We start from the raw sequence: 72,089 nt of genomic DNA, 5'->3' as shown, positions 1-72,089 counted from the left end.
ATGTGGTGCATCCTACGTGGGTATACATGTTAGGTTATTGAAACAATGTGTACCACTAGGAGTGATGGAGGGATCATGTGGGCACCTCATGGGATATCATATTGGTGGCACATGGTGTAGAATGATGATGTGGCACAATTGAAAGGGCCAGACATTAGTCGACTATAACTTTTCATCAATGAGTCATTTTTTGATAAATTTTATATCGTCAAAAATATCTCAATGAGGCAAATGTAATGGCTGAATTTGTTTTAGTATTTTAAGAAGCTTAAAAAGAAGTAATTTTAATGACATCATTTCCATGATAAGACTATGGAGGTTGGGTTAAATGCAAGTAACACCCTCCATTGAGTTGGTTTAAGCTAGGCTCATGGAAGGGAGTTATAATAGGCCTCAAATTTTAGATTGGTCTTTTCTATATTAGTTTTTTCCAAACAACATATTGTGTTAATTATGTAAATGGTGTCATATTTCCTTAGATTCCTTCATTTTAGTGCTACGAGAACTAAGCTAGTAATAAATCTGAATCTAACGTAAAGACACTACATATTAAGATACTATAATATATGTTGGGATGAATCATTCTAGTGGAATATACACAAAAATTTATAGATAACATTGGTATCGAAGAAACAATCATTAGGGTTTCTTTCAGAAGTTACAAGATCCAAGTTGTATAAGAAACAAGTCATAAAACCTTAACCATCTTAGATGAATATAGTGATAATCCATGGGATGAGTTGGAGGATATAGTTTCAAATATAAAAGCACATGTTGTGGAGATATCTTAGAAGATTTCCACACTAATGACAACACTAATGAATAATTTTAGACCTTTCAATAAATTTGGTAGATCTAACTCAAAATATAGCTTAGATATGAAAATTAGTCATAATGAAGGTCCAAAAAAGGAGCCAAAAAAGGATATAGATAAAGAGAGATTACAACAAGATCACTTATTACCGATATCATTTAAGGTGTAAGAAAAAATGTATTGTAAGCCCTACCAAGGTGAGCTTGATGTTACTGACTTGAATCAATGGTTGCGATAGGTATAAGTTCATTTAATTGTTCATAACATAGGAGAAGGTTATTTCATTCACCCAACTAAAGTGAGAGGGCCATGCCAAAATTTGGTGAGAAAGTTGCATGAAAATAATTAATATTAAAGGGAAATCCCCTAGTAACTAAGTTAGAAGAGTTTAGAACCCTCATTAAGTTCCATTTCTCCATATTGGTTAAGAAGAGGACTAATTAATCCAATAGGATTACTTATAGAAAAACAAAGGGTAGAATATGAAAGAGTACACCATTGAGTTTAGAAAAAAAGCCACTATGTTATCCCAAGAAATTAAATGTACTACTCAAATATTTAGGAGGCCTACACAATCATTTAAGGAGGCCAGTAGTGATCTTTAAACCAAGAATAGTTATTCATCCATGTGTGCAAGTGCATTACATAAATAATATGGATACTAAGAAATTACAACCAAGTGTTTCCATGTAGAAATACCACGAAAAAGCTTCTAAGAAGGGAAAGATCAATTGAAAAAGAAAGGAAAATAAGGAAATAACCATTGCACATTGCTTCATGGATCTAAAAACCCATTGTAACCATCATAATATCAATGGTCACACTAAAGATAAGTGTTCAAAGTTACCTCTATATTTGAATATAATAATTGCAAAGAAGATGAAAAGAAGAATAACATGGTAACCATGGGTTTAGGTAACTAGGTAAATATTATTTGAAATGTTTATGAAAATATTTTTTACACTACAATGCAAAATGAGGCTAGTATAAGAATTATTCATCAGAAGGAAGATAAGGAGATGAATAAACTATTCTATTAAGATATAAGTTAAGAAGACATTTGTGGATGATGCATTTGATTCAAATTCATATGTGAACCTCATTGAAAAATATGTGGTTAACAAGATTGCATTGAAAGTTCATGAACATCCTCACCCATATCCATTTGTATGGGTAAATAAGGATAGAGAGGTCAAGGTCACTAAGTAGTGTCCTATTAATTTTTTTATAATTGAAAAATATATTGTTGGCATATTGGAAGTAGATGTAGTACCACTTAATGCATGTCATGTAGTGTTTGGAAGAAATTGTACATGAGAGATGAAATCTTTATGAAAAGAGTAAACCAATACTATTTAATAAAGGATCAGAATTCCTCCATAATCACTACAAACAAAGACAAATCCAAAATGTCTTTTGTAATTGGTAAGTAGGCTAAAAAATTTATTACTTCAAGTATGAATATTATATTACTCTTTTTTACAGATAATTAACCAGGAGATGAATAGGTGAAAATAAATGCATCTTTGGAGGATGCAATAAAGAGGGAAGTGGAGAAAAATATACAATTGTTGTCTAACATACCATTTCCAAGCATTGGGTTGTACTAGTTAATCTAGAAGTAGATGAAGTGAAGAAAAAATTGCGTTGACTATTGGAGTAGAGAGAAATTGAACAAAAATCCTCACCTTGTCGATCAAATATCATCATAGTATTCAATAAGGATCAAAATTGGAGAACGTGTATCAAATGTAGAGTTTTGGATAAGATAACCATAAAAATCCAATACCCTCTGTTGTGACCCTCGAGACTACTCTTTGATCTAGGGAGTCAGTTCCTAAGACATAACTTAGAACTTCATGAAAATTTTAAAAGAGTACTAGTTGGAGTTGGACAATATAGAATGACACAAATAATTATAAAGTATAGACCCATCACTCATAATCATAAAGGCTAGTTGTTGGGGTTGTAGACCTCAAAATTAGTGAGATGGTAAGAGGAAAACCTTGGAATTGGTAGGAATAAAAATTAAGAAACACATAATTTAAGTTCTAAACCCGAGAATGAAATAATGGGGTGAATAAGGAAAAGGAATGTATGAATGTATTTATGAAAAACATGGAGCAATAATAATGCATTTCCCTCAAATTGCAGGTAGCATTTGGAAGTAACAATAATATAGGTAAATCTTTAATCATGCAATCATGCTAATTTTTCACAAGAAAAATATAAAATTTGATACTTCATACATCTCTTTCAAAAAATAGAACATAACATGGAATAATTAAATAAAGACAATACACATAACACAACTTGATAAAAAAAATAGAATATGATCTCCATTAATTCGTCTCTAAAGGATTAATACGTTGCAAAATTACAAAAACTCGAAAATATCTGAACCCCATTTGTTTCTCCTTTTTACTTTTATTTCCCTCGAAGACCTAACTATCTGAGTGAGTTATGAACCTAATATTTTTATAGTTATACAATAGTTTCTTTTAAAATTCCTTAAAGAATAATAATGAGTTTATAAAGTTTACAAGTCATTATTAGTACAATATTTTAATAATTTCAATATTATATAAATACTATTAAATTACCCTAAGTAAAGTGCCACATAAAAACATTATAAAACTACATGACTTGAAATTTGAGTAGAGGGACAAGTGGCCCAGAAGCTGGTGATTTGAGGACACCCTCCCTTGTTTTGAAAACCAATAAAGGGGCCCTCAACAAATATTTGATGTTGATCCATGTTTATGGTTTGGGAATTGATCCAAACAAGGGACCCCCTCCTATTAAACTTCGATAGGGAAGAGGTCTTCTCCAACCATTGATCTAGCTAACTCCCAAGCACATCTTCTGAGACTCTAAAATTCTCACATACTCTCTTTATCAAAACCTCCAACAAACTGGTAAACACAAATATTGAAACACACTCCTTGTAGAAGTAGAAACTCTCTTAACTCAAATTTCCTTTTTCTAAAATAATTTCAATACTATATAGCATTGATGCCACACACCCCATATAATTTCTTACGAGTTGGACATAACAAAATTTAATATCTCCCATAAGGCTAGAATAAAACAACCAGTAAATAGGAATATTGAACTCTTTTTATCGAGAAACTACCATAGCTCGTCTATGTGGAAGGGCATACATATTTTTCTCCACTAATTTAAGTAAGTAATACATGCTATGAAGGGCCACATTAAAAGAAAGTTCAGGGATCATCAACAAAGAAAGCAATCTCTAACTCAAGCTTTTGCAATTCCTAATATTCAAATGTTGCTTCCCTTAAAGCATCAAGTTTACCCTTGGGCCAATAAAAATGCTTAAGAAAACCAAAAATAATATTTATTCATCTAACCAACACAAATTCAACAATATGGTTAATTTTTTCGTAAGAATCTACTGAAACTTCATTTGACAATGATTAAACAAAGTCACCTTTAGTCTCCATATAAACTTTAATGTATAAAATATATGCAAATTTGTTTCCAAACTCTTCAATTATGTTACTACGAGAATATAAAATGTTTCTTGATGTTGTAGATGCAACATTTGAAATTTCCTTGTGTGTTTCTTTTATTTCATTGGCGATTTCTAGAACTTAATTACTTGTGGCACACTTTGCACTTTATCTATTGTTTTCCTTGAGATTCAAGTGAGCAACAGTTGGAAGTCACAATGGAGTTGGTGGGGAGACAAGTATGGCATGAGAATATTTTGATGAAGCATTACTACATGTCAAAGAAATAGTTAATGGATGTAGAGGTTTCTTTGAAACCCTCAAAACCATATTTTATACTCATTTAAATGTCATTTTTCTAATTTCAGGCTTCTTTCTTCCTCTACCCTTTCTTTGATGTCATTCTCTCTCTCTATATTGCTAAATTGTCGCTGAATTTAGAGTCATGATGCTCCCTACCATGCATGCCTCCCAAAGACTTTGAAATAGGTTGAAATGAAGTTGCTAAATTTATTAATGACTCACTCATATCTATAGATATTTTTGATTTTATGATGGTCATCCTTCTTAGGAGAATCAACCATTGTAACAAGATCATGTGTCTCAAGCAAAGTATTTTATTTCGACCTTGAATTTGTTTCGGGGACATTATGCCTTGTTAAATAGGTAACAAAAGCATCAATGTTTGAACTTATCAAAACTAACTTAAAAATATGGAAGACGAAATTTAGGAATGAACAACATAGATCACATGTCAGTCAAGCTGCACGTAGAGGTTGCCCAAGCAGTGTTGCGAAACATTCATTTAATAAACAATCAAAGTATAAAGATATTATAGGATTCCATTTAGTTAGGGAGGTCAAACAATTTCCCAAAAAATAGAGCTAACTCCTAAGTACAAACACAATCAAAACTACCTAACGAATACATTCTCCATTATTTTCAGGTTCACCCCTTAATGGAAAAATGATTTATTTGCACACCTAAGATCTACCTAAAAAACTCAAATTTCATCTTATCAAGGGGCTTTGTGAAAATATCAGCAACATTTTCAGAAGTGTTACAATATTCAAGAAAATGTTCTTTAGACTATATCTTCTCTCTAAAAAAATGAAACTGAGCATCACCATGCTTTGTCCTTGCATGAAAGATTGGATTATTTTCCAACTTGGTCAAGCTATCATTTTCACATTTGATCATTTTATCCTTCTTTTTTTCTTCTCCAAGATATTGAAGAATTCAACTCAACCAAACAACTTCATAAGTTGTTGCACACAAATATTTATACTTTTCCTTCGTGGATGAAAAAGATAGAGTAGGCTTCTTCTTTCTCCTCCATGAAACAATCACAAATCCAACACTAAATTCATAACATGTAGTAGATTTCCAATCATCCAAATTACCATCCCAATCTGAATCCGAGTAACTTGTCAGCTCAACATCAAATGAATCAGTATACTTAAGAGAAAAATGAAATGTTCCTTTAAGATACATGACTGCAACTTTCATTGTTGTCCAATGGATTTCTAGAAGTCTCACCATAAATTGACTTAACATACTATTAGAGTATTCTAAATAAGGTCTAGCTGTAGTAAGGTAATTCAAGGTCCCCACCATTTGTCTATACAATGTACCATCTACCCCCTTTGAGCCATCATCAGAATGAAGTTTCACATTTTGTTGCATTGGAAGAAAAGTGTTTTTACACTGATCAATTTTAAAGTTTTTAAGCACTTCTCTAACATACTTACCTTAAGAAACAAAAATATGGCCATCATCTCTCCACACTTCAAGACCTAGACACTAATGTAACTCAGCAAGATATTTGATCTCAAATACTTGTGACATCTACACCTTAATTCCAACAATTAGTTTGACTGAATTTCCTGTAATAATTAGGTTATCACCATAGAAAGAAATCAATACTACATGCCCCTTTGCATCACACTTGGTATACAGATTTAGATCTCTTTGACTCCTCATAAAACCCTTCGAAGAAAGAAGGAATCTATCTTTTCATAGCATGACCTAGGTACCTACTTCAGCCCATATAAAGCTTTCTATAATTTACAAACTAAATGTTCTTGCCCCATTTTCACAAACCCTTCAAGTTGTGTCAAATATGTAGCCTCCTTTAAATCACTATTTGGAAAAGAAAATTGTACATCTAATTGGTGCAAATTCCAATCGTACTTTGGAGCTAACGAAATTAATAGTCTAATAATATTTAATTTAGCTACATGTGTAAATTTTTTTGCATAATCAGTGCCCTCATTTTGCGAGTACTATTTTTCCACAAATATAACTTTATATTTATCTATACTGTCATTTTCTTTAAACTTGGGTTTGTACAACCATTTATATCATATGGGATCTTTATCTTTTGGCAATTTAGTCAATTCCTAGGTTTTATTTTTAATTTTAGATTCATATTCTTCCTCCATTTCTTTTCTCCACTCTTCATGTTCATTAGCTTCATTAAAAGCCATGAGTTCTGTGTCATTCAAAACACTAGCCATTAGGGCATGGTCCTTATACCTTTCATGTAGGAAAATCTACCAAGTGGATATCTTTTGCACATCACTATCTTCATCCATATTCTCTGAAGGTACTTCTTCACCTCTTGATGGGATCTAACTATTGGTGATGTCCATATCACTGGATTCTTCCTTAAGATTTTTATTCTCGTTGTTTTCTTCTTCTACTTGATTATATTCAAATTCATGAAGTATGTGCCACCTTTTATAACTACTTCCACTGTTGCCTTCATCTACTTGTTCACGGAAAATTACATCTCTTCTTGCAAATACTTTGTGAGTAGATGGATCAAGCATTTTATATGGATTAAATTCTAAACAATATCTTACAAAAATACATTTGATACCTTTAGAATCAAGTTTCTTTCTATTATCCTTCAGAATATGTGCAAAGGAATTACACCCAAATACCCTCAAATGATGAACTATTAGTTTAAAACCATATAAGGCTTCAAATGGGGTCTTGAGATCAAGATACCTTGTTGGAATTATTTTCTTTAAATAAACAACCATACTAATTTCCTCTTCCCAAAAGGCATTAGAAAGGTTCTTACCTTTGATTATACTCTGTTCAAACTCCACCAATGTTCTATTTTTCCTTTCTTCAACAATGTTTTGTTGTGGAGTGTAGGGTACTATAAATTGTTGCACTATTCCATGATCCTTATAGTACTTGATGAAGTTCCACAATATATATTCTCCCCCTTGATCTAAACAAAGAATATTTAGGAACTCCCTTGTTTTATTTTTTGCCATATTTTTGAATTCTTTGAAATACTCAAAGACATCACACTTTTTCCTAAGGAAGTACACCCAAGTGTACCTTTTGCAATCATCTATAAAAAACATAAAATAGTAAGCACCTCTAAAGGATTCAATATACATAGGTCCACAAACATTAGAATGCATAAGTTCAAATACATCTCTTCTTCTCCTATAAGAAATAGAGGGGAATTCATTTCTGTTAATTTTTCCTAATGCACAACCTTCGTAAGAAACATACTCATTCTTTAACATAGGGAGTCCTTCAACCATTCTTTATTTCTCCAACAATATTAAATCATGATAATTGATATGACCATACCTCTAGTGCCAAGAATTTTAGTCGACGTTAATGTAGAAGTCAGTTGTTGATGAATTTTGTTGGTGACATCAAGTTTGTACATGTCTCCAACCTTAACTCTTGAAGCAACTAGTTTGTGGTGACCTTGCAAGTCCTTTACTATGCAATGTGTTTTGAAGAATTCAACCTTCAGATTTTGATCTATGATTGTGGATGTATAGATCAGAGTTTTCTTGATTCTGGGAACATACATAACATTATGGATGAGCCTGACACTGCCATTTGGTAAGGTCATTGGAATATCTCCATAACCCATGATTTGATGTGCGCGATCATCTCCAAGATAGGTGTTCCCGCCATTTCTTATTTCCTTCAATTTTTCGTACTAGTCCTTATTGCATGTCATGTGAATCGAAGGTCCAGAGTCCACAAACCAAGAATTAACATCATCCATTTCAGCAGATTACACAACATTAGACATAAACAGCTTAAGATCTTTATGATCAGAATTAAGGCCTTCTCCTACAAAGTGTCATGAATGTATTTTGTGCTTTTTATGCCTATATTCATCACTGTTCTTCTTATAGCAGTGTCTGGAAAGATTCCCACTTCTACCACAATAGAATTTTTTTATTTCAGAATCATTTTTGATAGATGACATACCTTGATTTGGCCTTTTTCTAAGATAGACTTCCACCTTTAGTTACTCCTCCTTGTTTTCCCTTTCAAGAACTTATTTTTCACCAACAATGCAAAATCTAGATTCTGAGGCTTTAAATTCTCGTGTCTCTGTTCTTCATGCATTAATATACCTATAAATTCCTCAAAATTTAGAGCTTTCTCCCTTACTGCAAGACCTGTAATAAAAATATGATAGTCCTCTGACATTTAATTTAAGGTGATTGTCACAATATCAATAATAGGTATTGATTCTCCTATATCTCCCAACTTATCTTTCAAATCTTTGATTTTGGAAATAAAGGCACTAACATATTAATTTCTTCCATTTTAATATACAGGAGCATACTCTTCAAGAAGAGGACTCAATTTCTAATTTTAGTTTCATACAACTCCTTCATTGTATTCCAAGTTGCATTAGAGGTATGACAATCAAGCATATAAGGAATTATATTATATTTCACGAATATTCTTAATAATACCATTTATTTATTCTCCCGCTTCTCTTAGTCTTGAATTGATGCAGTTATCGAGCTTGCAATAGGGTTTGCATATTCTCTCTTTGTGATGGTCCAAGCACCATAGCCTTCCAACAATGTTTGTAGCTTGAGTTTCTAGTTAACATAGTTGGATCCGTCCAATTTATTAGCCTCATTTAGGTATTTCTTTGCAAGGGGATTAGCCATCTTAGCAAAAATTCCAATTTCCAACATTGCCCAACTTCTTACTCTATACTTCACGAGCACCACCAGTAGCTCCAAGAATCCCTGGTTGATATATCCACGACTCCAACAATGGTCAGGGTCATGAGATTCAAATAAAAAGCAAATGAAGCTCAACAAATTTATAAATTTTACAAAAAATTAATTTGTGCGCTCTTACCATAGACCTACTGTGCAGAATATTTTTTTCATAATTTTCTCGTTATTTGCACACTTTTCCTTAATAAAATTTGCATAGTTCTGCTCACTTTTTTTGTAAAAGCCCTGGTGAAAATTTCATGTAATACATATTAAAAACAATAACCATGGATTACTGGGACACGTATTCCAAGCTAAATGGTGGGAAGGAAATCCTAGTGTCTATTCATTTGGTTGTTTATGGCTAAGGAAATTGGCAAAGGCAATGGTTAAGGCATTAAAGAGGTAAAAAGGGTATTTTGGCACATTTATTTATGAAAATAATGGAAATTGGGAGAAAAGGAAGGTGAAAGGTCAGATGTTTCGTGTGAGGAGGAAATTGAAGGAAAATAATGGAAAATGAAGAAAATAGAGGCCTCATTAATAAAAAGGCTTATGAGGATTAGTGGGCAAGACTTGGTTAGTTTTAGCTTTGGAGCTCTCTCATTATTCTCTCTCTCTTTCATACTCTTCGAAACTTAGATATTTCATGGAGCGCTTTGTTATTGGAGGAAGAAAGGCAAAGAAGGCAAGAGGAAGCAAATATCAAGTAGGGAAAGGCAGGATTATGCGGCTACAACAGGCTTCATTGCATGTATCAAATTGCATGTGTATTTTCCTTACTATATTTGGCCTGCATGGGATTGCATGCGTTTATTTTCTAGTATGGCATGGGTTTTTCTAGGTGTGATAGTATTTTTAGCCTAGCCTTTCCATTTCCTGATAGCTTTGATGAGATGGGTTCTCTCATATGTTTTGTGGTGTATGGATGGATTGGATTCGAAGTTCAGTGGGGTGGATCTCTGAATTTAAAAACACATGGTGGTAGTGGTGCCTGAAGAAGACTAAGGATGCATGAAGCCACTAGCTTAGTAACCCCTAACCAGATAGTGGGTTGCAGTAAAGCCAGATTGTGTTCCTCGGTGGGACTAGGAATCCTTGTCGGTGAATGGCGGGATATATGTTAAAGCCAAGAGGTGGATTTTCTCTACATTGGGACTAATTATTCCGTGATGGAATGCATGGTAAAGCCTAGAGTGTATGTCTCTGTGTAGGTCCTAGTGATCCCTAGATCAGATTGTGGATGCATGGTAAATCCTGAGAGATTAGGAGGCACTCAAATTCCTCACGGTGTAGGTGGAGAACTTCGATGGCATCCACATTGATTGGTGTTTTGATGTGTTATATGAGTCCCACATTCATGCTTGTAATATGGCACGGGGGTGGTTGGCTAAAGAGAGGCTTGGCTCAGCCAATCTTTGGTCGGGTGGAACATGGTAGTCCCACCACCGGTTGGTTCATTGCATTTATTAATGAAAAATTCATTCCCTTGATTTTCATGTGCAAATTTACTAATGTATAGATGGATTTTGATAGCTGATATATTTATTGTATTTATGTTCCTATTATGTTGGTTATATGCACATTTACCCTGGAGGGTGTTACAGAGTGGTATCAAGGCATGGTTCAAACACTTGCACTAGATGGGCTCTATCATAGGTGAAATGAAAAATACAGGTTTAAATTTTAGACCTTTCTTTCATATTTGTTATAATTTTCTTCTAAGGCATATTAGAAGTTGAAAAATTGTCCATATTGAAGGTAAATATGACTGATAATGTGGTGAAAAATTTAGATATTGGTTCAAAATACTTTAGGAATTATGATCTAAGGAAGATGACCTTCCCAAATGCACCGTTAAACAGGTCATGTTTAATTTATTCAATAAATAATTTCTTGTAGGCTTTCAGAAGCTGCAAAATTGTGTCCATTTAGGGGACATACCCCTACTTATGTGGTAGAAATTTCAGATATTGGGTCGCAATACTTTAGGAGATATGAGTATAGGGAGTCGAGCCTTCTGAATGCTCCTAAAATTAGGCCTCAAATAGGTCACATTGACATTTTTGTTATATATTTTATTCCGGGAAATCTTAGGAGCTGACAAGTTTTCCAAGATGAGGGGAAATCCCACTAATATTGTGATAAAATATTTACACATTTATTCGTTATATTTTAGGATATATGACTAGTGGAAGTTGATCTTTCTAGATACTCCTAGAATTGTGCACCAAATAAGATTGTGTTGGTATTTTTGTTATAACTTTTCATCTATGAAATCTCAGAAGTTGAAACTTGAACCATAGTGAGGGAAAATACCACTGATCATATGGTTCGGTTTTCATAACTTTCACTACTACAGTTTAGGATATATGCATTAAATCATTTGCTATATTAGTTTACATGCAAAGTGTTTGATGAAATGCTTAAATGGTTCAATGATTAATTGCATATAAACTACTTGATAAAATGCCCCAATGAGTATGTTTTTTGTGTTTGGGGATAGTATTGATGTGTAATAGTATTTCTGTAGTTGATATATGCTTACTTGTATGCAAATAATTTGCTATATTAGTTTGCATGTAAAGTGTTTGAAGAAATGCTTACATGCAAATGTAATAGTATAGTGGTTGTTTGAAGAAAATGTAAAAGTATGGTAATGGTAGTATGATAATATGGATGTAGCTGATCTATGCCTATTTGCATGCAAATAATTTGAAGAGTTTCATGTAGGGAATTTGAAAGGTTCCATGCAAGGAATTTTAAAAGTTGCATGTAAGGAAATGGAAAAGTGGCATGTTTTTAGTTATTATGTTACAAGTGGAATAACTGCAACATTTTAGACTTAATCTCATACAAAATGCATGAGAAATAAAAATCAATTTCTTTCCAAGTATGGCTAAATTTGGTAGGGCATTGGAGATCCCATTTCCATAATTGGACATTGGAGATCAGGCCATTATAGTAGATTCCTCCTTCTACCTTAGTGTGGACCATGGATAGTAAGGGGGTATGCTTATAGGTTGTTTGAATGCTTCATTAAGTGCCTGATATGTGTTTGTGCTTATAAAATTATATGAAGGAATTATCTTGTTTTAGTATAGTTGTACTAACACAATATGTGTTGAGACCACTGAAATGCAGTTGCCTGCAAGTGGGTGCTAGTTTTAGTATTATGACTATGATTGTGAGTCAATTGCCAACTATGACATGGTTGTTAGTATTGATGAAAGCTAATTTCAAATTAATAGACACGATGTCTTGACTTTTGGAACATGTGACTGTCGGTGTATGGATTATATGTCACTTACATGTTGATTTCATGATACCTACTTACACCCTTGTATGTTAGGTTACATTTTTTGAATATTTTGATTACATGCATTAGTCTTGTAGGTTGATTACAACAACTGATCGATTATGTCTGACTACATACGGTTATGCATAATGGTAGTTGGTTTTCCATTGCTTATGCATACGGTTAGTTGCATGTGGTGATGTGAACAATGGAGTAATGGTTGTTGTCATGCATTAGGCCATGGTTTGTGTAGTTGATATGGTCATGCATTGATGACTCGACTCTAGCTAGAATGGTGTGTGTATGTTTTTTCACTCATGTGTTATATGTCTATATGCAATTTTTATGCATGTATGGTCTTGGTTATGATTATGCATGTATAGTAGGTCAAACATACCTTGTGAAGTCATTCTATGCAATTAGGTCATCATGATGCTATTTGTTATTATGATGCTAATGTGTTGGCTGAGATAGAACAGGAGGTGCATATCATCATAATGAGGTTGTAGCATTGGACTTTGGGGTAAGAGAAGATCGTCATACATGTATTGTATGTTTGTCATGCAGGTATGTAAGTTAAGGATTTTTATATGCATTAGGTTTATATACATTAGGTTTATGTACATGTCTTTTGATGCTATGGTTACATTCATGATAGATTTTGGTTGATTAGTGTAGTTATATGCACATGTATCGGATAGTCAAGAATGATAGTAACCTGTAGTTGTATGCATTGCTATTGTTGTTTTATATTAGATAACCCGATGATTATGCTATATGTTGTTGATGAGTATGTTATAGGTTAACTTGTTGATTTTTATATGATAGTTAGCTTGATGATTCCGTTTTATGTTGTTGATGAGAATGATATATATCTTATTATTGTTATATGTTATTAACTTGATGATTATGGTAATTTCATTGAGATATTGATGTTATAATTTGGATTGGCCATATGCATGATGGTTATGTTCATTTCCTTGAAGATATTGATGTTATATGTATTGCGTTAACCTGGTTTGGCCTATGCAGATGGTTACGATTGAGATATTCAGGTATGAAATGACATATTTGTGAGATGGTTTCATACTAATTTGGATTGACTTTGCATATGTGTGAATGATAATTGTGTATGAGTTTACAATGTGAACATATTAGTTAGATATTGTTATGGATATCACGATCTTATGACTGCTTGAGCTGATGTGTTGTAAAGTTATAACATGCTAACTAGATTGATTGTGTGGACAAGATCACCTCCTCTAAGATACATTAAGGTATCAATTGCTTATGTCATATATTTGGCGCTTAACTGTTGATTATGTCATCTAGTTGATTTATTTAACATGGTATTAATGTTTGATGAATTGCATAAAATGAGTATGTGTTCAAACAATTTTGTTTTAAGAAGATTGTACTAAAATATATGTGTTGAGACAGTTGATATGTACTTGAGTATAGTAGGTGATAGTTGTAGTATTATGACTGATGACTATGAGTTGACTATGGATTATGACATGATTGTTAGTCTTGGTAATGGTTGATTTAAAATTAATAGATATGATTGTCTTGATACTTTGAACATGTGGTTGACATGTGTGAGCAGTTGCAGGGTAACATGCTTGGTATTAGCATGAAAAATTTATAGTTGATGTGTCTATACTAATAGTTGGGTGGTGTGACAACACATAGTAAGCCTCAATTCCAACAAGGTAAAAAGGTAAAAGAAAGGAATTTGCAAGAATTCCTTTGGCTATGTTTGGAAACCCTTATTTCAAACGAATGAGTGCTTTGCACATAGGAAGTCTTCTTAACCTTTATTTTGTCTGCACTATGTGGATATGCGCTATATTCATGAACATGCACTTGACATATATATTAGCTAGTCTTTAGCTATAGGTGGATCTGTTAAAAGATTGGAGTCCCTTGAGAGATGACGTGGATGTGCTCAGTTACGAGCAACATGCTTAGCACAATAAGATGAGGTAACTGGAGTATTATTATGATTAATTACACATTGTCAGTTATGTGTCTATAGAAGTGTGATGCAGGGAGTGGCATGGCACGACAGGTTGCCATGAAATCTTAAATATGGCTCAGGTTGAGCTTTCCTTAGGAACCATAAGGATTGAGTCATGGTGTCAGTCTTGTGATTTTGGTATTTTGAGCTTAATTTATGGTTTTGTTTATGTCTAGTGCAAGACCTTGTCAATTTTTTGTAGTGTCATATTGTTATGGGTTTTTGTGGTCATATTCTTGGTTTTTCTTGTCTTCTCTTTTATTGTTTTGAGTCCTGGGAATTGGTTGGGAAAGAGGAAAGTTTATGGAGCTCGGGGAGAGTTTTGTGGTACTTGAAAGGTAATGTAAGATTCAGATGAAGGTTGGTGCATGAGTAAGCGCAATGGAAGGTAAGGCTATGACAGTCGATTGGACTGGCTGGGTCCATTGTGGTAAATGGACGGTAGAATTATAGTCATGAGAAAGGTAACATGAAATGGTAAAGTAAATGGATTTGAGATGTCATATGCCTTGGCTATGTTGGGAACTATTCTCAATGTTGCGCATGTGTTGCATGAATAAAGGAATTTATCTTAACCTAGACCTTATGTTATCTAGTAATTATTTTAGGACCATGGTTATGTTGAAGTTTATACATATACATTTATGTATGTATGTTGTTGCCTGGCAGGATCATGATTGTTTATGCTAATGTTTATATATGTATGTATGTATCCATGTATCTACATTATTGTCCGACAGGGTTGTCAGGGATCATTCTTGTGGAGGAATGATTTCTTATGCAGGAAAATGACATGAAGATGTTCCTAGTCTTACGAGGAATCAATTGGGAAGATTAGTCACAAAAAATATACGAGGTCAATATCATGTGGATATCGTTTGTTATTGTATACTTGTATTATGCCTATGTTTATGTTATGAAAGGTAATGTTCAAGAATACATCAACAAAGTGGATGCAGTGTGGTCTACAACATGCTAGGATAAGCATGGATGAGATATCGGAAGCAAGGTTTCTTGGTAAGGATAGTGTGGTTTTGGGATGTGTGGTACTATTGTTGTGCATATGTTGTGTATGTTGTACATGTAATATCTATGATGTGTGCACTTGTGATGTTGTGTATACATAGCATGTGTACATGTTATTTATGCAATGTTATGTATAGGATGGTACAAATAGGGTAGTGCGAATATTGTATATGGGGTGTTGTATACATATTGTACTGTCTTCATGATGTATATGCAATGTGCGTGCATATGATGCTCTGTGCATGTTGGATATGCAATGTTGTGTACAAATGATGCTATGTACATGTTGGATATGCAGTGCTATGTACATGTGGTGTTGCATGCATGTTGTACATATGGTGGTATGTAGATATGGTGTTGTGTGCATGATTGTATAAGTGGTGCTGTGAGCATGTGGTGTCGTGTACATGTTGTACATAGGGTGCTATGAGCATGCGGTGTTGTGTACATGTCATGCATGCGATGCTATGTACATATGGTGTCGCATAGACATCGTGTGTGTGGTACTATGTACATGTGGTATTATGTACACATTTTATAGTGGTGTGGTGTACATGTGGTGTTGTGTACACATTGTGCAGGTGGTTCCATGTACATGTGATTTTGTGCACACGTTGTGCAGGTGGTGCAGTGTATAGGTGGTACTGTGTACATGTTGTACATATGGTATTGGTGCATGTGTGGTATTGTGTGCATGTCATACTTGTTGTGTTGAGGACACATGGTATTATGTATGTGCATCATGTAGTCATGGTATTGTGGCATGTGTACTCATTGTGTGGTATTCTGTGTAGGTACATGTATTGGGTGCTATTTCACATCGGGTATAGATGGATGCATTTTATTGTATACCCTAGGTGTAGGTGCATGTGTTGTATGTAAGGTGTATATGCATGTATTACATGGTGTGGTATGCCATGTGGTTGTATGTGTGTGATGCACACTATGTGTCTATGCACATGGTTGAGGAGAAGGCTTTGGGTGTTTGTCGAGTGTAGCAACCGATCTGTAGTGCGTATGGAATAAAGACAAAGGTAGAAGCTAAGGATTGATGAAAGGATAATTATCAGAATTTTATTTCAGTTTTAGTATGCATGTGATTTATGACTATGGTATATGATGATCATATGGGATCTATGATTTTGGTTTATGATGGTTACATGTAAATTATGATTTTTTTCTATGATAGTTGTGTTTGAGCTAACCTGATGTAATATCTTTATATATGTTGATTTGTTCAAGTATGCTAGTTTGACTTGTTGTGACAAGAAGTGAACATGATTGAAAATGTACCTTATTAATGAGCTACCAATGAGGTATGATGTGAATTTATTTAAATTTATTTTAAATCTAATGGAAGTTATGTTCTTGGTACAGGAAGCATTAACATGCCCAGTTGGGTGGTTGAAATCGACTGCAAGAATTAACAGCAACAGTGAAAGAAATAATAAATGCAACAATATGCTGGTAGAGCACTTCAAGAGCAAGGCCATTGTGGGACACTAGTACCCAATAGTGTCCATTGATTGCCATGAGAATCCTATGACTGGTATGATGGTTTTAAGGCAGGGATATGCCTTGGTTGTTTTATCTTTCGATGTGAGGAATCCTTGCCAAGGGATGGACTGCTGAGGATGGGGGTGCCAGTAGAACTTGGAAGGTAAGTGACTACATGGAAGGGGTGACTAGATTCCCCAGGGACTGTGTAGCAGAGAAGGGAAGGTCATGAATGGATTTTTTTTGGTCATTAGCATTGTCATATGGAATCAGATGCACATTGGGAGTGTTCCCTGGGACAATGAGATGGTAGCTGTTCACTGAGGGGACAAGTGGCGTAGGATTATAGCGCTGGACATTGGATGCAGATTTGACTTTGTAGTGGATTATGGACTTCCTGGGAAGGAGGTGGATCCTTGGATTATTTTGAGGGTGGAAGGGTGAGCATCTAGATTCCCTTGTTGTGAATGCAGACATCATACAATATTATTTACTGGTTGAGAAAATGTGCATATGTGAATATGTGTGTATGTGGTTGTTGTAAATACCGTAATGAGCTGTGTTATAAAGCTCCGTTATGTGGCATGCTGTCATGTTTTCATGATGTTTTGATTTTGAGCAGATCTTTCATTGTAAATAATGCAATGAGTTGTGTTATAAAGCTACATGGGAAGTATGTTTTGTTTTCAACAGTCTATTGGTTATAGGTGTCATTGAACATCGAGGATGGTATTCCCCCAAGGGGGAGGGTTTTGTTATAGCCCTAATGAAAATTCCATGTAATAAATGTTAAACAAAAACCACGGATGACTGGGACACGTATTCCAAGTTGAATGGTGGGCATTAAATCCTAGTGTGTGTTCATTTGGTTGTTTATGACTAAGGAAATTGGCAAAGGCAATGGCTAAGGTATTAAAGAGCCAAAAAAGGTATTTTGGCACATTTATTTATGAAAATAATGGAAATTGGGAGAAAAGGAGGGTGAAAGGTCACATGTTGCATGTGAGGTGGAAATTGAAGGAAAATAATGGAAAATCAAGAAAATAGAGGCCTCATTAATAAAAAGGCTTCTGAGGATCAGTGGGCAAGACTTGGTCAGTTTTAGCTTTGGAGCTCTCTCATTATTCTCTCTCTCTCTCATACTCTTGGAACCTTAGATATTTCTTAGAGCACTTTGGCATTGGATCAAGAAAGGAAAAGAAGGCAAGAGGAAGCAAAGATCAAGTAGGGAAATGTATGATCAAGTAGCTACAACAGGCTTCATTGTAGGTATCAACTTGCATGTATATTTTCCTTGCTAGATTTGGCATGCATGGGATTGCATGTGTTTCTTTTCTACCATGGCATGGGTTTTTCCAGGTGTGACAGTATTTTTAGCTTATCCTTTACGTTTCTTGATAGCTTTGATGAGATGGGTTTTGTTATGCGTTTTGTGGGGGATGGACGGATTGGATTCAAAGTTGTGTGGGGTGGATCTCTGAATTGAAAAACACATGGTGGTAGTGGAACTTGAAACAAACTGAATATGCATGAAGTGACTAGCCTAGTAACCCCTGAACTAGACTGTGGGTTGTGGTCAAGCCAGATTTTGTGCCTCGGTGGGCCTAGGAATCCTTACTAGTGAATGGCAGGATATATGGTAAAGCCAAGAGGTGGATTTTCTCTCCGTTGGGCCTAGTGATTCCGAGATGGAATGCATGGTAAAGCCTGGAGATTATCTCTCGATGTAGGGCCAAGTTATCCCTAGATCAGACTGCGGATGTAGGGTAAATCTCAAGAGATTAGGAGGCACTCAAATTCCTCACGGTGTAGGCGAAGAACTTAGGCGGCATCCACACTGATTAGTGCTTTTGATGTGTTCTATGAGTCCCACATTCATGCTTGGAATATGGCACGAGAGTGATTGGTTGAAGAGAGACTTGGCTCAACCAATCTGTGGTTGGGTGGAGTGTAGTAGTCCAATCACTAGTTGGTTCATTGCATTTATCAATGAAAAATTACTTCCCTTGATTTTCATGTGAAAATGTACTGATGTATATATCGATTTTGATGGCTGATATGTTTATTGTATTTCTGTTCCTATTATGTTGGTTATATGAACATTTACCCCAAAGGGTGTTACATTTTCTTCATAAACACTGCACAATCAATGCACTTTTCTTTCATAGAATCTACATAAATCTGCTTAGTTTTTCCTCAGAAAATTTGCGCATTGTACAATTAACTGAGGGTGCATAGGTCAGATCTAACTACTCTTTACCTAAAAAATCCCAACTCGGCTCACCTCCACTAGTCCACACCAAGATCCACTGCACCCTACATACAACATGACGGTGATTCGATCCTCAAACAGACAATGTAGCCTTCCAATGCGATCATGTTGCTCCATGCATGAATATGGCAGATCTTGACTCTGCCAACAAATCTTCACACCTACACTCACTAACAGAGTAGGCTCTATGCTCACTAGTATATCTCAACTACAAAGGCTCACCATGCCAATATAAGCATAAGGGCTCAAATCAACCCTCACACTTGGATACCAACTCAAAAAGATGGAAGATGAAATTTAGGAATGGACCAGAGAGCTCACAGGTGAGTCGAGATGCACCTGGAGGCTGCCCAAGTAGAACTTCTAAAGACTTATTTAATAAACAATCAAAATATACAGATATTATAGGAGTCCATTTAGTTAGGGAGATCAAACAAATTCCCAAAACACAAAATCTAACTCCTAAATACACACACAATCAAAACTACCTAAGGAATCCATTCTCCATTATTTTCAAGTCATTATAAGTTCTAACGAGCTACTTGAAATAGAATACCTATGCCCTAGGATATGACCACACCCAGAGTCAAACCCAATCTTAACATATAATTTTTTTTCAACACCCACTCCACCTCATAAGAATATTGGTTTTCATGAATAGGATGCCACACATACATTACAAGTAAATATACTGTAGCAAAAAGTAATTAAAGTTATCCCCTTGTAGATATGACTGAGAAGAAAACCAACTCTACTGCCCCAAATATAATGACAAAGATGACGACTAGAAATAAATGTGTCCACAAACGTCATCCAGTATACCACATTTGGAGTTTAATTATATAAAATGGTTGCCACATCTTCAGGAAACATCATGCGATAAGAATCTTAGCCCACATATGCAACTATTAAAGCAAGGTACACTATCCTAGAAAATTTAATATGAATTGAACTAACAGAAAAATGACCCAGATATGCAAACTTGAGATGTAGTTCACTCATAAAACTCAAGATTTATATTGAAAGGCTCCTCCTTTAGTAGAATATCAGGAAAGGCACCATAAATTAAGCACTGTGTTACTACAAAAAGTTCCCATACATGACCTGTTGGAGATAAACCAACTTTATCCTCTAAGAAACTACTCATTTCCTACTTTAACCTTCTAGGTTGATCAACCAATAATGAAATTATAAACACAGGAACACCATTTAAGCATGTTTTCTCTACAGCTAGTGATCCTCCAAGTTTAACTCTTGTTTCAAGTAGACCAAAACAACCATCTTTGATTTGATCCTAATGTAGTTAAAATTAGGAGGCAAACACATTTGAAAATGTTGACTTCCTATCCAACATGGTCCTCCATGCGGAGATTTGATAATTACAGGTTTAGGGAAGCATGAATGTCCCCACAGTGATAGCCAATGCATAATTATTTTATTGAGCAATGACATGCTGAGGAGAATACAAGATGCTCTTTTCCTTTTATCTTTTCATTAATGCATTGCAAGGACAAAAAATAATATTGCAATATATTTTTTTTCTTGTGCAAGCCATATTTTCTCAATAATTTCATTTTTGAAATAATGGAGAATGAATTTCCATTTAATTTTGATTCCTTTCTAAACTTTGCTTGAGAAAACCTTCAACATTTATCTTTGCAAAAAAAATATACAACACCCTCTAACCCAATATTGATTATTTGTTAGGTAATTCGAGGGATACCAAGTACTCCACCAAGTTGGATTTCAAATTGGGATACGACTAGGTATGTTAAAGGGAAATACACTTGGAAGATCACCTTCAAGATGAGGAAAGGTATGTATGAATGGAAGGTAATGCATTTTAACTTATATGGCATCACCCTTGGGAATCAATACCCTCTACCCAAGAATAATGTTTTGTGAGATAAGATGAAGCATTCCAAGTGATTCACCAAGTTGGATCTCAAATTTGCATGCCACTAGGTATAGATTAAAGCGGAAGACACCTAGAAGAGAATCTTCAAGATGAGGTAATGCATGTGTTACACACCCCTCCTTAACCCTAGAAAAAAACTAGAGTTAGAAGGAGGTTGCCACTATGCCAACCCAACTCCCAATGTATAGTTATGGGAAAGAGATTTAAAATTTTTGACATTTTCCAACTTCCTTAAAACTTCACTAGGATAACATTGTTTTGTTTGTCCAATTGAGATGATTCCAATGACATAAGTTCCATTTCAATCCAACTTACGAATCAAAATTTAAGTCCCTTTAAAGATAGATCTCCATGTGGAAGCCACTCAATGGCCCACATAGAAAATAACATGTTCGCACTCCACCATGGTGGGCCCACATAGTACCTGACACACAACCACCAAGGACAGGACCACATGGCAAGAATGAAATCCAAGCAGGGTTGGGGTTAACCCTCCTTCTATGAGTCACATGTTTAATTTTAATTGTTGGGACTAACCCCTAACTTCTGACCTAGGTCGACATTGGTCAAACTCCCTTGGTGTTGTAAAAATAATGGGTCAAGGTCGGCTCAACCCTCAACTTGATCGACCTCCCGACATCGACCGACCTCTCTAATTTAGATGACCTCCAACATGTGGTTGTAGATTGTAGGTTGACCTATCATAGGTCAGATTAAAGCTCACCGAAGGTCCGACATTTTGGTCCAACCTTTTGACCTCTGACTTGTCCGACCTGCAATAGAAAATTTTTATTTTTAACATAAATTTTGTTGAGTCCAACACTTAAACAAAGTTAAAAAGATTTAATATTTCCAGGACATTCAAACACTATTGCTAGCACCTGAATTGTCAATGAATCCATAAATTATGAATAAACTTGAAAAACAATAAATCATAACCATGACATCAAATGAATAGCACTTTTAGGTGCATTTTCTTTCCAAAAATATAGAGAGTTGTAACAACTCATTAACAGAGCACAATAACTTATTCCCTTTAGCTCAAAAACCTTATCATTCGATAAATTAAATGAACAAGTCTCAACATCTCATGCATGTTTAATCAACTGAAATAATGCGACTGCAAGGGATGGAAACAAGTCTTCCTTTCCTTCATTCTCGGGAGGACCAATTAGCATGAAAAAACTCTGCCAAAACTAACACAAAATCAAACATGAAATCAACACAATATTACCAATCATGCCACACTATCCATTAACACTTATGAGCACTCACTTCAGCTAGTGCAAATCAGCACCATCATAACAAAATAATCCCTACATCTAGGATGTTAGTGTAAAACCTATCATCTAATGAATTCATGCATTTACACTTTCATGTGGATTGTATTTAGCAGTTACACACATAAACATCCACAGTGTTGGTAAGAGCTTGTAACCAATAAAATTCATATAACTTCAATAAGAAAAGATATTCATGTTAGCTTCTACAAGAAAATAACTATTACGGTCACATGTTGTTTTCATACCTTCAAAATAGTGACACCAACACATTGATCAATAATGTAAATAATGAAATCGTAAACCATTCCATCAATAACACCATTTCAAACCAACAATATATATATATATATATATATATATATATATATATATATATATATATATATATATATATATATATATATATATATAGACTTGTTTCATGAGAACATGAGAAATAATTATCTCAAAAACTAATGGGAAACTAAGTCTAGGACAATTACTCTCCACCCAACCATCCACGGTTGTAGCCAAGTTATCACTTGTAGCTATCACCCTCGAGCCGAATTCAAAAGGTTGAAGGATCTTTGTATTTATGGATTAAACATAACCACCAATTGATCCAGGGGCTCTATAGATTCTTCCACCTCCACCCACCAACATAGTTGTAATCCACTAAGCTGAATAGGGAGTCTAGATACCAGATGTCTCTGTTGGGTATTGAAAATGTCATTCATTTCCATTACACTTTCACTATTATGTCCATTATATCACCTCCATTTCACCTCCATTTCACTACTATGTCACTACATTCATCCCACTTCCATTATCATTGGGCCACATTTATGTTTTTCCAAACTTTATTAATTCTTAGCCTTTTTAAGTGAATTTGTGGTTAAAAATTAGAAAATAATGTGCATATGCTTATACCTAACAAGTGGGTTGAGATTGTTGACATGTGTAGGTCAAAAGGAGACTTCTAAAAGACCCTTATGTGGCACTCTAAGGCCAAATTCGAATTTGAGTGGAAAGAATCATGGGATCATGAGGATATGTGTCACATCTCCTAATTGTATTGAAACTCTAAGAAGACATGTGTCTTATCAGTTCCTATTTTGATTAGGACTCTAGAGGTAGAGGGAGAGATTCATGGGCTCTCATTAATGAGATGGATTCTCATCTTTTTGTATAAATAGGATATCTCTCTCCTTCATTTGTTAGTGTTTTTGAGAGCTTAGAGTTTAGAGCTTAGCTTGTGAGTCTTAGCTTAGCTTGGAGTTTGTAGTTCTTCCTTGATGGCTTTTGAAAGCTTTGGAGAGTTTTGTTGTACTCTGTAATTTTGAAGGATTTGAATAAAGCTTTGATGTTCTCAACATGGAAGGAGATGTGAAGTAGATGTCGTGGAGCATATTAGAATGTAAGGTAGAGTAGATTTCATTTTGTAGTTTTGCTTTGATTTCATTATGTCATTTGATTGCTTTCAAGTTTGATAGATTAGATTTTCCATTCATGCAATTTTAATTCATGTATGTGTGTTCAACCAGTTGATTGTAGATTAGTTTTTCTTTACATGTTTTTGCATCAACTAGTGACATGAGATTAACCTCTCTGCTAACTTTGATTTTCTTAGTTTTTTTTAATTCTAGTTTTGTTTTGATTTCAGTCTTCGTTACTTTCTTTGTTAGTTAGTTTAGAAATCAACTTGCTCATATCATTGACGGTTACCTCCGAAAGCCATAGCTAGACTAACCGACGAGGGATCAAATTATGAATGTGTGATTTGATTTTAGTTTTACTTTTCTACAATTAAATATTAAATTGCTCATATCATTGATGGTTACCTCTGAAAGCCATAGCTAGACTAACTAGCGAGGGATCGAATCACTTTTCTGTATTTAGACAGCAACATAGATAATAGTTTCATGATTAGTAGTTCATTATTTACTTGTTTTAAATAGCAGCACATTTTCCATTCTTGTTCAAGCATTACTGTCATCACTAGTATATTCTAAGACCTTCTGAAGTGTTAGGTTCTGGAAATCATTATAGAGGACATAGTTTCCTTAAAATCTATATCCATACTTGCCTTCTAGAGACTTAGGAATAGGATTTCCATTTGCATTAGACACTTTAGGAGATCAACAAGAACAAAACCCCAAAACAAAACAAAAACTATAAAACAATGAAGCAAAAAAAAGGTTAACTAAGCACATATGGTGCACCACACCTCATCAGTTTACGATACCCGGATTGATAATTTATGTAGAGCAATTTAAGATGTAAATTGACTAGACATTTTGGTGCCATTGCCGAGGAAGTATAATTAGGAGACCTTATTTCTTACATCTATTTTTTTTTTTTAATAATTCTTGAGTATGCTCTCCTCCTGCACTTTGTGTGATCTGGAGGATCAGAAAAAGGATTGTTATGTAAAAAAAAATTTAATAATTCTTGAGTATGCTCTCCTCCTGCACTTTGTGTGATCTAGAGGATCAGAAAAAGAATTGTTATGTTAAAAAAAAAGGGGGACAAAATAAACTTCATCGTTTCATTTGATTCAAAACAAAAAAAAAGAGAGAAAAAATAAAAACCCAACTTCTTTGATAGATTCAGCTGACCAAGATTGACTGGTTACGGTTTATAGTGGTCCTCAAAACATTATATCTTGTTTTAATAAGATTTTGCAACTTAGTTGCAGAATGTGGCCTGATTCCGCAACTCATTTCAAGATTTAGCAGGTTACAGGCATCCAATGAAGAAACTGACTACATGGGCATCTCTGGAATTGTCCCGACATAGATCCTATCCTAGTCACCTAGCCCAGATTGATTAAAAAATCATCTTAAAATCTCAGTCAAAGCCCAATTTTTAGCATGTTTACCTTGAAGTCTTTGCTGCCTGAAATTGAAAACCATTAATCATTTTCATAAATTTTACAATTTCAGAGAAAAAAAGAAAAAAAAAGGAAATTCAATGGCACGACTCCTGTGGTCTTTATTGATGATATCTTCACCCTGTAATACACTCCACAACAGTTTCACGTCCACTTTGTATGGATCCCTCATGCTGCCAATAAGTCAAACCAATGCATCGCTGACCCTACAATATGATTTCCATGGCTTCAACATGTCAATTGTTCCCAATCCAATGACTTTAGTTCAACATTACAAACCCCATGTGTAATCTCTCGGTCGTGGTTTTGTTCAGCGATTCCCCACTTTTCTTTATGAAATGGCTTCGCGACTCTTCAAATAGTGCGTTCTTCATTAGTGTGCCTTTCCTATGGTTGGATTGGGAATTTCTTGTCTCCCACATAGATTTCCAATAAGGGTCAACAGTGTGCACACCACCACTATCAAACAAAGGCGTATTGTCTTACCTCTGATTCAAAACTTTACAGACGAATGCAATAATTCAGGAAAAAACAATGTAAACTTTGAAACGGGAACTGTAAACTGAAAACGAGAACTCTAGCCAAAAAACCCCTTAAAAACATCAAAAACAGTGCTAAAAACAAAAAGTGTTGATGCTGGAATAACACCTTTTTTTTTTCTAGGGTAAATTTTGAGCGTGTTTTAAAAATGGTGGTGAAAACCAATTTTTTATGCAAAAATTGTCCCAAAAATGCCCTCAAAACAAAAAGTGTTAACATTGGAATAACACCTTTTTTTTCTCTTTTTTTTCAAGGGTAATATTTCAACATTTCGAAATAATAGCGTAAAATATTTTATCATGACCTTGGAAAAGATGAAAATTTCAAACAAATAATGAAGACATAAAAAAAAAAAAAAAAAAAAAAAATTAAAACAATGAAAAAACACAAAACAAATTTTTTTTAAAAATTAACAAAACATAAATTCAAACATATACTAAAAAAAGAACATAAAAAAAAAAAATCAATCATAAAAATGTCAAAAAAAACTAAATTAAAAAAACTAAAAAACAGTTAAAAATTATAAACAAATAAATAATAAAAAAAAACATATTTAAAAAAATGGGAAAAAAAATAATAATAAAAAATATCAAAAATCTATAAACAATAAAAAACATTGTCAAAAGAAAAGAAAAGAAACTATATATATATATATATATATATATATATATATATATATATATATAATATATATATATATATATATATATATATATATATATGAAAAGAAAAAAAAATTATATAAACTATAAAATTTAGGTAAAAATAAAAATAAAAAATTTAAAAAACATTATCAAAAAACAAAAAAAAATGAAAATTAAAAACAAACTAAATTTAATAAAAACATAGAAAATTAACAAAAATAAAAATAAAAACTATTAAAACAAACTAGATTAAATATATATATATATATATATATATATATATATATATATATATATATATATATAGAAAATCCACAAAATTAAAAATAAAAAATAGCAAAATTAACATTATAAACATTTAAAAAAAACTAAAAAAATAACAATACACTGAAATTAAAACAAAAAAAACCAAAAAAATTAAAAAAATTAAAAAATATGTCTTTTCAAATTTAAAAAAAAACCAAAAAATTTAAAATTTAAAAAAAAACATTTATTTCTCTATTTAAAAAAAAAATTAATTTTTTTAATACATATCGTTTTTTTAATTAAAAAAAGTATATATTAAATTTTTTTAAAATTAATTCATAAACCAATTTGAGCTTTTTATTATTATTTTAAAAAAACAATGATTGAAAAATTTATTTAAAAAAAAAAAACAAAAATAAAAATTAAAAACAAAAATTTATTTTCGAAAACAAAAATTTATTTTTAAAAACAAAAATTTATTGTTATTTTTTTTAAATTATTAAATTATTAAAAACAATTTTTTTTTGCCCCTCGGGTGGCCCTGGCATTTTTTTTTTTTTTTTAATAATTAAAAAAAAAAAAAATTTAAAAAAATAATAATAAATTTTTGTTTTTAAAAATAAATTTTTGTTTTCGAAAATAAATTTTTGTTTTTAATTTTTATTTTTGTTTATTTTTTTTTAAATAAATTTTTTAATCCTTGTTTTTTAATAAATATTAAAATAAACAACAAAAATCGTGTTAAAAAAAAAATTTAATAATTGTTTTTTTTTTTAAATAATAAAAAAAACAAATTTGTTTATAAATATGAAATTTGTATAAAATTTTTTATATTTTTTTTGGCGTGTTTTAAATAAAAAAAAAGCTAAGTTTAAAAAATTTTAAATTTTCTTCAATTTTTTTTTTTTTTTTTTTTTTTTTTTTGTGTTTTTTTGTGTTTAATCAATTTTGTTTTTTATTTTTTAAATAGAAAATACATAATTCTTGGAAATTTTAATTTTTAATTTTAAATACATGCTTTTTTAATTTTTTTTGTTTTTTTTAAACATATATTTCTAAAATTTCTATATTTTTATGGTTTTTTTTGTAAATTTCAGTGTATTTTTGTTTTTTTAGTTTTTTTTTAAAATATTTTTAATGTTAATTTTACTAGTTTTTTATTTTTATTTTTGTTAATTTTCTATTTTTTTTTTAAATCTAGTTTGTTTTCATTTATTTTTTATTTTTTTGTTCTTGTTTTTATTAATGTTTTTTTATTTTTTCTATTTTGACTTACTTAATTTTATATATATATATATATATTTTAAATTATGTTTTTTTTTTTTGGCCAAATCCTTTTATAGTTTATGAAATAATTTTTTTTTTATTAACATTTTTATTTTGTCTTATTATATATATATATTTTTATATGACTTGCTTGAAGTAATCAGCATTTCAAAAAATAAAAATAAAACAACTTAAAAATTCTTTAAGTAAGCATAATTAAAAAAAAAAAATGGACATAATAAATTTTAAAGTGTGAAAAATAAGTCCTCTAAGAAAAAAAGTATGATGTATAACGACGTTTCAAAATCAACATAAAAATCACTAACATTTAAAAACGAATATTTATATTTGATACATGAGAATATTTAAATTGTCAAAAATATGCTCCAAAAAATAATTATTGTATTCTGCATCACCACTTTTTAAAATCGGGTCATGTTTTTACCACCTCTATGAAACGGGTAATCGTATCGGTTATTTAAGGTTATTTAAAGTGCCAAAAACTATGTTCTAAAAAAAATATGTGTATTCTGCATCGCCCCTTTTTAAAATCGAGTCATGTTTTTACTACCTCTATGAAACGGGTAATCGTATCGGTTATTTAAGGTTATTTAAAGTGCCAAAAACTATGTTCTAAAAAAAATATGTGTATTTTGCATCGCCCCTTTTTAAAATCGAGTCATGTTTTTACTATCTCTATGAAACGGGTAATCGTATCGGTTATTTAAGGTTATTTAAAGTGCCAAAAACTATGTTCTAAAAAAAATATGTGTATTCTGCATCGCCCCTTTTCAAAATTGGGTCAATTTTTTGCTATCTCTACGAAATGGGTAACAGTATCAGTTCCCGTTTCAAAGTTTACATTGTTAAAAACGCAAAATAGAGAAAAACATCAAACTCTGAATGCATGATTTGGCCAAGCAGAGGCGAATTTGGAAAAAATAAAACATGGGTTTTTTTTCGAGTAAGGTCGATTAGATAACCAAGAAACGGTTTTTACAAATTCATGGCAGTTTGAAATATTTTCTCGGTTCTCTGAAGCCTCTTTTTGCCTGCCGCGTGAAAAAAAAAACAAATTTTAATTAATGAACAGGCTGTGATTTAATTCGGCGTGCCTGAGGAAGAGATTTATAATTAGGAGTCAACTATGTGCTGGTATTCAATCTTAATTACACATCTTTAATGACTAACAGTTCCATGCAACCTCCGTGACTGTGCTTCGGTTTCACGACCGACAACAAAGACGTATCCAAAAATCATACGGCTCTGTTTTAACTCCATTACGTGAACCAAGCTTTGCACAAGTCAAGGATTAGATTCTTGTGAATCGTAACCTAATTGAATACGTCTCTCTCTCTCACCAAAATTCTCGTTTTCTACTCCCGCAATTTTTTTTCTCATGAGCTCAAACCACTCGAGCTCCATTCAGTCTTGCGGTTCTGTTCATGAGGGATACTTTGCCTCCACGCAGTCTTTCCTTTCATACGAATCTTCTTACTTCATAAACCCTTCTTAACGCAACCTCTTTGCATACTCAGTCACCTTGTTTTCACATAGCCTACGCATATATTCACTCTGTCTTCACATATATTCATTAGCTGTGGAATCCAGCCACTTTCCGCAGCTGATTCAACTTTCTGCAGCTGTTTTTGTTAAACTCTAGGTTGCAGGTGTCATCAGACAAAAAAAGGCACGTGGGTAAGTTAGAAATGACCGGGACATGGATCAGGTCCCATTGGTTTAGTCGGATTCATTAAGGAAAGCCGTGGTCAATGGTGGTCAAATGGTGAGGAGGTACATACAATTGCTTTAGTCACAGTCATCTGCTTCCATATACATTTTCATTCCATTTCCATATCCATATATGTCTAATTTCTATCCATGCAATCACTCCATTTCTCAGACAGTAAAGGGAATTCTGAAGAGTAGCCGAGAACAAAAATGATGGGGCTCATTGGGAGAGCTAAATCAGTTGAACACACTTGGACTTGGACTTTCTTTAGGTAGATCAAATGGGCAGTCAGGGATATGTGTTAAAAGGTTGCTGTAGGAGTCATTAAAGCTATTGAAAATATCATACAGTTCCATTACTCTGAAATATTTTCATTATTAAAACTGTTTTGCTTCATATACCATATTTAAAATTTTTATTAAGCAAAACAGAGAAGATTTTTTTTTGAAAAATAGCAGAGAAGCTCATGAATAATTGGTCTTATGCACTAGATGTGATATTAGGCTCCTTCTCCCTGGTACTTGATTGCATAAAATCCCTTTTCCAATAACTTAAATAAAAAAACTAATGGTTGACTGTCTTTTAGCTATGGAATGCAGCCTGATTCCGCAACTAACTGACAATTCTACAACCATTTTATTACTTCTATAGGTTATAGGTGTCAAGAGATGAAATGAACCATATGGGTAGCTGGGAAAATGTCAGTACATGGATGGTGTCCTATTCATTTGATCCAATTCAATGAAAAAGACCCCGTTCAAAGGGAAGTCAAGTTGTGTGATTCACTAAGTCGCCACACTAAGTCGCTGCATGTCAAGAAAAAATAATAATTTTGAATCAATGAAATGAATAAGTTATTTGCTTACTTTTCTGAAGGTATTGATTAATTTTGGAATGATGATGAAAGATGAATGGCTAACTTTTTATTCAAGATTTTTAGCTACAGAAACCGTCGGCATTCCGCAGCTAAAGTCCAATTCCGCAGTTGAAAAACCTCATTGTTCAAATTAGCCTAACTTTCTCATACAAAATCAGATTTTGATGATTCAAGTATCATTGGAAATATCTCAACAAGATCTACACAATGAGAAATCCATCATTAGAGTTTGAAATGGCAAATAATGAAATAAATTTCTGAAAAGAAGCAACATTCAACTTGGGGCACCAATTCCAAAGCAGGTATAAATTCTTTTGGTTTTTCCTTTGAGAAATTGTTTCATTAATACAAATTCTTAGTTTTGTGTGTAAATATCATAACTAGAGAGATTGATCACCTCTCTCCTTTGATAATATTACATTCCGTTGCAAAAGAAATATTAGTTTTTTTGCAGATTCCAGGAGAAAGGACAAATGACTACAAGAGAATGATGTCTCTCTAAGAGACCAATTTGTTTTATAAAAGATGATCAACAACAAAGAGGAAATGTGTTGATGCAAAATCAGATCCAAACACTTGAAAAACCTTCAGATACTATTGTCTCCATCACATCCATCCATCACATTCATACTTCATAACAAACCATTCACCTCATTTCACTCCATATTTTCCATTTACATTCACATACACCTTCCATCTCTTTTTTTCTATTCATAACCCACAAATAAAAGCAAGAGGCTCATTCACATGCTTATTGCCCATTGCCATTTCTACTCTCCATTGCCATCTTCCATTTTCATCTTCCATTTCTTGTCATTTTCATTTCGCAAATAAGCCCTACTTCAATGAAAATTATTGATTCCATAGTCCTTTGAGTCTAAGTTCCTTGTAAAGACACTTTGAAGCTTGCATGCCTTAATGGCAAGTTCTCATGCTGACAAACAATGGGAATACATTAATGTCTCTTGTTCATCAGATCTTCTAGGTGACTCGACATCGGCAAAATCATTCATACCTAGCAACATGTGTTTGGGCATCTTGACTCTCATTGTCATCAATGGTGAGAGTTCTCGTGTTGACTAGTGGCATCCATTAATGGCCACTAAGTCAACAATTTCCTACTATGTTCGACATTAGAACATCTTTTCACATAGTAGGAATTGTGCCAGTGAGTTTTGAAGACATGAAGACTATTATTTTCAGCATTTTGGATCAGATTCAACAAGTTTTAGTAGAAGCAATAAAATTCATCTTATCTCTTTATCCATGACTCCTCTTGTTCAGCCACTTGAAGAAGAATATGATCAGAATTTTTCAGCCACCACACATACAACTCATCCATTCCAAAGGGTAAGTGAAGGTACGTCATTTTCTAACTTTTGAACATATAATTCCATAAAAAGCTAGAATGATAATTGTTGGAAAAAAATTTCTCTTCCTCATTTCATAAAATTGCCAATACCATCAGTTAGAGGGGGAATACATTCATTTTCATATTTTTCCATGTCCATATCATATTCAGGAGCCCACATACTTCTAACATATATCAATTATTACATTGCTATTTTGAGCATACAATGGCTTTTGAAAAGGTGCTTAAAGGATAAATTGGATACAAACAAAATCATGGTTGTCACACAAGAACCAACCATCATGCAATCCAATAAAGATACACTTTGCAAATATCATTATGCAAAGTTCAAAGATAAAAAAAAAAAGAAGAAGGTTGAAACACAAGAACCAACCATGTTGCAATTCAAGTAAAACATTTTACGGAAATATGAAGTTATCAAATGATATCATGCAAAGTTAAGCCAAAGCTCAAGGATCAAAAAAAGAGAAGTTAATGTAATATATATTGCATGAGGACATGCAATAACTTCAGTTGGGGGGTATGTTGGGTCTTGAAAATGTCATTCATTTCCATTACACTTTCACTATTATGTCCATTATATCACCTCCATTTCACTTCCATTTCACTACATTCATCCCACTTTCATTATCATTGGGCCACATTTATGTTTTTCCAAACTTTATTAATTCTTAGACTTTTTAAGTGAATTTGTGGCTAAAAATTAGAAAATAATGTGCATATGCTTATACCTAATAAGTGGGTTGAGATTGTTGACATGTGTAGGTCAAAAGGAGACTTCTAGAAGACCCTTATGTGGCACTCTAAGGCCAAATTTGAATTTGAGTGGAAAGAATCATGGGATCATGAGGATATGTGTCACATCTCCTAATTGTATTGAAACTCTAAGAAGACATGTGTCTTATCAATTCCTATTTTGATTAGGACTCTAGAGGTAGAGGGAGAGATTCATGGACTCTCATTAATGAGATGGCTTCTCATCCTTTTGTATAAATAGGAGATCTCTCTCCTTCATTTGTTAGTTTTCTTGGGAGCTTAGAGTTTAGAGCTTAGCATGTGAGTCTTAGCTTAGCTTGGAGTTTGTAGTTCTTCCTTGATGGCTTTTGAAAGCTTTGGAGAGTTTTGTTGTACTTTGTAATTTTGAAGAATTTGAATAAAACTTTGATGTTCTCAACATGGAAGGAGATGTGAAGTAGATTTCATGGAGCATATTAGAATGTAAGGTAGAGTAGATTTCATTTTGTATTTTTGCTTTGATTTCATTATGTCATTTGATTTCTTTCAAGTTTGATAGATTAGATTTTCTGTTCATGCAATTTTAATTCATGTAAGTGTGTTCAACCGGTTGATTGTAGATTAGTTTTTCTTTACATGTTTTTGCATCAACTAGTGACATGAGATTAACCTCTCTGCTGACTTTGCTTTTCTTAGTTTTTTTAATTCCAGTTCTGTTTTGATTTCAGTCTTCTTTACTTGCTTGTTAGTTAGTTTAGAAATCAACTTGCTCATATCATTGACGGTTACCTCCGAAAGCCATAGCTAGACCAACTAGCGAGGGATTGAATTATGAAAGTGTGATTTGATTTTAGTTTTACTTTTCTGCAATTAGATATTAAATTTCTCATATCATTGACGGTTACCTCCGAAAGCCATAGCTAGACTAACTGGCGACGGATCAAATTATGAATGTGTGATTTGATTTTAGTTTTACTTTTCTGCAAGTAGATATTAAATTGCTCATATCATTGATGGTTACCTCCGAAAGCCATAGCTAGAATAACTGGCAAGGGATCGAATTATGAATATGTGATTTGATTTTATTTTTACCTTTCTGCAATTAGATATTAAATTGCTCATATCATTGACGGTTACCTCTGAAAGCCATAGCTAGACTAACTGGCGAGGGATCAAATTATGAATGTGTGATTTGATTTTAGTTTTACTTTTCTGCAATTAGATATTAAATTGCTCATGTCATTGACGGTTACCTTCGAAAGCCATAGCTAGACTGACTGATGAGGGATCGAATTATGAATGTGTGATTTGATTTTAGTTTTACTTTTCTGCAATTAGATATTAAATTACTCATACCATTGACGGTTACCTCCGAAAGCCATAGCTAGACTAACTGGCGAGGGATCAAATTATGAATGTGTGATTTGATTTTAGTTTTACTTTTCTGCAATTAGATATTAAATTGCTCATATCATTGACAGTTACCTCCGAAAGCCATAGCTAGACTAACTGGTGAGGGATCGAATTATGAATGTGTGATTTGATTTTAGTTTTACTTTTTTTTGCAATTTTTGATTTCTTTGAGTTCAATAGCTTAAATCACTTTTCTGTATTTAGATAGCAGCAGAGATAATTGTTTCATGATCAGTAGTTCATTATTTACTTGTTTTAAATAGCAACACATTTTCCATTCTTGTTCAAGCATTACCGTCATCACTAGTACATTCTAAGACCTTCTGAAGTGTTAAGCTCTGGAAATCATTATAGATGACATGATTACCTTAAAATTTGTATCCATACTTGCCTTCTAGAGACCTAGGAATAGGATTTCCATTTGCATTAGACACTTTAGGATATCAACAAGAACAAAACCCCAGAACAAAACAAAAACTATAAAAGAACGAAGTAAGAAAAACGTTAACTAAGCACATATGGTGCACCACACTTCATCAGTTTATGATACCCGGATTGATAATTTATGTAGATCAATTTAAGTTGTTAAATTGACTAAACAGTCTTCACCCTTCAAAGCTAAATATTGTTTTTTTGTCGAATTAAAGGATTATAGTACCTACAGTAAAATCTAGCTACAACAAGGAAACATCTAAAAATCCTCTAGGAATTTTACAAGAATAATTCCTCCACCCTAACCCTCAAGTATTTTCTGAGAAACATCATTGCTGCATTCCTAGCTAATGGGGACTTGAGAGGAAATTAGTTCACCTGGACATTACTTCCTACTCCCTTTCTAACCGAAACCTCACTCCTTTGTTATTCAATATTATATTTTCACTTTATTTTTTTCTCCTCCATAGCTTTCAACACTCTACCTTCTCTTCTCTCTCTATGTTTTTATTTGGTCTCTCCTTCCGGGTCATTACAAATTGTCTTTCTTGTGCTACCTTTTCTTAGCAATTCAAATTCTTTGTATCCCCTATGTTGCATTTTCCCATTAGTTCAAAGTTCTCTTTCTCTCTCTCTTACCTCCTCCTGAAACTAACTCTTGCAAGAAAAAAAATTCAACCAATGAAAAATGTGCCACCTGTTTAGTTATCCCAAAGGTTGTTAAATGTTGTTTGTTTACTATAATGAGTGGCTAGTACATCTTATCAATTGGCAGCCTTCCCAGTATTCATTTCATATTTTCATGTACCTTACATTATCCTCACCAGGAAACCATCCCATCCTTTGGAATGTGTGTCCCATTACTTAGTGCATTTTTTTCCTGAATTTTTTTACATTGCATACATAAGTGTAAAATAATTGGGGCTATCACAAACCCCTAACCCTTGGGGGAACACCATCTTCAATTTTCTTTGTCCATATGAAACACAAAAGACATGCTTAAAAACAAACATGCACTGCTTACGGAGCTTTATGTACATAAATATATACAATATTTAGAATTTATATACATTTGCTTCAACCAACAAACAAGAAAGGATATGCTTCCTTCATTGAATCAACCGTTTCCAAAGTGGTTTCCTTGGGCATAGAGTGCCTCCACCACATTTTGACTTGCTTTATTACTCTTTTCCAGAGCGTGATTTGTCTCAAATCTAGGATGCATGGTTTATTTGGATGGAACTCTCCCTTTGGTTCCACTTACTGCATAGACCAATCAATCACATGATTAGAATCGTGTACATATATTTTAAGCAAAGAAACATGTAAAACATCATGGATTTTAACTGATGGATGTAAGGCCAACCTATAGGCCATTAATCGTATCCTTTCAAGTATCCCAAAAGGCCTAGAAAATTGTGGTGCCAACTTGGCACGCAACCCACACTTCAAAGAACCCTTCTTGGGTTTAATTCTCAAGTGAACATGTTCCCAAATTTGGAACTGTTTATGCTCCCTATGTTGATCTACATAGAGTTTCTGAATATTGTGTGCTACCTTTAATTTTTTCTTAATGATATGCAATTTTTATTCCATCTCTTCTAGCGTATCAAGCCCAATAAGAACCCTATTCATTGGACCACTCCAACTGATAGGAGTATTGCAACTCCTTCCGTACAATGCCTCAAATGGGCTTATCTTTAGATATCTTGGTACCGATTGTTGTATGCAAACTAGATAAGCGGAAGATACACTTCCCACTTATTTTTCTAGTGTGTCACATACTTCCTCAACATGTCTTCTAGGATTCTATTTTTCCTCTTAGTTTTCCCATATTTACGTGGATAATAAGTTGTACTAAAGGCCAATTTTATCCCCAATCCTACAAATAAATCCTTCCAAAACATGGAAGTGAACTTGACATATTTATTTGGATTGAATTTCTTGGGAGCACCATGCAACCTAACAATTTCCTTTATGAAAAATTGAGCCACCTCACTAGCTCAATTGGTGAATTTGACTGCTACAAAATGAGCCACATTTCTCAACTTATCAATCACCACCATAGTTACATCATAATGCTTGGAGGTTCTTGGAAAATGGGTGATGAAATCCATGGAGATCACTTCCCAGTTTCATTTGGAATGTGAATGGGTTACAATGATCCTGTTGGATTTTTACATTCATCCTCCTCTTGCTGGAATTCTATGCATTTAGTAGCAAAACAAGCTACCTCCTTTTTAAAATTAGTCTAATAATAAAACTTTTTGATGGTGGTGATAGTCTTTTGGTATTGTGGGTGACCAAAGTATGGCTTGACATGAAACTCTCTCATTATGAGTTTATTTAAATCCTCATTGTTTGGTACATAGATTATGTTCTTGAATATAATTAAGACATCATCTGTGAGATGGTATTCCTCATCCTCACCATATTGTTGTAGATTTTCCTTCACCTTTTGATATTTCTCATCATGCTACCCCTCATGCTTGACCTATTTTACTAGGTCCATTTCATACTAACTTTTCTACCATAATATTCAATTGAATTATTCTACAAATTGCATCAAGAAGCTTGTTCTCCTTTTATGTACTTGATCTCAAAGTCGAACTTGCTAAGTATAGCTATCCAACTAGATTGTCTTGTACTCATCTTGGGTTGATCAAACAAATATTTGAGTATTACATGAACTACAATGAGTGCAAATATTCCATTGATGAGGTAATCCCTCCACATATTCAGTGAATGAATAATGGAAGATAACTCTAGATCATGAGTAATATATTTTGTCTCAAGCTCATTTAATTTATGTGATTCATAGCAAGCTACTAGTCATTCTTGCATCCATACATCACTGAGCCCTTCCTTGTGGGAATTTTCACATACCACAACATCTTTGTCTGTATTTGTGATCCTAACACTAGTGCATTAATGAGAAACTACTTCAACTGCTCGAAGCTCACTGCACATTCAGTTGTCCACTCGAATTTATTTCCCTTCCTTTGTAAGGAAGTAATAGGATGGAATATATTTGAGAAGTTTTTGATGAACCTCCTATAGTATCTTTCCAATCCTATGAATGATATAATCTCATTCATATTTTTGCATGTTGTCCACTCCATTATAGCCTTAACATTTTCCACATCAACTGATATCCCCTCCTTGGAGACAATGTGACCCAAATAATGTATCTGTGTTTGGAATAAGTCACACTTGTTGAGCTTTGCATAAATATTGTGTTCCCTTAGCAACTATAATACTAAAACCAGGTGCTTCTCATGCTCTTATTTAGTCTTTGAGTACACAAATATGTCATCAATAAAGACAAACACAAATTTTTCCAAGTAAGGACACAACAAATTATTCATTAAACACATGAAAGCGATTAGGGAATTAGTAAGCCCAAAGGGTACCACTACAAACTCATGGTCCCCATATATTTTCTGGAAAGAAGTTTTATGGATATATTCTTCTTTGAAGCACACTTGATGATACCATACTTCAAATCAATCTTGCAGAAAAATAATTCTCCCATCCGCTAATCAAATAAATCATTAATCCATGGCACCAGATACCAGTTCTTGATGGTCACTTTATTAAACTACATGTAATCAATACAAAGTTTGAGTGTCCCATCATTTTTTTATATGAATAATATTGGATCTCCCCACAGGGATACACTTAGCCATATGTAACCTTTATCAAGCATCTCTTTCAGCTGTAATTTTAACTCAACCAACTCAAGTGTACTCATATGGTATGGTGCCTTGGATGTTGGTTATACTCCAAGAACTAATTTTATAGAGAAAAAAACTTCTTTTTGATGAGGTAGTCCTAGAATGTCAGCTAGAAACACGTCCCTATATTTCTACAACATGGGATATTTATTAGCATTTCAACTTCCTCTTCTCTTGTGTTGTCATTGGCATTTCCATTGCTGAATTTGTTCTAAAAAAGAATTTACAAACTTTTCAGCAACTATACTTGGCTTATATGGTTGTGATTATCCTCACTGATGTCAAATTTTTCTTTCCCCATAAGCATTTTCTTTCTCCAATGTCATTCATGCATTTAATTAACTTTTCAAGATAATCAAATTTGGTTCTTTGCATGTACAACTAGTCCATGTCCAATAACATGTTGTACTCACCCAGTGGAAGAAACTTTAAATGTGTTGTTTTTGGCATGTTTCTAAGCTCAAATTCACAAGGTATCACCCAATAATTGATTTTTCTCTTTGTCTTGGTCGCTAGATGAACCAGCCATGGCTCAATGTTCAATTTTTTAGCCAATTTGCATTTTCCCACAAGTTGAGGATGACATAAATATAGTTAAAACAAAGATCAATTAAAATGGCATCCACTCAATGCAATCATGAAATTACATAGGAAATCCATTAATAAATTGTTGAGATTTTTCCTTCTCCTCCTTGATATATGCTACATATCTCAACAATTCCAAAAATATAGGAATGTATTCTTCATTTGATAGTTGTCCCATTTCCAACTCATAACATTACTTTTCCTTGTTTTCTTAATATCTATCTTGTACCTATTTTTCTCTGAAGAAACCCTCAAACTCATTCCATGTCAGCCTCTCGCGTGTTATTCTTTTGACACTATTGAAATATTCCCACCATATGTTTTCTTTTCCTATTAGACTATAGGTGACTACCTTTACCTTCATATTTTCATAATAATCATGGATTCTAAGGAATATCTTCATCCCAAGAAACCATTCTTTTGCATCTTCATATTTCTTCATCTTTCCAAAAAATGTGTGTGGTTTGTCCTTCTTAAATTCCTTAGGAATATAGTCCCTTTATCTCTTTCTCTGTTGATGATGATGATAACGGTGATGATACCTCTTGGTAGTAGAGATAGAATGTATACTAGAGTGATGCCCATGAGTGATGGTTTTTCTTTCTGGGGTGCTTAATGGTGCATTTACTCCCATGGTATCCTCAATTTCTTACTAGTGTTTCTTCCTAGACCTACTATCATTTTCCCCATTTTTTTGTCTTTTGGCTCCAAAGGGTTTTGCCTATCTTGATGACCAATCTCCACTGCATCCATCATTTATATTTGTAAATCTAAGAGGCTTTGCAATATGACTACATTCACCTCAGCTTGACTCACCTGAGCCTTTATCAACCTTTCATTATCTGCTTTGAACATTCGGATCATGGCCCTCAGGATCATTAAGGTATCCATCCAATCAAGAGAGTTTTCCCCTGCCCCTTGGCCAACAGATCTCTTATCTTCATTTACCCTTCTTCATACCCATGTTGTGGTTGATCAGAGTTGTACTATAACATTCCTATCCTCATTTCTTTATCTTTCCCTTTCATTTGTTGCTTTTGACTTGTTGCATTCATAAACAATTGTTAGATACATGATAATAAATTTGGGCCATGAAATTACTAAATTTTCTTAGGGTGATTTTGTTGTTTTCTTTGGATAATTACATTTCTCCATTTGCATATTAAATTCACCCCACAACCTCATATTATTATTAAGTTTACAACATTATTCATAAACATATGCAATTATATAGAAAGAACAATATCATTATCAATGCAGCGGAACATAAAGGAACAATACAATAAAAACATTCACATATAGAGATACCAAGATTGTTTGGAGACCAGGGAAAAACAACTAAGGGGAAAAACCTTTCAAATTCTTCTTCTTATTAAATTGTCATTGAATGATTCAAAAAAGAGAGTACAATGATCCATTCCTTTATCCACAAGACTCTCTAGCAAAAATTAACTAGATCATATTCAATAGATGAACCTAACACTACTCTTAATCAAAACCCTGATTCATAAGCCTACAGTCAACTGTCGAACTCTACAGTAAACCCTAGTTATCAACCGCACGCAAAGAGTGTATGTGCATGCAGTTGAAGCCCCCCAACCACATTCATGAGCTTTTGTGCTTTCCATTGTGACCGAAAATTGCTTGTGTCATCCTTATGGTTGGATATTGAAACCCTAGATCTCATGTGTGAGCTTCAAACCCTACAATTTCAGATATGTATGAACCAAACTCCATAAACCACCTCAGACCCATGCAATCCAAACCAAAGAAAGAACAATAATCATGATGATGTCCAAATGAGGTTCACTTGACTCTAATTTATATCCATCCATGGGTGACCAATTTCTCTTTTGGGATGACCCATCCTTTTGAGCACATGTGGGATTTTCTTCAACACTTTCCCTTGTCCAAACATTGAGTGCTTCAATAGTCAAAATTGATACTCTAAAAAAGAGGAATATAGTCCCATGATTGGAATTTGTCACTGTGATGCCAAATTAACACTCCCTCTTAGCTAGGGAGAAATTCCAACAACATCATGTAATAATCACAAGTATCCTATCATGAAATCATATTCTATCTCAAGTTTCTTGTCATCAAATGAATTCATTACTCATCTATAATCATATCATTTATACCTACTTATCTCTTAATTCTCTCTACTCATATGTTGAACACTCTCGAATCTAGACGAAGAATAATTTGACATCGGACGGGAGCCACTACTACCACCACCCAGAATCACTGTCAACGGGGAGCCTAATGCTACTACCTGAGAATCATCATAGAGTTTAGCATTAGGGAGCACATCTCAACTTGAAAGTACATCAAGGAGCTTAGTCTCAACCAAAAATCCAATGAAAATGAGGAATTTCCTATGGGACACTCTCACCTCATGTCATCTCATAGGGAGCAAACATCTTCTATCCTATGTCGAGCAATAGGAGTCATCATATGGGGTAGAAAACATCTTCCACCTTATGTAGATCAACAATATATCATCCATCTTATTGTCTGTTGGTCTTCCCAATAATGACCCTCAAGAGTTATGTTGTAGAACAGCTACATCATAATCAGCTTGGATCACACACCTCCAATCTATCTCAACCCATTGGCCAGACGGGGAGCAATAGTCCCAACAAGCTTAGCTAATGGGTATGATTCTAACTAGGGTATACTCTACATATACCAAGATAAGGGAGAAACATATTCCACCTTATGGGTAATAGATAAGGGTGATACCTATTATGTGGACAAATCCCTCTTGCTAACAAGAGCAATCTCCCTAGACTTCAAAGAACCCTAGTAAAAAACACACAGAAATTGCTACCTTTCCCTAGACTCTAATTGACTAAAAGAAAATAGAATGATAAAGGCCTCTTATCAATCTAATGAAATGATTAATGAGGTCCCTCAAATATTTCAACCATCTGCTCCTCTATGCTCTAGATGTCCTCTGGTTGCTCCTAATAGCTTCTCCACACCATCTTGAAAGGGACATGCAAAGACAGAAAAAAATAATATATCAAAGCATACAACATACAATCAAAGAGATAAATGGACTAATTAACCAATTATATGCAACAAAACACGCAATTTATGCCAGATTTAGCACCAGATTTTAGTGTATTTTTCTCTCCCTTGGGATGATCAGCTTGGCGCTAAATCTGGCTCTATTGTACAATTTTTAAAGAATCCTTTTTTGTGCCAAATTTTGCATCTTTTTTTTACGCCAAATTTTGCACCAAGATTTGCATTTGGTTTTACAACAGATTTTGCGTCTAGTTTTGTGCCATTTTTTGCATCTATTTTTGCATCATTTTTTGCTTCCTGTTTTGTGCCGTTCTTTGCTTTTATTTTTGTGTCGTAATTTGGATCGAGTTTTACACCATCTTTTCCATCTGATTTAGTGCCTTTTTTTGTATCGAGTTTGTGCCAGTTTTTGCATCTAGTCTTATGCCATTTTTTTCTTCTAATTTTGTACTTATTTTTACATCTATTTTTGCATCAATTTTTCTACCCTTTTTAACACCATTTTTTGCATCTAGTTTTGCACCATATGTTGAATTTGATTTAGTGCCAAAATTTTCATCCATTTTTGCACCATTTTTTCATCCAATTTTTCATTTCATTTGTCTCCCTTTTTTGCTCCTATTTTTCACCTAATTTTGCATCCAATTTAACATCATTTTTAACAACAATTCTTGCATGCAATTTTGCATCCATTTGAGCATCTAAATTTTCACCCTATGTTGGACCGTATGTTGCGTCCACCTTTGAATCCCATTTTGTGTCTAATGTTATGTTCAATTTCGAGCCATTTTTTTCATCTACGTTTGCATTTGTTTTTGCACCAAGTTTTGAATCATTTGTTACACCTCATTTTGCATCCAATGTTGCATCCAAATTTGAGCCATTTTATGCCCATTTTCACACCATTTTTTCTACTCTTATGTCCAATTTTTCACCATTTTTTATGTCCAATTTTGCATCCTTTTTGGTGTCTAATTTTTCATCATTTTTGGCATCGAAATTTGCATCCTTCTCTATGCCACATTTTGTGTCCACATTTGCATCTCATTTTTCACCTAGATTTGAGTCTGAATTTTCATCTAGTTATGTATCATTTTTGGCATCCTTAGTTTCACCCTTTTTTAGTCCCATTTTTCTTCTTGTTTTGTGTCTTTTCTTACATCCTTTTTGCACCCAATTCCTCATCCTAATTTTACATCATTATTTTCATCCTCATTTTGGTGTCCATTTTTACATCCTTGTTTGCGCCCAATTTGGTATCTTTTTGTATGCCCAATTTTGTTCCCTTCTTTGTGTCTAGTTTTACACCCTTTTTTAATTCTACTTTAAAACCCTTTTTGTCTCATTGTTTGCATCTTGTTTTAATGGCTAGTTTAACATCCAATTCTACTCCCAATTTTGCATCAATGGTTACATCCACTTTTGGCTTCTTGTTTAGAGTTTTACTTTTACTTCCATTTTACTAATTTTATTACATAGTGAAATATATTACAGTTTCTAAATATCATTTTGCTATAGGATTTAATGCACAGTTAGACTAACATAAAACCCTCTCAGTTTATCCTAGAAACCTAAGATAGACTGATTAAAAGAAAAGTTGTTCTAGAGCTCAGGATTCTTAGTAGATCAAGATGTAGAGTATAGATTAAGAAAATAAGAATGAATTCATGTGAGTCCTTGCATGTATATCTTGTTGGAGTTTTTAGTGTAGCTGGGAAGCGCTCCTATATAGCTCCAAATCTTGGTCCTACACACAAGAAAGAGAACAAAGAAAACTTCACAACATAATATCTTGATAATTGAAACTATCATAAACATATAAATATTACTGAATAAATAAATATAGACCAAAATCCCATACATTCATTAGTTAAATAGGATAAGTAAAGAATGAACAACTCCTAGCTCCAAAACTCTCCCTCTCAATATAGATTTCAACAACGTGACAATACATGAATTCCCTTCATTTCCTCAATGGCCAAGCCTCCAATATATGGGAAAGTGAAGGCTATGAAAATTTCCCAAATTCCTCATTATTTCAATTTTGGCAAAAGCTTTTGGGTGAATAATGTTTCCTCATATAAAAATGGCATTTTCCACTTTTTAGATGCTTTTGTGCTTAGGAAAAAGCTTCCCCATGCTTTATGGCTCTGTCCCACCTTTGTATGCTTTTATCTTTTAGGAGAAATCTAAAGATGAGGATAAAGAGATCACATTCCACCATATGAGTTTCCAAAAGTGAACAAGAGTGTCAAATTCTAGTTAACTCAAGCTTTTTTCCTTCCCATTAGAGGAATTTTCATTTTAAAATGTTAACATTGAATTTCCATGCCATAATGTGTAAGCCAATAAAAATCCCTTAAAATTTAAAAGACATATAAGTGTGACTATGCAGTGGATTTTTTTTTAATGATATAACTTATCTAATTTATCTACTCAAGTGACCCAAAACTATATTAAATATTAAAAATAAAATTAATATCTTATTCTATAAAAGTTAGAATATCTAGAATATTTTTAATGAAGGGTAAATAATGGCATGTTAAATAAATAAATTTAAATATAAAATCCTAAATCCTGATTTTAATTTTAATTTTAAATTTACTTTCTTGATTTAAATTTTATTAAATCTTCGATCGATAAATTAATTTAAATATAAAAAATAAATATACGGTTATTTTGATAAAAGTGCATTTACTTGAGTATCTTAAATTTATATTTTAAATTTTCCTTTTAAATTTAAATTTTCTTAAATCTTGTGTTAATAAATTAATTTCAATATAAAATACATGTAGACGGTTATTTTTGATAAAAGTGACAATTATTTGGGTAATTTAAATTTAAATTTAAATTTCCTTTAAATTTTGAATTTGCTTTTTTAATTTAAATTTTATTAAATGTTGTGCTAATATATTAATTTAAATATAAAATACATTTACAGTTATTTTGATAAATGTGACAATTATTTGGGTAATTTTGGTAAAAGAATAATGAAAATGATATATTAAAAAATTGTCTACATGGAATTATTTTATTAGTTTCTTAATTTTTTCTTAGGTGGTTATTATTTTGGTAACAAAAGTTAGATGAAGGGGACAACTTGTTATAGACTAGTATACAATGGTCCTCATGGTACATAACTTGTATTATAGGCTTATATAGTTTAGGACAAAGGGGTATTTCAACCAACAACATAGTATTCTCCTCCAAGATGATGAGTAGGTATTTTCATGTATAACACATTTAAGAATATATCACAATTCAAATTCATAACTTAGTATTTGTAAACAAATTTAAGGGTAATTGACAACATTCATAAAAAATATAGCAGTATCCTCATATATAACAATTCTCCATCAAAAAATCATTGACAATTTTCAGTATACATATATTACTACTAAATCAACATTTATTGCAGATATCATTATTCCAAGGTAAATTCACAACATTGCATCCAAAAATAGTAATGTCATCATACATAATCATTCTCCACAAAAAAGCATTGACAAGTTTCAACACATATATAAAGTAACAAGATAATACTAATAACATCCTCATCATCCTTAATCAAATCAACTAAGATTCAAATGTGTGATTATCATATCAAAATATTTCATGAACACCATTATTCTAAGGTAAATTCACAACATCCATCAAAATATAGTAATATCATCATACACAATAATTCTCTATCAAAATAATGTTGATAATTTTCAATATATACATAAAAGAACAAGAAAAAAATGATAATATCATCATCATATTTAATCAAATCAACTAAAAGTCAATTTAAGATTACCAAATAGAAATGTTTCATAGATATCATTATGCTAAGGTAAATTCACAACATCCATAAAAAAATAGGAATCTCATCATACACAATAATTCTTCATAAAAAAATTGTAAACAATTTTCAACATATTCACAAGGTAACAAGATAGTACCGATAGTATCATCATCATTATTCAAATAAACTAAAATTCAAATGTATGATTCCCATATTAAGACATCCAACTAAATATAAAAAATAACGCATGGCTAGCTAGCACCTCGAAAATCATAACCAAGCTCATCCTCATGATCATTTCCATGATCATCATCTTGACCATCGTGATAATATCATCCACATAATCATCGCCAATACCATCGCCATCCTTATCATCGTCATCTCTGATATATGATGTAATCTAAACATAGTCTATATCATCATCTTTGTGGTCATTACCTATAGCGTTATGGAAAAAAACAATATTACATGTTAGTACTAATTATATAGCAAAATGCATATTTTTATTATAATGCTAACAATAAAATGAGGTAGGACACGAAAAATTTAATAGTACTAAAAATAAAATGAAAATATGGCTTAAGATATATTGGAGATCCAACTAAGATTATACTTGTAATTCACATAAAGTAGTAGAATCATTTTTTAATCCATATGAAGTAGGTACCCATTTGTTCGTCATATTATATTGTGAATGTTTCTTATGATCTCCATGCAGAATTGGTAAACTAGCATTTGCAACAGATGTTGCAAAGGAAACGCTGTAAGGCATAAATTGAAAAATGCAAATATTTTATTTTTTAAATAAATGATAAATTTATATTTAAAAATATTAATTAAAATAACATTTTTATTTTAATAACATTTTAAAGCTTAATCCAATTTAAGCCATGAGATGAAAAAGCTAAAACATGGACCGTTGACAGTACCTGGTAGGTCGGGGGTGGAAATTTAAGTTTAAATGCACAACAATGTAAATAAAGCTTCCATAAACAATCCTTTTTTAACTGAATGGCTAAAGAGAATCGAGTTTTACTGGCAACTTCAGAATGGCTTTTCTATCCAACACATAGGAAGATCACAAAATCCGCTAGCTGACAACCTTTCAAAAAAAGGCTTGTTCAAAGATATAGGTAAATGGTACATGGAAATCTTCTGGGAAAACAATATCTATATCATGGGGGACCTTCTTCTTCCTGTGATATAGTTTTGTTTTGGCAGTTTCTGATTTTTTGCTTTTTGTCTTATTTCCCTATTGTTGATTTTGGACTGGCTGGCCACTGGACATTAATCAGTGTCCTCTGCGAAATGGAACTTGTTTCTCCTTCGCAGATGGTGATGATGTTATTCCATAATAGAATGAACCTGCTCCAAAATTTTGTTTTGTCCAAATTTCTGTTTTCACATTGTGTACATGCTATTACATAGCCTGAAGCTGCCTTATGACTTTGGCAATATACCGCTTGAACATTGTTCTATTTATGTATGTTTTCACTGTATTATGAATATAAATGTTGCTTTTTTATAGTAATTTATAATGCAATGATTTGTCATAAATAATGTATTTTTTTGTATCATATAGTATTGTTAAGGCTGCTCTTTATTTGGTTGATTGTTAAGGTTGCTCTTTATTTGGTTGTTTCCGGCAATGGATGAAGTTATATACACTAAAAGTCATTATATATGACAGATTAGTGCAATGAACGTCTTGAGTTGCATTAATGTTGACATTACTTAGTCTATCTTAGATCATGGTCATGATTGTTATGTTGCTATGCATCATATCTTAGCATCATGAGCAATCATTTATTGGATGCGCAAATAACCTTTTTTTATTTCAATGCTATACACGGTTCATTTGTTACGAATTCTTTATTTTTTAAAGGAAAAAAATTGTTGTTTTATTTTGAGGAAAAATGTGTTACTTTTGTTTGAGATGAAAATTGAGTTTCTTTTTGTGTATTTTGAATACACTAAGAACAGAAGACTGTTTGGAAACTCTTTTTGAAATACAGATTATATAGGTTTCTTATTATCATGATCCCACTACACTCAATGAATTGCAAGCACATTCAGGTCAATATCCAGAGCAGATGAGAAGTACATTCTATCTGGTAATGAATTACTGCAGGTTAGTGTAGTGAACGTCACCAGTTGCATTAATGTTGACACTAGTTAGTATATCTTACATCATGGTCATGATTGTTATGTGGTTATGGTTATGCATCATATCGTATCATTTTAGGCATTCATTTATTGTTTTCATGTCTTAAAGTAATAATTTGTTTTTATATTATAATGATATACGATCCATTTGTTATGGAATCGTTTATTTTTAAATTCAACGTAAACTCATCTTTTATTTTCAAGGATAAAACTGCTGCTTTCTTTGAGATGAAAAAAATTGTTACTCTAGTATGAGACGAAAATTGAGTTACATTTCATGTGTATTGAGCATATTGACAACAGAATACTATTGATCTTTTTGAAATATAGGCTATATAGGATTTCCTATTTCATACTTTCTAGCACCGACAACTTTGTTTCTATGATCACAATCATAAAAGGGGGAGATTGACAGCCATTACCATAATTGTCCTTTAATGGGACAAAAATGAGTGTTGGATGACAACAGTCCTTCAACTATAGGCTGGAAGTATAAATAAACAACAAACTGTTGCTGGCTAAACTTCGGTAGCTATCTTGGGATTGATAATACAGAACTTTGAGCTTGGATTTTGTGATTTTCCATGACACTTAAAACAAGATTTCTGTGATTTTCGTTGCACCTGGAGCAGATTTCAGCATCTTACTAACTCACATCACGCAACGATTATGGTTTTTCTGTAGCTCACATTGTTCATAGAGATTATGGTTCTTCTGTAGCACGCCTTTTTCAGAGATTATGGTTCTTTGGTAGCGCACATTTTTCACTGAAATTATGGTTTTTCTGTAGCTCACATTCTTCAGAGAAGTAGTCTTTTAGGAAGCTCATATATCACATAAATATACCTTGGACCTCTGAACTCTTTTTCTCTAGGTCAGCTTGTATAAAGCTTAATTCGCATCACATAGACATTATGGCTTTTCTTTTGTTCCGTTTTTTTCATTGAGATTATGGTTCTTTTGTAGCTCACATTTTTCACAGAGATTATGGGCCTTTTGTAGCTCACATTTTTCACTGAAATTATGGTTTTCCTGTAGCTCACATTCTTCAGAGAAGTAGTCTTTTAGGAAGCTCATATATCACATAAATATACCTCTGACCTCTGAACTCTTTTTCTCTAGATAAGCCTGTACAGAGCTTGGAACAGAACCTCTGCCAAGTCAGGAGCAGATTTGTTACCTAGTGTGAGTTCAGTTTTTTTATAGTACGAAGAATAGTCCTACCATAGTTCCTTGGAACAGACTACTGGAACCTTGATTCAGTCTCCTTTTTTAGCAGATTACCTGTGACAGATGAATTGTGGGTTGGACAATTGATGTGATGACAGATTGTTGTTTTTGGGGAGACACTTCATTGGGATGCTTTGCTATGCCTTGTTAGTTAATGTTTATAGTGATTGTGAATGCCTTATTTAGGGTTTGGAAAGTTTTTGTTGAAGTCCTTTCTTGGTATAAAGTGGAAGGATTTGTTGTACCAGCCTTGGAAAAATTGAGAAGTTTGGAACATGCCAATCTGAAGCAATCCTGGAAAGCAATTTCAAGAACCAAAATTCTCATTGTTTTTTAAGTTTTTGATATTTGTTTGTACATTATAAACATTTTTATAATACAAAATAACCATGAAAATAATCAGATGCTACCATACCTTGAACCTTAATTTTTCCAATAGTTTTCTTTGGCTTAGGCGCAGTTGCTTCCAGGGCAGCATCTGCAGAATCATTTCTCAACAGTTCTTCCTCTGGTTGCAACAGTATTTGTTGTAGTCTATACAAGTTGCACACATTTCAATTTACACAATTACTTAATAATATGCAGAGTATTACCTTCATTGTGAAAGAATTTTCATTTTCCGAACTACATGACAATTAAAAGAAATCAACAAACACAATTTTGTTAATAACCTACATCCCTGTAACAGAGAGGTTCAAATTGTGCTATGTGACTGAATATTTTTTCTTAATAGCCAGACATGGACAAAGATGGTGATGGCAAGAGCTAACTAGCCTGCCATAGGGCATTAAATGCCCGTATGGAGGCCCCCCTTACCATCCATGCCCATGCCCTTCCATCCGCCATCCATCGTTTCTATGGGAGCTCGACTGCCCATCGCATCAAACGTTTTCCGGGAACGGGGGACCCACCACCTCTGAGCTGGCACCCGCTGTGCTGGCGCATTTTCAAACGAACGCTCACGCCAAAGAGCCATTTGCTCCATTCGCGCTCCCGTCGAAGCTCCTCTGCAACCCCTCTCGAGCATACACTGCATCCCGCTCACGGTGCTGGCTCACCTCGCAGGTCCGCTCACGGTGCTGAATCTCGGCAGGCTCATTCTTGCATCTATAGACAAGTGAAGATATTGCTGATCAGGCAAGGTCGCTCTTCCATTTTTAATAGGTAAATTATACTCTGCGCTGTTCAACAGAATCAACATAATCAATACTGTTGTTGTTCTCTTCATATATTCGATGTAGAATTCCAACCATAATAGGGGCATCACTAAATCTGGTTAAAATAAAATATGGATCTCTGCAGTGCATTAACCATATTTTAAAGAGAAATCTGAGTCCACTGTCCAACCTAAGTCTACTCAACCTCCTCGGGACCTGCAAGTGTAAACGCTCAGGGTTAGGAAGCCTCAACAACTCTTAAGGTCACCCTTCTGCTCTTTCCACCTCCCATGAGCTAAAGGAACAGGATAATTTCATTACTTTTGTACAACATTTAGCATACATGTATACATTCATCATCTGCTACATTTTCAAGTTTATACAAATTACTAACCCTGATGCCTTAAACAACCCACCATTGCTAATTAGTAATCAGACATAAAGAATACTTTAGCATTAAAAAGAACCTACAGAACAGTATAGCTTTTATAGGTTCCAATGCATCCAGCAAAACGGAAAGTTGTTTCCATGAGTTGAGTAAAATTCGCATTTTAATTTGATTCGCTTTGGCATTACTTCTCCTGTACACTTTTTCCTACAATCCTTGGCTAGGATTGAAAATCCTCCATCTTCGTATTAAAATCCTTGTCTAGATGTTTTTTGCTTTTATCATGCAAGAAAATAGAACTTCATGATCAGAGTAATTGACTCTAATTTTCTGAAAGATACAGCTTTAATCTTTTAGCTTAGACGGGCACAGTAACTTTGGCAAAATGTTGGAAATATGGAACCTATAATAAGCAAATTGAGTGAGTGTATATTAATTTGCTTGCATACATTTAATTTATCTTTGTCCTGCTCTAACTGGCCGAAACATGAGTGCTTATTCAGGCCGTTGCTATTATAAATCGGGCCGGAAAATTTGGATAATTTGATGGTTGAGGAGTATTTGGAAAAAAGCGGATGCCTTGCCTCTCTATGTCTAATATAACAGCGTTTGGCTGGAATTTACTGGTATAGCAAGTTTGATGAAACCTTTAAAAACATTGAAGTAAATTATGCAAATTTTGAGTGAATGTTTATTAATTTGCTTGCCACGCTTAAATATTTAAAGTGCAACTTGTGTCAAGCAAATGAGTGATTAATGATAAATCTCTGGGCTGACAGTTCTGGATAATTTGACAGTTTACCTAAAAATTAACGGGCAAATCCTTGTTCTCATAGAAAGTTTTCAATTTGTCATATGCTTATTTTTCCCTTTTACTTGAGCTACAATCGAATTTTCAATATTCAATACAGTAGTTGCATGGGCTTTTCACTTCTTAACCTTTCAGTTTCTACAACATCTTGTGGTGGTAAAGGCTTGGGCCTAGTACTACTTGCAATGCTCCATGACCCATTTTCCTTGAGCAACATTTACAGCTTGTAGCTTCATAAGCTGAAAGCATCACCTCCAAAAAGCTGCAGCAGACTTGTATGAGTTGGACATACTTCCCACCATAGATGCTCACTCATCCAAAAAAAAGATAAAAGGAGAAATTGATGTTAATGTTGCTAATGTTGCTACCACCACTGTAGTGGAAGCATGGTCAGCATATGCACTGATACAATGTAAAAATGAAGACATGAAAAACAAAAACATGAATACTGAAGGACAGAGTTTAAAAATTGAGAACACTAAACACACACTCTCATTTTTTATTAATTCAGAATCACAGATTTATACATTAAATAAATGTAACTCATTCCATCTTAGATCTCATTGATTGATCACACTGACTCCTCAAATCAAATTGACTGTTGAGACCTTATTACTTAGATCCAATAGAGATCTTATTCTGATTAACTAGATGAAAGAAATAAGAAAATTCTTACAAATTCCATGAAAAGCGGAGGTTATAAGCAGAATATTCCAACATACTAGAGGGCATTTTAAAAAACACAATCAACTAAACTCACTTGGGTTTAGGGCTGTTGCAAGAGATGTTGGTTCAGCACCCTGGAGCAGAAGGATTACGATTTGTCATCCATCATATAAGAGCATTAGCTAGCAGAAGGAGCACTGATAAGTTGGAATGGCTAGAATTAAAAAATATGGAGACCATCCATAGCTTGGAATGGCTAGAATCAAAAGGAAGAAGAGAAAGTTGTGTTAATCATTTGTGGAGACATTAGAATCACTTCAACCAAATTTTTTTGTTGAAATCACAAATGAAATCCTGTCAAATAAGTATACCAGTTGATGATTCACACTGTGTGGCCATAGGAGGAAACATTTAGCACACATGATTTGACTTCCTGGATATTGCCTCTTGTTGATGGAGATCTGGATAAGCATAGGAGTGTTCTCTCTATTTGGAACCCTCCAACCAATGCAATCCCTCTTTCAAGATGTCAGCAGTAGCTCTGGAAAACACTAACAGTCAACTGCAATCAGAATCGCTGGATATAGCAATGTTTTTGAAAATGTAACAGGAAAAACCATTTTCTAGGGTTTCTTTAGTCAATCTTACTAAAAGGTGATATTTTGAAATCCTTAGAATCCTTGCTAGCATGACAAGGTTTGTCTTAAATGGTTCATTTCTTCTTGTCATGCTACATCCTCATTTTCATGAGCATGCATGCATTATTAACATGTGCGTGCATTATTAAATCTTTATGCTAATAGAAAAATAAAGATGCTCTCTTTATGCCCAAAGTCTTATCACTGATATTTGATTTTGTGTTATTTTTCAAGGATGTGCATTCAAACTTGAGGTAGAATAAAAATAATCAATTTCAATCAGGATATTTTATCATATTAAAGTATTCTAACATGAATCTATTTTGTTGTTGTCACTATGCAGTGTTATATTTTCCTTCAGCTCTCTTCTATTAAAGTGCTCTTGAAAGCAATCTTCCAAGATCAATTTATCCCACAAACGCTGAAGTGAGGTCTAATGTTCAACTTCTTTCCACACCGGTATTGATTAAGGGCATAGTAAAAATAAACGTAGGGAAGTTCCTTCATTACTTCTACCAAGGATGCAAAAGCTCGAAGTACCTTTCATGATAATATCTTTCAAGTTAAATCAAAGTCGATTTGTGGCCACTTCAATCATGGACATTTGTGCCACACTCCTGCATGTTTCGCATTGTTTCCAGGGCAAATTTGCATAAGATAGGGCACTGCAATAAAAGTATGTGGCTGTGGGTTATGTTCAGAAGTTCGAGTGTTCTCTTGAGGAGATATATCAAGATATGGGGCACTCCTTTGAAACCCAAACACAGTGTCTACAACAAGAAATTGGGCATGCTTGTGATGGGAGTTATAACCAGCAGCAGGGATAACTTAACAGCAAAGGAAAGGTGCTGATTTGATGCTACGTTTGGGCCCGTCCACATTCATTTATGATAGCAGAGGAAGGCACAGTACTTGAGATGGTTATTTCAATTATTTTTGGATCTGCAGTGCTGCTGGTATAAATAGTTACAACCAGCGTTAGAGGTTAATGAGGGAGTTAACTTTACTAATTACATGAAGGGCACCCTCAATGAGGAGTTACAATAGGGTGACTTGCTGGAAAGTCATTATTTACTTGAGTTATGCCAGCCATGAGGGCACACTCCTTGGCTGTTACTTTAGATCTGATAGCATTTAACTATGAGCAATATTTTAATTGAGTGACAAAGGCATTTCTCAACTAGTTGTAAAAGAGGAACTTAAATGCATACTTAATAAAGCTTATGATAATATAGTTTTGTGCCAGTGTCATAAAGGAGTTTCTGTGATGTGGGAAACAACTTCAATTGTTGTAGCTTGGAAAACAACTATTGCAAGTTTTATCACTGCTTAATGATCACCAGAAAGTCCCCCAAGGCATGCTTAGTATTTGTATTGAGGGAATTAAAATAAAAACTCTTTTAATAAGAAAGTTCGATTCACTGTTTGAGAAAGGCATGGAGAATTTGTTTTTGTGTATTTACATGGGTCTGGAATGTGCATGGCAATAATCTTGGATATTTGATGAGGAGCTCTACTGATCTATGGGTGTTGTAGTTCTACACATTGTAAGGGGTGTTTTTTTGTGGCCTCATGAGATTCTTGAATGTTAGTTTAATGGTCATATCATGTTTTTATTATAAAGTATTGATGTTTTGTATTAATTTAATAGTTGATTGGTTATAAATTAATTGTTAAATGATTGTAAAATAATTTTTTTTTAATTGAATATATATAAACAATTACCCTACGTAACAGCAGAAGTACATTGTTCTTTGAAATTCCAGATAAGCTAGGCATTCCAACTCCATGTCTAAAATTCCCAGCTTACAAAAGACTGCTAACAAAGATTTCCAACAGTTCACACAAGTATAAATCCTGTAAAAGCTTCCTAGTATTAGTAAAACCTTGAAATAAATCAGAATAATAAAAGATGTTACAGCTGTCAGCTTCTTCCATTCCTTGGGTAGAGTGCACTGGTTCCAAATCTCCTATTTCCATGGCTTCAAAGAGCTGCCACACAGTGTCTTCTTCCCTGATTTCTCCAATCTCTGCAGAGTCCAAGTTTATGTGATTGGAAGCACCTGAAATATCATTCTGACTTTACTGTGTGCTTCTTAGGAAAGCACATTCCATTTCCAACTGCATCACCCTTTGATTCAAATGGGGCAGAATCCCCATAATAGTATCATTTTGTGAAGAAATTTGGTGATCATGAGTCTGTGACTTCACTGTAATTGTGCCAAGGGCATCCCTATTGTCCTTGATTAACTGCTTGTGCACCTGAAAGTCTCGCTTTACCTCTTGATTATAAATATACAGGACAGTCTCAGAATTGATGTGCTCAGACAAAGGAGAATAGGCCTGAAAATGCAGAAAACCTGACCCAACTTATATGAGGGTTTGCCACTACAAATTTATGTCTCCCAATGCAGGATGGGATTCCATAGATAATGCCAAGGGCCAAAGAATGGAAAGATTCCTCTAGTAGTCCAATAAATTAGAAAGAAAACCCGAAAATCCAGAGGAACTTGTAGTCAAAATGAGTCAGAGGTGAAATGTACAGAGGTAGCCAGAACTCTGAATAGAGCTTCAGATGAAAAGGACAGAATCCCACTTGAAACCAAAGCCTGGTTGCAGAGGATGATCAAGCAGAGTTATTTTTGTTGGTGAAGAAGGGGAAGGTAGATTATTCACGTTAGGGGGTATGTGATGACAAGTATGCAAAAGGGTAGAGGCTATAAAGAAGAGATTAAGGATTTTGAAGATGGAAGAGCAATTATTGCCTGCCAACACTCTGATTGAAGCACTTGATGCTTTAGAAGAGCTCATAGAAGCAATATTGAAACAATGAACCCAAATGAGGTGTGAAGTTTTACTTTCTTGAGGAGATTTAAAACCTAGATGTAGTAATAGATTGGGTTCAAGAAGCAATAATTTGACATTGAGGACATAGTTGAAGATTGACCCAGAAGAGTAAAGTTTGTTGAGAAGAAGATTAAGTCCCAGACAACGAGTTGAGGGAATTATTAGGCCTTGTTTAGGTGATTTTATAATTTAAAACAAAAGGATATGTTAGTGCAAGAGTATAGAGAGTAGTTAATGAAATTGCAAATTTTAGGGGAGGATAGGTAACCTATACTGATCAGGGCCTTAAGAGATGAACTTGAAAGGGAATATAAAGTATGAAATCTCTTTTGAATGGATGGGACCAAAATCTTGTGACTTGAATCTTGGGAAATGGAATTAAGTGATAACTCTTATCGATGAGAAGTGGGTTCCTTTATGGGACTTGGATGTTGCACAACTCACATGAATAGAAAGGATGTCAATAAGTTTAGAAGGGAAGTAATGGCTGAAAGGGTTTAGATTCCTTCTTCACCATATATGGACTGTCTCCTAATGGCAGAATTGGATCTCTCTAAATAAGATGGAAGAGACAATACACCTACTATGTGGCCATGGACGACCAAGGAAAATGTTGGATGACGAAATTTGGTGAAGCAGGAATACCTCTATAACTAAGTTGCATGATATGGGGAAATGGAAACCTGAATTTGAAACGGAAATGTGATGGAAATGTGACCCCTCAAATTAGGAAACAGGGAAATTTTGAGAAGATATGACATGGGAGTGATGATGCTGGGAGAGCTTTGTTTGATTAAAAGAATGAAACACTTACATATGATAGAGCTTGGCATGATCTTGTGTTATGTGACTTGTCTTGAATGGGACAAGACAGGCTTACTTTTCTAAAATTTTCAGTAAAATGCATAGGTTCTGTAAACCGTTAAATTTAAAAATTGAAATGTTTTTGTAGACAGTATACACGGTACTTGCCACAATATTTGGAGTGTATATATCTTTGGATCGATTTTCAGGCCCTTTGCATAGTGCAACTACCCCAGCTGCTAAATATAAAACCTTGGGCATTGGAGGTTTTCATTAGAAAGATAATATAGCCGCTAAATAGACAGCTACAATGTCGGTGGCACCAGGATGGGTTGTAGCAAGGGCGAAGGCACATCGATTTCTTATCAGTGCAAATAAGGTTTTTCACAAACCTCTTCCTGTATGAAAATGTCTTTGTCATAAATAAAGAGCTAACCAGCCTGCCATTAAATAGACCTGCTAAATAGGAATCTCCAAGTAGCAGCATTTATTGACATAAGACCAGAATGAGTACCTTGAAAATTTTCTCGAAGCAAACTGGAATCCCTAGGACAAATATGATTGTCCCACAGCCCTGACAGGTAACAACTGCAAGTAGCTTTTTCGTATGATGGATATTAGAGTCAACCAAGATGCTGCTTGAGCAGGTATTCTCAATAGAGAGCCTGAAGAAAGCTTGAAATGCAGAATCGCACTAGTGGAAAGCCAAACAGTCTGCAACTACCTGGAAAACAACCCTATATTTAGAGGAACATAAAATATTGGGAGAGAGGACAAAATTAAACAAGTTAGAAGTAAGATACTAAGAAATATTTATTAAATAGTTCTAAATAGGACTGGACTCCATTACTTTGGCCATGGGTCATTTTCTTGACACAGATAAGTGGAAATTCTAAATCGGAATATTCACTAAGAATCAAAACTTTGATTGAAATTTATCTAGCACGGTCAGCTGAAAGGCATTTACAAACATTATATCAAGTGATTCTTTCAGTCTTTCATGAATACGAAGAATTAGGGAATAATAGACACCGACACAGAGATATGATATCACCCTAAACTGTGAGATATGGCGATTCTGTTGCCAACATTAATCTGGATAGAAAACCCTTTGTAATGTGAACTCAATCCGGAAGTCGTGGATGTTACATACCTACTTGAAAGTCACTGGGTTTATTTTTTCTTTCAATACCAAACTCGGCCTATAAATCTACAGACAGACTCCAGCATCTAATCTGCATAGTAGAATCTTTGCAATCAACAACAAGCCCATTTGTTGTTTCCCAATTAATTTCAAAAATCAAAGGGCTAATGGGCACTGATGGTATAGATCTTGGACCTACCAGAATCACAACTGGATTGGCTTTGGTCAATAAACTGATGGGTTCAATGATGGACGCTCTGTCCATCCATAAACAATGACTAAAATTGGAAGGAACAAAATGAGATTTTATGATATTGAAATGCAAATTAGAATACAACAAGAATTGTCAGTACCTTAATTCATAACCTAGCTGCATCAATGCCTTTGGCTTATCTGTCTCGTTGTGCCTTCTTTCACAGTAATGGCTTATCTTGTCCTGTTGTGCCTTCTTTCACAGTAATCAGATCAATGATGGATCCATCTTCAAATCCACAAAACAATGAAGTATCTTACAGTACAGTAATAATGAAATTGCATGACTCTTTCCACAGATGTTTTCTGTAATTCAGATAAACATGTTTTGCTTGGGAATTTAAAGGAATTTACAACGCTCCTTGAGACTTTTTCAAATATTTCTTGAAGGTAAATCCAATTGTTTTCTATAATGATGTCGAACGATAGTGGGGTTCGTATTTCCACAGTTGAAGCCACCAACAAGGCACGCACGGTAGTGAATATTCCAATGTAGCTGCGGGATGCAGTGTATGCTCGAGAGGGGTTGCAGAGGAGCTTTGACGGGAGAGTGAGTGGAGCAAATGGTTCTTCGGTGCGAGCGTTCGTTTAGATTAGGAGCAGTTCCTTCCAGGGCAGCATCTGCAGAATCATTTCTCAACAGTTCTTCCTCTAGTTGCAACAGTATTTGCTGTAGTGTATACAAGTTGCACACATTTCAATTTACACAATTACTTAATAATATGCAGCGTATTACCTTCATTGTGAAAGAATTTGCATTTTCCTAACTACATGGCAATTAAAAGAAATCAACAAACACAATTTTGTTAATAACCTACATCCCTATAACAGAGAGGTTCAAATTGTGCTATGTGACTGAATATTTTTTCTTAATAGCAGACATGGACAAAGATGGTCTAAAACCTATACAAAGTTATAGAAGATAAGTCACACCTTGTGTCATTTCATTTGATGTGCTGTTGCGAAGTGATGTCGCCCCTTCTTTTATAAGGGTAGGCACCTCTCGTATGTATTCTGCACTAGCTTGCACATAAGCAAGACCACGCTGAGAATATGTGGCACGCATAGGAGGATGGGGTCTAACACAAATTTTTCTCACTGATTCCCATCCAGCCAAAACTGTGGACTGTAAATTTGAATATCAGGAGTGTAGGGACTCCATGTTTAGAAAGGATGACCTACAAGACTGAAAACTTCATCTGGATGGCATATATGGCATGATCTTGACTTTACGCACTGCATCAAAAACAATGCATTGAAAGCTCAGTTTAAACTTTCTGAATCATGAGGTGTTTTACATTCACTTGCTTTATTTCAAATGCAATCAAACAACCATAGACTCCCAAACCTACCTAATAGAAAAAAATTTATGGAAATTATAACAGCACAATAGATCTCTATCCTCTACATCTATTTGTTTCTTTTTCACTGCCTTTCAAGAAGAACGAGATATGTGCCATTTAGAAAATAAGGAATAAAAACAAATCAACTATACTTATTATTGATGCATCCATATCAAGTCAATACAAAATAACCATGAAAAGAATCAGATGCTACTATACCTTGTAGCTCACATTTTTCACTGAAATTATGGTTTTCCTGTAGCTCACATTTTTCACTGAAATTATGGTTTTCTTGTAGCTCACATTCTTCAGAGAAGTAGTCTTTTAGGAAGCTCATATATCACATAAATATACCTCTGACCTCTGAACTCTTTTTCTCTAGATAAGCTTGTACAAAGCTTGGAACAGAGCCTCTGCCAAGTCAGAAGAAGATTTGTTACCTAGTGTGAGTTCAATTTTTTTATAGTACGAAGAATAGTCCTACCATAGTTCCTTGGAACAGACTACTGGAACCTTGATTCAGTCTCCTTTTTGAGAAGATTACTTGTGACAGATGAATTGTGGGTTGGACAATTGATGTGATGACAGATTGTTGTTTTTTGGGGAGACACTTCATTGGGATGCTTTGCTATGCCTTGTTAGTTAATGTTTATAGTGATTGTGAATGCCTTAATTAGGGTTTGGAAAGTTTTTGTTGAAGTCCTTGCTTGGTATAAAGTGGAAGGATTTGTTGTACCAACCTTGGAAAAATTGAGAATTTTGGAACAGGCCAATCTGAAGCAATCCTGGAAAGCAATTTCAAGAACCAAAATTCTCATTGTTTTTTAAGTTTTTGATATGTGTTTGTACATTATAAACATTTTTATAATACAAAATAACCATGAAAAGAATCAGATGCTACTATACCTTGAACCTTAATTTTTCCAATAGTTTTCTTTGGCTTAGGAGTAATTCCTTCCAAGGTAGCATCTATAGAATCATTTCTTAACAGTTCTTCCTCTGGTTGCAACAGTATTTGTTGTAGTCTATACAAGTTGCACACTTTTCAATTTACACAATTACTTAATAATATGCAGAGTATTACCTTCATTGTGAAAGAATTTGCATTTTCCGAACTACATGACAATTAAAAGAAATCAACAAACACAATTTTGTTAATAACCTATATCCCTGTAACAGAGAGGTTCAAATTGTGCTATGTGACTGAATATTTTTTCTTAATAGCCATACATGGAAAAAGATGGTCTAAAACCTCTACAAAGTTATAGAAGATAAGTCACACCTTGTGTCATTTGATTTGATGTGCTGTTGCGAAGTGATGTCGCCCCTGCTTTTATAAGGGTAGACACCTCTCATATGTATTATGCAATAGCTTGCACATAAGAAGAAGTACGCTGAGAATATGTGGCACGCAGAGGAGGATGGGGTCAAACACAAATTTTTCTCACTGCTTCCCATCCAGCCAAAACTGTGGACTGTAAATTGGAAGATAGGGAGTGTAGGGAATCCATATTTAGAAAGGATGACCTACAAGACTGAAAACTGCATCTGGATGGCATATCTGGCATGATCTTGACTTTATGCATTGCATCAAAAACAATGTATTGAAAGCTCAGTTTAAACATTCTGAATCATGAGGTGTTTTACATTCACTTGCTTTATTTCAAGTGCAATCAAACAACCATAGACTCCCAAACCTACCTAATGGAAAAATTTTGATGGAAATTATAACAACACAACAAATCTCTATTCTCTACATCTATTTGTTTCTTTTTCACTACCTTTCAAGAAGAATGAGATATGTGCCATTTAGAAAATAAGGAATAAAAACAAATCAACTGTACTTATTATTGATGCATCCATATCAAGTCAATACAAAATAACCATTAAGAGAACCAGATGCTACTATACCTTGAACCTTAATTTTTCCAATAGTTTTCTTTGGCTTAAGAGCAATTCCTTCCATGGCAGCATCTGCAAAATCATTTCTCAACTGTTCTTCCTCTGGTTGCAACAGTATTTGCTGTAGTCTATACAAGTTGCAGACATTTCAATTTACACAATTACTTAATAATATGCAAAGTATTACCTTGCTTGTGAAAGAATTTGCATTTTCCGAACTACATGACAATTAAAATAAATCAACAAAGACAATTTTGTTAATAACCTACCCAAAGGCATTACACAAAAAAATGCACTCATTATGAAGGAATTTAGGAGCTTCCATGTGACCACTGGCCCATGCCCGGAGACAAAGATGCACACAGGCCTCATAGGCAATGAGGGCTTGCCAGGCTCCCTGCCCACTACACTCAATAATTGCAAGCGCATTATTGTCAAAATGCATAGCAGATGAGAAATAAAATCTATCTGATAAATAATTATTGATCCACATTAACATGAAAAACAAATCTTAAGACATCCTGGGCACGGACCAGCCACAATCATGATAGCTGGCTCATGCCCAGAAACAAAGGTGCACACATCCCCCATAGACAATAAGGGCTTGCCCACTACACTCAATGAATTGCAAGCACATTCAGGTCAAGATCTAGAGCAGATGAGAAGTACATTCTATCTAGTAATGAATTACTTATCCACATTAACATGAAAAATAAATCTTAAGGCATCCTGATTGTTTCTTTTTATATATCAACACACACAAGACCTTAGGTAGGAAGAAATAGTCAAACCTGAGGTGAAAAGTGGGTGGCTAGCTTGCTGAGGCTGTTGATTGCTGGCAAGAACCTGCTGCCTCTCTAACATTCACAGAAGTAGGCCTATAAAAGCAAAATCAGAGCCAATCTCTCCAATGGGACTTGCAAACTTGTAATGAATCCAATCCCTGCAAAAGATATGGATATTTTAATAAAATTGTCTATGCCAACAGCTAGATCACTTCTTTGAATGGAAAATGAAAGCCTTCAATGAAAAATGAAGTCTTTCGGAGAATATCCTTCCTTTTCATGGGCTAGATTCGGCCTTTGAGATAGAACAAATCCCAAAAGATAAACCATCATTAGTTTCCACCTGATTTAATTTGCTTCATTTAAGCCCATCCATAAAAGATAAATAACCTTAGCATTAATCAATTCTCCTCCTTCAATGTTACTTTCTCAATGAACTCACAACTAATAACAACTGAACTACACAAAAATTAAAATTCTTAATCAGTGTAATGTCAACTGACAAAATACTGCAATTTATAACACAAAAATAAAAAATTGTAATCAGTGTATTGACAACTAACAAAATACTGCAATTAATAACATGAAACATACAATAAATATTGATAGTTTAATAACACGGTCTATACCAGCACTTAGATCATTGATTTTGGTATTACACATCTCCCTCATACAGGGCTGTAGAACACCCCTCACTTATCTTAGTGCAATGACAAAGAAGATGCAACACTACATAGGAAGAAGAAGCACATACTACTATAGCCTTAGGCTTACGATGCATCAACCAATAATGCAAAAGGTTAGAATTTTTCAATACCAATTGGGTGGTGTCTCCTTACAAAGAAAACAGAGGTGTTGTACAAGCCCAACATTGTGGAAGATAAAAGGTAATGTGACCTATCTGATCGTAATCTGATAATAGATAAAGGACAAGACTAGAGCACTTTTGAAGCATATAATATAAATGAAAATTTAAGTGCTGGAGGAACTTCAACAAAAATGAACTGCTAGTGAAGGAGACTAAAATTGCAATCAAGGGAAACATGAAGCATTGTGCGTAGAACAGGAAAATTTGATGGAACTAAAACATATTGAACATTGTTGGACCTGCCAAAATATCCTAGATAGAAGAGGATATAGCATGTAATTGTGTACATGTTAAATGGTCAGAAAATATATCTCTGGATATATCAATGCCTCTCTTTTGGCCAATTGGGCCAATTTATTCCCTGGGGAATAATGTTACTAATCAAAGGAAATAACTGTAAACTAATCAATGAAAATAAACGTCTATCTACAACAAATTAATCATAAGCATCTACATTGGGTAGCATACCTCTTCCATTGATTGTCCTTCCTTGCGTCTCCTCTGCACATGATCTCCCATAGAAACCAAGATAAAAGAAATACAGTTTAAAGGTTCAAGGTTCAAGCCAACCTTTATCACATTCATCAATTGTAAAATAGATAACCTATTTCAAATAGTAATCTTTTGTGTCAAACCTCCAACAAAAAAGTAAAATAATGGCCGAAACAAATTGAGACTCAAGCTTACCAACCTCTACCAATTTTAAAAAATGGTATGCTATAAGAATCCTAATCTCTTGGCATTGAAAGAAACCCTCTTATGAATGGCCATTTTGAACTTCCTGGAACATTGCAAAAACCAAATTGGCATCCACAATATACAATTAAAGAAAATTACCTCTTTCAAAAGATTCTCAGCTAATTTTTTTTTTATTTTTTTTCACGAGGAAGTTGCATTATGCATTTCCTGTTATGGGCATGTATAATCCACGAAGCAACAGAACAATGTAGAAAAATGAATCATACTAATAAACAATGCAACCTTACTTCAACCTGCCATAGCATAGAGCTCAAGTCATTCAAGAAATAGACAGAACTCGTAAACTTAGAATATGGTTAGAATGAAGTGACATGTTAGGCTTGCGCTGAGGAACATGAGGAAATGGAGATTCTCCACTCAAAATATGCAGTACCTGCATCATTGTCGGTCTAGCTCCAGGATCGAGATGTGAACAGAGAAGTCCAACCAGCGGCATTCTTCTCATTTCGTTCTCATCAAAATGAATTGACTGAACTCTAAAAGATTATCAATCACATTCAAGTATAGTCCTTGATGCTCATGGAGGAACTGGAAACCTGGCTCTGATCACAATCAAAGACAACCTCTTGAAGACTCAGAAGAAGGTTAGAATGAAATGACTTGTTAGGCTTGCCCCAAGGAACATGAGGAACTGGAGCTTCTCCACTCAAAATCTGCAATACCTACATCATTGTCAGTCTAATAACATTCTTCTCATTTCGTTCTCATCAAAGTTTCCTCTCAATCTTAAGTCTGAGGCCTCAAGAAGCTTCCCATCTCTATGCAAACCCCAAACCCAATCAACCAAATTGCTCTGTCCAGGTCGCGTATCCACCTCAATAGCTCTTCTTCTGTAAGAAACTTCCAAAACGACTGCCCCAAAGCTGAAGACATTCGTTTTGTCTGAGGCCTTTCCCGTGAATAAATACTCAGGAGCAAGGTACCCCATTGTTCCTATTGTTAAAGTTGGATCACGGCTCTTATTGTGCTCTATAAGCCGAGCAAGCCCAAAATCTCCTAAGCTTGCATTACATTTTTAGTAATAGATAGAACCGACTTCCCAATAATATTGTAAATTTCTGATCACATACAGGGACCTGGGAAATATTTTTGTGATTACTGTTCCTGCAATCTTTAAAATTCCTCTGAAGACCAGTGATCGCAAAACAAATGGGACAACATTTCCTTAGCAACATAATTTCCATTGCGTAGAGGATTTATACCCACAAAATGGAATGTATACCATTATTTACATGTGAAATGGGAAGGGTAGTTAATCCTGAACAAAATTTACTTATAGGAAGAATATTTTGTTCCAGTCGAATCCATTTCCTCCAAGCCGAAACAATCCTTTGACAGACCTCAGAAATTTTGGGCATCATGGAAATTTTTCAAGTAATAATTTGCTGCGAAAAAATGCAAATATGGTCTTAGCTATGAATAATTTTCAGTTTCACTCAAGTATTAATGGAAAGAAGCACAATCCAGTAGGCAGAGTCTCTGTAGTTTTTGACATCATGTTCTGAAGCACATGTGAATAATATTTTCAGGATCAGACGTATTAAAATCTAATGTGCTTTGCTTGTAGGTGGCATTCAAATCCTCCAATAAAATTCTAAGTTCAACAATTTGTGCATGAAATTGCGTAGCTAATTCCTGAGAAGTTAAAGGCGTCCACTGCTGTTGGTGTGATACATACTCAAAATATACATGCATGCAGATAGGTTTTGTTTTTATTTTTGTTGTATTGTCCTATTAAAAATGCAACTGAATGTCATTACAAACCTTTTTTCAGAAATTCAACCATTTTTTTCATACATAAAATCAAATTTTATTTGTCAAAATGGGAAATGGATCTGTTAAAAAAATTTGCATAGCACACATATCTGAGAGTCAGTGATTATGGAGACTTTACATCTCTCTTTGGAATCATCAAATGAAGGTGGAATTAGCTGCCCTTAATAAGTCAATAGGTGAGACTGTATTGAATGGAGAATATCCATGCAGTAATATCATCAAGCTTTGAGAAACTGGCTTCTTAATGCAATTGGTGACCCAGTTTCTTGTAATACATGCACTTCTGTATTCCAAAGAAAGCAAGAAGAGATGACAAATTAGGGGAATGAAAAATGAACTAACTAAACTCTGAAATATTATCAATCACATTCAAGAATAGTCCTTGATGCTCATAGAGGAACTGGAAACCTGGCTCTGATCACAATCAAAGACAAACTCCTGAAGACTCAGAAGAAGGTTAGAATGAAATGGCATGCTAGGCTTGCGTCGAGGAACATGAGGAACTGGAGCTTCTCCAATCAAAATCTGCAATACATGCATCATTGTCGGTCTAGCTCCAGGAAGGGGATGTGAACATAGAATTCCAATCTCATCAAAATTTCCTTTCAATCTTAAGTCTGAGGCCTCAAGAAGCTTCCCATCTCTATGCAAACCCCAAACCCAATCAACCAAATTACTCTGTCCAGGTCGCGTGTCTGCCTCAATAGCTCTTCTTCCACAAGAAACTTCAAAAACAACTGACCCAAAGCTGAAGACGTCTGTTTTGTCTAAGTCTTTTCCCGAGAATAAATACTTAGGAGCAAGGTACCCCATTGTTCCTACTGTTAAATTTGCATCAGGGCTCTTATTGTTCTCTATAAGACGAGCAAGCCCAAAATATCCCAACATTGAAAGTTCCATCTAACATTATATTACTGGACTTAACATCTCTGTGAACCACCTGTTTCTCCCATATGCCATGTAAATATGTCAATGCAGATGCAACCCCCATCACTATCTTGCATCTATTTTCCCGTGACAGCACCGGTCCTCCACCTTCTTGAAAAATGATCTTATCCAAGCTACTATTCGACATGTAATCATAGACCAAAAGAATCTCTCCTTTCTCATGACACCATCCTTGCAGATGGAATAGGTTTCGATGACTAAGGCGTCCTATAACTGAGAGCTCTGCAAGAAATTCATATTTCCCTTTATTGTTGTAGGTAGATCTCTTCACTGCCACCAAAGCTCCATCATTAGACAGAATCCCTTTATAAATTGTCCCAAACGCACAATGACCCGCAACTCTATCCATGTTGAATCCTTTGGTAGCGTCGCTGAGCTCTTTGTTGTGGAAAGGGTTTACCTCGCCCCCTGCTGCTTGCAATCGACGAGGGAAATCGAAACTATTCCTGATGACGCGAAGTTGAAACTATTCGGGAGGAATGGAAGATCCCCTGTGAGCCTCAGTTGCCTGTGATCGAAGACACGAAGTTGAAATCGTTCGGGAGTGATGGGTTAGGGTTTAACAACGGCGTTCCAAACTACCTTTCCATGATCGAACGGATAAATGCCTTCCAATCGTCTAACATATAATCTAACGGCGCATGGTTATGACAGATGGACAAGAGGGGAGTTGATTTCAGAGGGGAATGCCTTACGGCATAATTAATATTTACTGGAAGCTTTATTTCAAATTACAATTGTAATTCAGATTAGAAATAGAATAAATTTTAACAAAAAAAGAATGTCACATGAAAAAGTAAATTGTTTTTAATGAAAAACAAGTCGCATACAATATGAATGTCACATGAAATATTGAGTTGTTTTTAATGCATGTACTTTTCTCTATAATAATATGGATCCTAATGTTCATTCAAGAACAAATGCTCACAAATAATTACTTCATTTTATCCATTATCACACTTAATCCATTATACCTAGTGACAACAATGATTCCATTCAAATTTCTTTGAACTACCTAAATATAATGTAAAATAGAAAACTCCACGACCACGACCATGACTACAGCCCCCTCCCTTGCCTCGTCCACCATTAGAGACAATGAACTTGGAGTTATGACCATGATAGCAACCCCTCCCTTGCCTTGTGTCCACCATTAGAGTCATTGAACTAGGAATTAAGAGTACTCATGTTTTCTTTGCTCTACTTAATCTCTAAGGAATCAAAACTTGATCAATATATCAAGGACTCCATCAAGGAATAGATATATCATAAGAGAATCTCAATAGGCTTTTCCAAAAGAGTGTGAAATAACACTTATCTCTGTTTTATGAAATAACTCGAGTGAGTGGAATGAATGGTCGGAAACACTTGCCAAGGAGAGGAATATTTTTGGTCTGTCATTATTTCTATTATTATTTTTGCTTCTTAGAATGGAGGGAAGTGTTTAAAAGAATTCAAAAAAATATTTTAAATTAAAAAAAAAAAAAAGTATTTTCTTAAGTTTAGTTTTTTTTTTTAATATATATTCAGTTTAGTATTTTTTTTTCTAAAAGAATATATTTAGTTTCTAGTTTTTTTTATAACAAAAATTATATTAATGAGATATTTTTCGACATAAATCACAAGATATTTCATTTGTCGACGCGTTTCGAACTAGCTAGTGTGGTTCATCGTCAGGACAAGTTGAATGAGCAGATCAGGCTTTGCATGTTAAATGGATAGAGCAGATACTCCAACAGCTGAATTCTTAGACCAAATAACGGCTACATAGATAACGGCTAGACTTGGTATGACCATTATATAATTAAAAATATAGCTTGGGTAAGTTAGATTCTTATTAAAATAAGAGTAAATGGATACTTTTTAACCAATTAAAATTATGAATATATGCTTTTAAAAATAAATTATAACCTAAAATAGTTTGGGTTAATAGTTAGTTATAATTTGTTTTTTTTTTAATTATATAAATATGCATAAATATCCATATGTAATATTACTCACTTATAAGTCAAAGGGATTATCCCACAAACTAATAATATTAATATACTATTAAATTAATTTAAATTTTAAATAATAGTTATTTAAATAAGTTAGAGTAACTAGAGTAATATAATTATAATTACCATTTTAGAAATATATAAATAACATTTTAAAATGAATCAATTTAAATTAAAGGTAAGTTATCGAAGTTGTTAAAGTTCAATATTAGAAAAGTTAGTTAAAAGTAATAAATGCTAGGGTTTAATTATAATTATGATAATAGAAATAAATAAATAAATTATAAAATGAATCAATTAAAATAAAAATAAGTTATCCAAGTTGCTAAGTTCAATAATAGAAAAGTTAGTTAAAAGTAATAAATGCTAGGGTAATATATAAAAAGAAAGTTATATAATTTTTAATTTTTAATTAAAAATGAGTGACAATTCATTTATAGTTCTATATATGATTAAAAATAAAATAGAAGGAATCCAATTCATTAGTTATTTAAACATTAGTTAGCTAAATAAATAAAAGAGTCATATAAGGGTTAATAATACAATTTCTTAATAGACAAAAATAAACAAAGAATAATTATTTGAAGTTAAAAGCAAGAATAAGTGCTACAACAAAACCTTAAACTAGAAAAACCTCAAGGAACAAATTTGTGATTTTATGATATAAGTTAAAATTATATTTAGAAAAAGGTAACTTAATGCCATGTGTTGTGTCACTGAGGTGGGTATTATACATCTCTTCCTTGCTAAGTTATAGAATGTTCTTGGGTTTTCTTAATGCAATAAAATTAATTCTTCTCTTCATTATATCTTTAGATGTTCAACTTGCACCTAATAAAACAATAAAGTTGAAATAGGTTTGCCTTTGACCTTTATAGATTTCTTTCCCCATTACTCCTTGTCTTAATAGATTAATTGTCTTATGGTGGCCTTGAGTGGCCACTCCCATTAGTTGCGTGCTTTTTAGTTTTATGTTAGTGACATTTCTTAGGATTTATAACATGTTATTTAATTTATGAAAATGTGTTATTTTCCATATTTTTGTTAAATATTAATATTAAATATGTTGGTTTTGAACATGGTTTAGCAAAAAGTTACCAAAAGGTTTATAGATTGTAATTTATAATGTAATGCTTCACTTCTTGATGAAATTGTTTTGGATATTTTTTTTAAAGATTCATTGATTGATGAAATTTTTATGGATGTTTTTTTAGATATTAACTTGTATGTGATAAAGTCAAAAGTCACCTCTTTTTGAGATTTTCATTGGTTAATTTCCCTTAAGGCTATCAAGTTCACCATTTAGTCTCAGGTTAAGGAAATATAGGAGTCATGAAGTGGCATTTTCCAATAACTTAAATCTTGGAACATTTTTTTTAGTCACATTATACTTCCTTTCTATGTAAATTCTCCATGAAAATAGTCTCATGGAAAATGAGGGACCTCAATAGTAAATGAAAACAAATACTCCTAAAAGGAAAATTGTAAGCAAAGCACCCATCAATAATGTTGATATAAGAAATAAAAATATTAAGTGAGGTTCTACCTCATACATTTAGAAAATGGGGGAGGAATTTCCAAGTAGTAGTGATTGATGATTAGATATATTTGGGTGGAATTGCTATTATTTAGAATGTTCAAGACATCAAGGTTACCAATATGTTTACCTCTTTTCACATTATGACAATACAATTTTAGTTAATTGACATCAAGGACTACTACCATGTATCCAATGTCTACGAATCCAATATCACAAATGGAAAACCTCTTTTTCTCAATTCTATTTCCAGCACAAGTAATTTATACTCCCCATCTCGGTGGATTATTGGGAGTGACTTCAATATTATCAAGTGTCTCGAGGAACACAAAGGATGAATCACAATGTTTACCAAGATATTTTGTAAGATATACCATCAAGGCCCTAAAGTAGCATCCATTAAATTCCTCAAGAAATGAGTGTCCAACCCACACATGTGGATCAATGACATGTAATACATGTGTGTGTGGTGACTAACTTAATACACTGTTCTAATAACTCCACAAACATAAGTATTTCACTCCGTCACATGATTGAATGTAGTGTGACATAAGTAAACCAAGGGTAGACATGAAACCCTTAGGCAAGAAAAATTCCCTAGATCCTCAATTAGATGCTTAAATGATGAAGTGAAAATGAAAGGGGAAAAGAGGACTTCATGATTTAACCATCACAAACATGTGATCAAGTGTGACTAGGAGTGTATATATTCATATGTTTTCCAAAGAGGGTGTGAATACATGAGTTACCATTCGTTGGGCCTTATTTTTCTTTCTTTTTATTTTTCTCATATATAGGACTTAGGGAATAAGGTTTTCATAAGTTTTGAACAACTCATAGATATAATATTTACATAAATTTTCACTTTAACCTTAGAGTTTAGACTTAGATAAATCATTATAGTGTATATTTAATGATTTTGGCTTTCACTTTTTGATTTCCTTTCATCACAAATGAAAAAACGGGGAAATATTTTTCCACAAATCTATGAATGCTTAATCATAAAGGCGTCATGAGATGAAAACAAATTAATGATGTTATTCCCAATGAAAATGATGGGTATTCTTGAGAAACGCTTATGCTTGTGGATGTCTCCTCCCTGGTTGAGAGGGAGTGAGAATTGACACCATATTATCCATTTGTCATGTACTATGTCCGAGACTAATAGTCATAAGCCTACTAAAGACACCAGTAGGGAGGATGGTGGATTAGAAAAACATCTAGGACCAATATTCTTTGAGAATTTGTGCTTTGACTAGGACTAACCGCCATAAGTCATCAATCCAAGATAAGAATAGTCATGAGGATCAACATTTCTTGGTGTCAAATATTATGATAGTGGATTAGGAAATAATCATGTGAGGACATGCCTGATGAACATCCTAGTGCAGTAAGTGCCTAAAGAGGCAGTGGTGTCCAAATTTATGCCTCCCAACATTGTGCTATGATCTAATGGAGATATATATCTTGTTAGTCAAGGCCTTCTATTTTGACAATGTTGGCTATGATGATTTAAATAATTGTTGATGCTTATCAATCCAGATCCATTCTTATATGAATATGAATATCCAATCTCATCATTGCATTATCGTCAAAAGCACCATTCATGTCGTCATCAACATCATCATCATCATCATGATTATGGACATTGTCATCAATTATTCATAATTATAGGTGTCGTAAGAAATATCATCAACCCAAAAAATATTATGAGTGCTCAAAAAGGGTTGTTAGGACACATGATATATGAAAGAGAAATGACAACTTTATTTTTTAGAGATGATCGATGATCATCATTACCACTACCATTATCATCATCATTATAATTTTCATCATCCCCATCATCATAATTAATGTAATTTCTATCATCATTGTTGTCAACTTCATCATGAACATCATAATCATCATTCATGCCATTATTGTTGTTGATGATTACCAACATGAAAATAATGATAATGATGATCAAATGATGATGACTTGAAAGATGACTCTAAAGATAATGATTATGATTATGACCATGAAAACATTTAAAAATTGGGAAGATTTTCCAAGGTCATTAGCATCTCCATCATCATTGTCATTATAACCCCCATCATCTTTATCATCATTTTGATTATCATGATAATCACAATTCATGTCATTGTCATCATATTCATTATCATCATCGTCATAATT

The 72,089-nt window shown here is 33.7% G+C and overlaps 1 protein-coding gene across 1 annotated transcript; it reads left to right on the top strand.

Moving 5' to 3' along the window:
- The first annotated feature begins 49,782 nt into the window (after nt 1-49,782).
- LOC149194864 (uncharacterized) lies at nt 49,783-53,556 on the top strand. The gene is made up of 2 exons (XM_089407940.1): nt 49,783-50,456; nt 53,296-53,556. The coding sequence occupies exons 1-2, from the start codon at nt 50,092-50,094 to the stop codon at nt 53,336-53,338; spliced, it is 408 nt and encodes a 135-aa protein (XP_089264066.1). The 5' UTR covers nt 49,783-50,091; the 3' UTR covers nt 53,339-53,556.
- Nucleotides 53,557-72,089: the final 18,533 nt, after the last annotated feature.

This window comes from Pinus tabuliformis, chromosome 2_2 (genome assembly GCF_031772625.1).
Source record: "Pinus tabuliformis cultivar Carrire ecotype Pingquan chromosome 2_2, CPIR1, whole genome shotgun sequence".
NCBI classification, from domain to species: domain Eukaryota; kingdom Viridiplantae; phylum Streptophyta; class Pinopsida; order Pinales; family Pinaceae; genus Pinus; species Pinus tabuliformis.
Note: the sequence above shows the minus strand (reverse complement) of the source record. Positions and strands in the feature narration are given on the sequence as shown.

Coding starts and splice junctions, on each gene's coding strand:
- LOC149194864 (XM_089407940.1), top strand. CDS start 50,092: ATGGAGGCCCCCCTTACCATCCATGCCCATGCCCTTCCATCCGCCATC. Junction 50,457..53,295: donor CGCTCTTCCATTTTTAATAG/GTAAATTATACT, acceptor GTCACTATGCAG/TGTTATATTTTCCTTCAGCT.